This window comes from Macaca nemestrina, chromosome 8 (assembly GCF_043159975.1).
Source record: "Macaca nemestrina isolate mMacNem1 chromosome 8, mMacNem.hap1, whole genome shotgun sequence".
In the NCBI taxonomy this organism is placed as follows: Eukaryota; Metazoa; Chordata; class Mammalia; order Primates; family Cercopithecidae; genus Macaca; species Macaca nemestrina.
The window spans coordinates 50,002,925-50,075,013 of record NC_092132.1 but is presented as its reverse complement, the minus strand read 5'-3'; positions in this window follow the sequence as shown (position 1 = coordinate 50,075,013).

The window sequence follows — 72,089 nt, the reverse complement described above, 5'->3', positions numbered from 1 at the left end:
ATAAATACATTATGTAATTGCATTTTTTTTTTTTTGAGACTGAGTTTTGCTCTTGTTGCCCAGGCTGGGGTGCAATGGCATGATCTTGGCTCACCACAACCTCTGCCTCCCGGGTTCAAGTGATTCTCCTGCCTCAGCCTCCCAAGTAACTAGGATTACAGGCATGTGCTACCATGGCTAATTTTGTATTTTTAGTAGAGACAGGGTTTCTCCATGTTGTTCAGGCTGGTCTGGAACTCCTGCCTTCAGGTGATCTGCCCGCCTCGGCCTCCCAAAGTGCTGGGATTACAGGGGTGAGCCACCACGCCCAGCCATAATCGCAATTTATGAAGTGTTTTCACATCCTCTGACTCTCTAGAGAGTCCCCATTTTATATCATTGATTTTAAAACATAGATTCAAGAATAATGGTTTTATTTATGTATTTCATTTATCAACTGTATGTTTTGAAAGAGAAGGTTAAATTGGTAGAATATTTAAATTCATATAATGATTTTTGTAATGGAAATCTACAACATTGGCTTTCTTTAAATTTTTGTTGTATGGAGCAGTATTTCTGCAAGATGTTCTGCAGAAAAAGGTTCTATGTTAAAGTATAATTGGTTGTAGCACAAAGTATGCCAGTTTGGAGACTCACAATAAATGTCAGCATGTTAAAGGCTCATAAAAGTCTTTTAAAGAAAATGGGTTAACTTAAAAAGTGCGATCTTAAAATGGTTTCCTAGAAAATGGAATCTGAACTGAAGTTACAGTCTAAAGATTTATTGGGAGGTACAATCCTAGGGCAGCAAGAGTGAGGCCAGAAGGGATGTGAAATAGAGAAAGAGGAAAAGCAAGTGCTACATAGTGTAGTACCCATTTGGCTGCAGTTTCATGAGGAGGAGCTCCTCATGACCAAGCAAGGGCTATGTCTTCTAGACAGGCTGTATGGAACCACCATGCTTTGGAATTATCTTGTTCAGAGTTTAACCATGGAGTGTTAATGCCACTGCACTTAGGCGTTGTGTTACCTGGTGTCTTTGGGCAGCTGCTGGGTTAGACAGATTCCATGCTCTGCAACATGGCCTTGGGCCCTTGGGTTAGATCTGGACATTGAATCTTCTGTTGTGCCTCTGCAGAGGACGTGATGGTAACTTTGTTAGGGCCTTGTCCTTACTCTGGGGAAGGCCGAGAGCCTGTGGGATTGTGGAGAGGAGGCCCTGATGGCTGATGGTATGGGAAAAGAGAGGGCCAAGCAAAGGCAGAGAGGCATGTGAACTGAGTCCTGTACCCCTCTGCTTCCACAAACTTTGCCTGTATAAATCTCACTTCTTTCCCTTTCCCTCTTTAAAATTACATCCATAATTATCCCATTACATTAGTGCCCTGAGGTGTAAATTATGATGTGTTTCTGTTTGTAATATGATAGAGAATTGATAAGACTGGTTTCCATGACTTTCAAAAGTGATTCTGAATACAGTGGCATATTTTTAGGGTCCTATTGATGCAGGAGTTTTTGCTCCTTAGTTCAGCAAAATCTAGGTTCTTGTCTCATGACCAGGAAAAACTAGGCACGTGACACATTGAAGGGTGAAGAGGATGGAATTTATTAAGCGAAAGGAAAGCTCTCAGCAAATAGCTGGGGTCCTGCACACAGGTTTCCACCTCACAAATTGAGTACCAGGCCACCAGACACGAGCTGAAGAGGCCAGGCTCCTCCCCTGCATAAGGCCTGAATTTCTGGTGGCTCCACCCCGTTTTTCCAGTGTGCATGCAGGCCCTTAGTCTGAGCCACTTGACATTGATTTATTTCCCTTACTGTGCATGCATTAAGGGATGGAATTTTTCACCGTGGGCATGTTTAGGTAAACCCCCTGTGCACAATGACCTGGGTGGGCCAGAGGTTCTTTGGGGACCCTCCCTTATCTGCCTAGGCATTTGTCTGCCTCCTGCCTCGATCTTTGTGGTTTCCCTGAAGACATTCCACTTTAAGTTTGGGGCAACAACTACAGCCATACTGGGTTGGAGCAAAGGGTTGATCCCAAGTAATGTCATCAGGAGCATTTGTGTTTCTTCCTAATGTCAGTCTCCCCTTGTTCTCAAACGTTCAGTTTGTCATTTACCTTTTGACTTTATTTTTGATTTTTGAAAAATCTGTTGATATTTATAAAATAACTTAAGAAGGGTTTAACGAAACATTTTATGTTTTGAGACTATTTTGAACTTACAGGAAAGTTGCAAGAGTAGTACGAAGAACTCCCATATATTCTTCATCCAGAGACTTCATTCAAGTTTTGCCAATGTCCCAATAATGTTCTTTATAACAAAGGGATCCAGGTCAAAGTTATATGTTGCTTTTGGGTATCATGTCTCTGTGGTCTCCTTCAGTTTGGAACAGTTCCTCAGTCTTTCCATGGCTTTCATGATTTTGACATTGTTAAAGATTACAGGCTGTTTTGTAATACATTGTTCAACTTGACTTTGTCCAATGTGTCTTTTTGACTAGGCCTCAAGTTTTTTAGTTTTGGCTGGAATATCACAGAAGTGAATGTGTTGTTGATGTCATATCTTATACTGTGGCACATAATGTTGATCCGCTTCATCACTGGCAGTGTTAGCATTGATAACTTCCTGGAGATGGTGTCTGCCAGCTTCTATCACTATGAAGTTCTTCCCTCTTTCCCATTTACAATTCATAAGAATTTTGTAGACAGACACTTTGAGATTCTGTAAAACTCATTCCTCACACCACTTTTATCCACTAGTTTTCAAATACATTGATGTTTCCTGCCTCAATTAGTGACTACTATCATGTTGCCAAATGGTGATTTTGTAGTTCTGTCATTCTTTCTGTATTTGGTGGTTGACTTTCTACTGTAAGGAAGATCTTTCTTTTGTCTCTATTTATTTTTTCATTTATATGAGTGTGGACTCCTGGATTTTATTCAATGGTTCTTAGTCCATTACTATCATTATTTATTTTGATGCTCAAATTGTCCCAGACTTTGCCAGTAGGAAACCTTACAAGCTGGCTTCTATGTCCTTTTTACATGTCCCTATCATTCTTTGAGCACTTTCTTATTTGCTCCACAGAACAAGATGTTCAAGGCTCGTCTTATGTTTTCCCTGTGTTAGTCTTGGAATCAACCATTTCTCCAAGGAGACTTAGTTTCTTATAGTGAAGAGTGGCATTTAGAAATCAATATCTGAGACGGGGTTCCCAAGATGGCCGAATAGGAACAGCTCCAGCCTCCAGCTCCCAGTGTGAGCGACAGAGAAGACGGGTGATTTCTGCATTTTCAACTGAGGTACTGGGTTCATCTCCCTGGGTCGTGTCGGACAGTTGGCGCTGATCCGCGGGTGCAGCCAGGGCGAGGCATCGCCTTACCTGGGAAGTGCAAGGGGGAAGGGAATTCTTTTTCCTAGCCAAAGGAAATTGAGACACATAACACCTGGAAAATCGGTTAACTCCCACCCTAATACTGCCCTTTACCGAGGGTCTTAGCAAACAGCACACCAGGAGATTATATCCCACACTGGGCCCAGAGGATCCCACGCCTAAGGAGCCTCCCTCATTGTTAGCACAGCAGTCTGAGCTCTAACTGCAAGGCAGCAGCGAGGCTGGGGGAGGGGCGCCCGCCATTGCTGAGGCTTAAGTAGGTAAACAAAGCCGCCTGGAAGCTCGAACTGGGTGGAGCCCACCACAGCTCAAGGAGGCCGGCCTGCCTCTGTAGACTCCTCTTCTGGGGGCACGTCATAGCTAAATAAAAAGCAGCAGAAACCTTGGCAGAGGTAAATGCCCCAGTCTGACAGCTTTGAAGAGAGCAGTAGATCTCCCAGCATGGAGGTTGAGATCTGAGAACGGACAGACTGCCTGCTCAAGTGGGTCCCTGACCCCTGAGTAGCCTAACTGGGAGACATCCCCCACTAGGTGCAGACCGACACCTCACACGGCGGGGTACACCCCTGAAATGAAGCTTACAAAGAGACTTAGACTCCCATACAATAATAATGGGAGACTTTAACACCCCACTGTCAACGTTAGACAGATCGAGACAGAAAGTTAACAAGGATATCCAGGAATTGAACTCAACTTTGCACCAAGCGGACCTAATAGACATCTACAGAACTCTCCACCCCAAATCAACTGAATATACATTCTTCTCAGCACCACATGGCACTTATTCCAAAATTGACCACATAGTTGGAAGTAAAGCACTCCTCAGCAAATGTAAAAGAACAGAAGTTATAACAGACTGTCTCTCAGACCACAGTGCAATCAAACTAGAACTCAGGACTAAGAAACTCGATCAAAACCGTTCAACTACATGGAAACTGAACAACCTGCTCCTAAATGACTACTGGGTGCATAATGAAATGAAGGCAGAAATAAAGATGTTCTTTGAAACCAATGAGAACAAAGATACAACATACCAGAATTTCTGGGACACAAAGCAGTGTGTAGAGGGAAATTTATAGCACTAAATGCCTACAAGAGAAAGCAGGAAAGATCTAAAATTGACACTCTAACATCGCAATTAAAAGAACTAGAGAAGCAAGAGCAAACACATTCAAAAGCTAGCAGAAGGCAAGAAATAACTAAGATCGGAGCAGAACTGAAGGAGATAGAGACACAAAAAATCCTCCAAAAAATCAATGAATTCAGGAGATGGTTTTTTGAAAAGATCAACAAAATTGATAGAATGCTAGCAAGACTAATAAAGAAGAAAAGAGAGAAGAATCAAATAGACACAATAAAAGATGATAAAGGAGGTATCACCACCGACCCCACAGAAATACAAAGTACCATCAGATAATACTATAAACACCTCTATGCAAATAAACTAGAAAATCTAGAAGAAATGGATAATTTCCTGGACACTTACACTCTTCCAAGACTAAACCAGGAAGAAGTTGAATCCCTGAATAGACCAATAGCAGGCTCTGAAATTGAGGAAATAATAGCCTACCAACCAAAAAAAGTCCAGGACCAGACGGATTCACAGCTGAATTCTACCAGAGGTACAAGGAGGAGTTGGTACCATTCCTTCTGAAACTATTCCAATCAATAGAAAAAGAGGGAATCCTCCCTCACTCATTTTATGAGGCCAACATCATCCTGATACCAAAGCCTGACAGAGACACAACAAAAAAAGAGAATTTTAGACCAATATCCCTGATGAACATCTATGCAAAAATCCTCAATAAAATACTGGCAAACTGAATCCAGCAGCACATCAAAAAGCTTATCCACCATGATCAAGTGGGCTTCATCCCTCGGATGCAAGGCTGGCTCAACATAAGCAAATCAATAAATTTAATACAGCATATAAACAGAACTAAAGACAAAAACCACATTATTATCTCAGTAGATGCAGAAAAGGCCTTTGCCAAAATTCAACAGCCCTTCATGCTAAAAACTCTCAATACATTTGGTATTGATGGAATGTATCTCAAAATAATAGGAGCTATTTATGACAAACCCACAGCCAATATCATACTGAATGGACAAAAACTGGAAGCATTCCCTTTGAAAACTGGCACAAGACAGGGATGCCCTCTCTCACCACTCCTATTCAACATAGTGTTGGAAGTTCTGGCTAGGGCAATCAGGCAAGAGAAAGAAATAAAGAGTATTCAGTTAGGAAAAGAAGAAGTCAAATTGTCCTGTTTGCAGATGACATGATTGTATATTTAGAAAACCCCATTGTCTCAGCCCAAAATCTCCTTAAGCTGGTAAGCAACTTCAGCAAAGTCTCAGGATACAAAATCAATGTGCAAAAATCACAAGCATTCTTATACACCAGTAACAGACAAACAGAGAGCCAAATCATGAATGAACTTGCATTAACAATAGCTTCAAAGAAAATAAAATACCTAGGAATCCAACTTACAAGGGATGTGAAGGATCTCTTCAAGGAGAAGTACAAACCACTGCTCAGTGAAATAAAAGAGGACACAAACAAATGGAAGAACATGCCATGCTCTTGGATAGGAAGAATCAATATCATGAAAATGGCCATACTGCTCAAGGTAATTTATAGATTCAATGCCATCCCCATTAAGCTACCAATGACTTTCTTCACAGAATTGGCAAAAACTGCTTTAAAGTTCATATGGAACCAAAAAAGACCTCGCATTGCCAAGACAATCCTAAGTCAAAAGAACAAAGCTGGAGGCATCACGTTACCTGACTTCAAACTATACTACAAGGCTACAGTAACCAAAACAGCATGGTACTGGTACCAAAACAGAGATATAGACCAATGGAACAGAACAGAGCCCTCAGAAATAATACTACACATCGACAGTCATCTGATCTTTGATAAACCTGACAAAAACAAGAAATGGGGAAAGAATTCCCTATTTAATAAATGGTGCTTGGAAAATTGGCTAGCCATAAAGAGAAAGCTGAAACTGGATCCTTTCCTTACTCCTTATATGAAAATTAATTCAAGATGGATTAGAGACTTAAATGTTAGACCTAAAACCATAAAAACCCTAGAAGAAAACCTAGGTAATACCATTCAGGACATAGGCATGGGGGAGGACTTCATGTCTAAAACACCAAAAGCAAAGACAACAAAAGCCAAAATTGACAAATGGGATCTAATTAAACTAAAGAGCTTCTTCACAGCAAAAGAAACTACCATTAGAGTGAACAGGCAACCTACAGATTGTGAGAAAATTTTTGCAATCTACTCATCTGACAAAGGGCTAATATCCAGAACCTACAAAGAACTCTAAAACAAATTTACAAGAAAAAAAGAACCCCATCAAAAAGTGGGCAAAGGATATGAACAGACACTTCTCAAAAGAAGACATTCATACAGCCAACAGACACATGAAAAAATGCTCATCATCACTGGCCATCAGAGAAATGCAAATCAAAACCACAATATGATACCATCTCACACCAGTTAGAATGGTAATCATTAAAAAATCAAGAAACGACAGGTGCTGGAGAGGATGTGGAGAAATAGGAACGCTTTTACACTGTTGGTGGGACTGTAAACTAGTTCAACCATTGTGGAAAACAGTATGGCGATTCCTCCGGATCTAGAACTAGAAATACCATTTGACCCAGCCATCCCATTACTGGGTATATACCCAAAGGATTATAAGTCATGCTGCTCTAAAGACACATGCACACGTATGTTTATTGCGGCACTATTCACAATAGCAAAGACTTGGAATCAACCCAAATGTCCATCAGTGACAGACTGGATTAAGAAAATGTGGCACATACACACCATGCAATACTATGCAGCCATAAAAAGCATGAGTTCGTGTCCTTTGCAGGGACATGGATGCAGCTGGAAACCATCATTCTCAGCAAACTACCACAAGAACAGAAAACCAAATACTGCATGTTCTCACTCATAGGTGGAAATTGAACAATGAGATCACTTGGACAAAGGAAGGGGAACATCACAAACCGGGTCCTATTGTGGGGAGTGGGGAGCGGGGAGGGATAGCATTAGGAGATATACCTAATGTAAATGAGGATTTAATGGGTGCAGCACACCAACATAGCACATGTATACATATGTAACTTGCACGTTGTGCACATGTACACTAGAACTTAAAGTATTAAAAAAACAATATCTGAACACTAGGTGTGCTCATTATTACTGAGATATAACTGATTCCAGGCTATCTCAGAAGGCAGCACTAGGAAATATATGTGTGTATAAATGTATATGCACATATTTATATTTATTTGGTATCTACCTCTATATATTAAAGACAATTCATTCTGCTATCTTTAATTCCAATCACACATGACAGAGTTCATCTATCCTTCATGCTTTCCATATTTATACCTCCTTTCTCCAATAGCAAGAAATCTGATTTCCATTTTCTTTAATATGTTTATTTACTCGTTTAATCTCTCTGAACGTAGCTGATCTTCTGGCCACTGTTGGGCCATCAGCCTACTTGGACATTCCTCACTGCAGGACCCAACCTCCACTCTCCTCACAATCCCTCTTCAACAAAGGAACGCTATATAGAAATCTTAAAACTTAGTTGTAACTTAGATTGTCTTAGTAGCTATTTCTGGCTTGGTCATTTATAATTTTTTTCCAAATCTTTTGGGGCTTAATTTATACTTCCCCTTTTTACCACTTTTTGGTAATGAGTTCCATGAATCTAATCTTTACTTTGGGAACAGTACTTCTTAGTTTTTCCTAAATTTAAGTCCCTTAAGTTTTAAAAGGTGATCTTGAGTTCTTACATTTCAGTACTTGATGAACACATTTCCAGTAGTTTAATTCCAGCCCTCAAACCATAGGACTCAGCAGGATTTGCTCACCTCTTATCCAAATGGTTCATGGTTTTATATGTTTTGGTCATGGCTTGAGTTTCTTGTGTTCCTTCATGAGTAGTCAAATTGCATGTATTGTACCTGCCTTTTACCACCTTCCCTTGCTTCTTTCCAAAAAATGTCCTCATCTCATGATGTGCTTTTTAATATCTGATTATTGAATTTTATACAATGTTCCAGCGGTTTTACATTGGGCACAACTAATTTTTCTGATTTGTTTGAATATTCTTGATTCTTCTTGGGCCACTGATGACTGTTTCTCTTTGAGGGAAGGCCGAAATGAAGGGAGGCTGGAATGTTCTTGATTGAGCTGGAACTCAATTAGGAGGGACAGTTGTTCAAAGTGGCTGGTATGAGGTAACCCCAAGGAAAAATAGAATTATTGTCTTAGAAACAAGACTGGCCAGGTGTGGTGGCTCATACCTGTAATCCCAGCACTTTGGGAGGCCAAGGTGGGCAGATCACCTGAGGTAAAGAGTTCGAGACCATCTTGACCAACATGGCAAAACCTCGTCTATACTAAAAATACAAAAAATTCCTTGGGCGTGGTGGCGGGCACATGTCATCCCAGCTACTTGGGAGGCTGAGGCAGGAGAATTGCTGAAACCTGGGAGGCGGAGGTTGCAGTGAGCCAAGATCACGTCACTGCACTCCAGCCTGGGTGACAGAGCAAGACACTGTCTTAAAAACAACAACAACAACAACAAAATAAAAACAAAACAAGACCATTTAGGAAGCAGGGTGAGACAAGCCTCTGACCAATAGCCACAAATAGGGTTGGGGAGGGGGTAACATTGTTGAGGCCTTTTGGTTTAAACACAAGGGCTAAGGCAGACGGTAGCAGAACATAGAACCAGTATTCTCTGAGAATAAACTACGGTAAATGTGAGAACCTTTTCCTGGATCAAAGTTTATTCTCCAGAACCTTTCATTCTGTATGCATATTTTCAATAATTTTCCAGTTGTCTACTAAAATAGATTTACCATTCTTTTGGTCACTTATAGAGACTTGTAACACCATCTTTTGACTTATGTTTTCTATCTCACTGGGCTGCTGCTTTACCTGAAGGCTGTGGCAACAGCAGGTCCAGAGTCAGTTCTGATCTACGAAAGGGTTTATCAGCAGCTATGATGCCAGCCTTTGGTAGGGTTTAGAATCAAATTGTTCTTTGGGACTTGGGAACTGGTGGCTTAGTTCCCAAGTCCCAAAGAACAATTGTGAGATAGTGTATAGTAGGAGGTACCTAGGCTTTGGATTTAGATTCAGCCTTGGGTTTCTGCTGTGTTACTTACTAGCTGTCTTTGTAAGTTTCTTACATTAGTGAGAACTCAGTTGCTTACCTGTGAAGTGGAGATACTATCTACTTTGCAGGATTAATTTTCAGAAACTGTCTATAAAGTGGCCCATAGGTGCTCAGAAAATGGTAGCTATCTTTCTAATTATGACTGCTACTGGACTCCCTTATTACTTCTTGAGTTGCTCAATTGTTAAACATCCCTAGTATATTCTGAGAGTGACCACTATGTACTTGTTAACTCTGAGAAAAGCAATTTCTTTTTCCATTCCATGGGCCTTGATCTTGGCCTAGAGGTTTTACACTCACTATCTATTTATTCCCTTGCTCCCACGTGGCTTTCTGAATGGTGGAGGCTGGGAAGCCCACTAGGTTTCTAGATGAGAATCCATTTCCACCAATCAGATACACTTGTGTGATATTTGGAACACTGGTTATTTTCTATTGCCAAGCAAGGTAGAGGAGATGTTGGCTTTTTCTGCAGCAGTGCTCTGGTATCTGTGAGGGTTGTGGGAAGGTTGTAGGGACAGTTGCAGTGGTTTGGTACTGATTGCTCTGTCTGCAGCAGCATTATTGCCCACTCCCTAGCTTTGTGCGGTCAAGAAGTTGTGATGGTGATAGTGTAGTTAATAGATGCTTCTTGATTCCACACCTCCTCCTTTATGGCAGAGGGAGCAGCTCCTTTGGTGGGGCCAGTTGGGCAGTGTTCCTGGAGTTATTTCTGAATTCTCATCCTAGAGCCCAAACTTCCAGCTTTCCAATGATATTCCAGGCAAGATTTCCCTATGTTGAATTCTTTTTTTTCCCGAAAATTGCTAGAGTGGTTTTGTTTCCTTCAGTTGAACACTGCCAGATATGATTCCTGTGCTCCAAGTTTGTTGAGGTTCTCTTGGTCATGTGGTCAGGCTTGTGATTGCAGACCTTGGTACCTGCCTTCCTCTTTTGAGGCTTGCTTTCTGGGATGAAAGTCTTGACTCAAGCCTATGGCCATAAGTAGGTATTCTAATTGGCATTTGCTTGCCTGGCTGACCCCCAGCTTTTCTCTCTGAGCACCCCTGCGGGGCTCTACCTGTCTGGATGGACTGCCGAGTGCAAGCTGTTGCTTGAGGCATCCTGAACTTGCTGTAGTCTTTGAATCCTCTGCTTGGATTGAATAAGACTACCTCTTCCAGTGTCCACTCAGTTCTTCCAGTCCCCAACTCAGTCTTGAGCTGGGTACACTCCCACGGTCCAGGTCCATTCTCTGTGGCCATGAATGGTACATGGCAGCATATATGTCCACATCCGATCACAGATCTTTCATTAGATCAGCTCTCTAATGCTCTTCCTTTAACCAGAAGAATTTAGGATTAGCCAGCAATTTGACATCTCTGGGTACTTATTTTTTTAAGATCACATACAAAAATAGTTACTCCTGTAGATTACCTGCAAAAATAGCAAAAGCTTTGTTTAGGTGTTTCCAATTAGAGAGGGTTAAATCTGCCCCTGGGTTGGTTCTTCATCGTGAAGAAGTTGTTGAAGGAAGGCATAGTATTTTTCTGTTGAAGTCACTGTGTATTTTTATTTGTATCATGATTGATAAAAGGGGAAAAGAGATGAGTTTTTCCCATCTTCAAGATGTGAATAGTTTTTATATTGGTTGAATTAATTACAACGGTATCATTTAAATTAGAGTTAGGTTAAATAGTGCTATACTAATTTTCTGATAATGAGTAAATATATATTTTAATATTTTAAAATTTATTTTCTGTGGAGACAATCTTTCTATGTTGTCCAGACTGGTTTTGAACTCCTGGCTTCAAGTGATCCTCCCACCTTGGTTTCTCAAAGCACTGGGATTACAGGCATGAGCCACCACACCTGGCCATATTTTCTTATAAGTAATTATTTACTGTAGTCTCAATGTTAAAGGTTATATAAAACCATTATAATTAACTAGAATTAATTTCTTATAAATATTTCATTTTACAATGACAAGATATAAAACAAATATAAATCTGAAATAAGACCTTCACCGTGATCCTGGTAAAAATTTATTATCTGGGAGACTGAATATCTAAATGGAAAATGACCAGACTGTACATAAAAATAGAATTCTAACCTACAACCTGGGTAGGAAACCAAGCCTTTATCTACAAAAGCAGCCCAGGAAGCCAACCTGTTATAAGTCAGACTTATAGGAAGTCAGGTTGCTATCTCTAGTAATGACCCAGGACACCAAACCATAACCCCTGTAACAATTGGCCCCAAATGACAAGGACTTAATTAGTAACTTCCTAATTTTTGCCTCTACTTCCAACATTAAACCAGTAAGAAAAAGGCAACTGCACTCCCCTAAACATGTAATGCCCCACTTCTAGTTAGCAGGTCTACAGCTTCCCTGTCAACAGCCTCTAATTAGGGCTTATCTGATGGCTTCCCTTTTTTCGACTGTAAAGTTTTCCCACTCCCCTACCTGCCTTTGAGTCCTTGCAAACTGGGAACTGACTCTTATTAAAGCAAGCTCTAAATAAATAGCTTTCCCCTATTCTCATTTGGTTGGACTTCATTTATTTCCATGTATCTGTAATGTCTTCAGGGAATCTTTTCATTTAAAGATGATCGTATTTTTCTAGTTGCCTAGAATGCACTGGTATTTTCAAAGTCCTGAGTAAGAAATTTAAAGTTTCTCAGTCTCTCAACTTTCCTGTTATTAAAAATCGATGTCTTCTGATTTGAGCTATTAATTAGGGCTGAATTTGAAAATTTGGTTTGTAATTTAAAATTTATCATTTTGTATCATAATAAAATAGTTTTCTCCAATTTCAAGTTGCATTATAATTAAAATTTTAACAATCTTGAGCTATTAATTAGGGCTGAATTTGAAAATTTGGTTTGTAATTTAAAATTTATCATTTTGTATCATAATAAAATAGTTTTCTCCAATTTCAAGTTGCATTATAATTAAAATTTTAACAATCTTTGACATAAAATTGATTGAACTCATTTTTTTCTACTCAATTCTATCTTTATGGAAGTATTTAAAAATTTAACCTATTTACATTATAGGTTAAATTAAAAAATTTAATATATTTACATTACATTATTTACCTATTTATACATATTTAAGGTATACAACATGATGTTTTGATATAAACAGTCAAATGATAACTACAGTCAAGCAAATGAACATATCCATCATCTCACATGGTTATCTTATTTGTGTACGTGTGTTGGCGGGGTAAAAGTACCCTACGACTCTCTCAGCAAATTTCCAGTATACAATACAATATTAGTAACTATAGTTAGTATTCAGGCTGTTCTAGATTTATTCATCCTATATAACTGCAACTTTGTACCCTTTGACTTCCATCTCTCCAACTCCCCAGCTGCCGATAACCACCATTCTTTGTTTCTATGCATTCAAGTTTTTAAAAATTTCCCCCTGTGAGATTATGTAGTATTTTTCTTTTTCTTTCTGTGAGTGGCTTATTTCACTTAGCATAATGTCCTTCAGGTTCATCCAAGCTGTGGCAAATAGCAGGATCTCCTTTCTTAAGGCTGAATAATATTCCATTGTGTGTGTGTGTGTGTGTGTGTGTGTGTGTGTGTGTCTGTATCTGTGTGTATATCTATATCACAATTTTCTTATTTATCTGTGGACAGATACTTAGGCTGTTTCCATATCTTGGCTGTTATGAATAATGCTGCAATGAACATGGGAGTTTAGATATTTTGATGAGGTGGTGATTTTATTTCATTTGAGTATATACATCAGGTGGTATTTTTAGTAACCTCCATATTGTTTTTCATAATGGCTACACTAATCTACATTCCCACCAACAGTGTACAAGGGACTGAATCAATTTGAATGTTAACTAGAAACATTTATGAATTTATTTTTGTGTGTGTGCTTATGTTTCCCTTTGAGAAGTGCGAATAATTAAGCAAGTGTCCAGAAACTGTAGTGCATCATTTTCCCTTAAGTATTTCATAACCTTCCTTTGATATGCCAACATGTCCTCATTATCATTATACCTTTATTATGTTTTATGCTCTTTCCTCCCACATTACCAAGTTTCTCAAAGTACGGTCCTCAGCTAGTTTGTATTACCCAAGAAACTTTTAAAAATGCAGATTCAGATTTACTAAGTAGACTTTTGGAGTGGGGTCCAGGAATTTTCACTTACAAAATGCTCCTCAGATGATTTCTAAATCAATCATCTATCTAATCCTATTCATGCTGTCTGTTTTTCTGTCTATAGACTCAAAGTTAGGAACCACTGGTCTACTATATTCCAGCAACCTGACAGGCATATATATATATATATATTTTTTTTTTTTTAATATATATATAAATATATATATATATATTTTTTTTTTGAGACAGAGTCTCGCTCTGTCGCCCAGGCTGGAGTGCAGTGGCGCAATCTTGGCTCACTGCAAGCTCCGCCTCCTGGGTTTAGGACATTCTCCTGCCTCAGCCTCCCGAGCAGCTGGGACTACAGGCGCCCGCCACCACACCCGGCTAATTTTTTGTATTTTTAGTAGAGACAGGTTTCACCGTGTTCACCAGGATGGTCTCAATCTCCTGACCTTGTGATCTGCCTGCCTCGGCCTCCCAAAGTGCTGGGATTACAGGCGTGAGCCACTGCGCCTGGCCGGTGTTATATTTTTAATCATTGAGATGGTCATAACTATAAAATTGCAATTATAATTTAAGGGGATGGTGGCTCAAAGACAGTAAGTGGCTTGTCCAAGGTCATACAACTAGCAAATTGTAGACCTGAGAGTAGAAGCCAGATTGTCAATAGAGAAATAATCTTATTTGGTAAAGAAAAAAAATCTTGAGCTTTTCTATAGTGATTGATCTCAATGCTTTATGGAATCAGTTATTCAACTCAGCTGCAAGAGTCTCTCTGGTGTGGATGTAGGCTAAATTGTGAGATATGTATTTGGTAAGGTAACTTAGCCATCATCCCATTTATGAGATAAGCAATATCTCACTAGGATCCTTGAGAAAAGGAATAAGGGATGAATTAGTTACACCTGGAGGAGCTCTAGATGATCAGTTTAGAGCAGCAAGAAGTATAGTTTCAACAGAGTCCCATCATTGTTGAGATTGGTACTAAAACTATGGGAGAACTAAGTTTATTTTCTCTTGCTAAAACATCTCAAAGTGAAAGTCTTTAAAAGGCTTATAAAAACTTAAAAGGCCCTTGGACATCAAATGACTATTAACAACAAATTAATCAGAAACATATGGATTAAATTTCTCATAAAATAATTTTAGGTTTAAAATTATATGAAAAAGCTCAGGGCAAAATATCTTTTAGGTTTGTTCGAACCAAACCCTAAGTTCTTGGGGAAAGTTGGAAATACTTTAACAATATCAGGATGACACTGAGCACTTATGTAGCATCTTCAGGTAACAGAAACGCTGAGTCCCATTCTCTTGCAGTGGGGTGGGGCCTGGACTCATGTGGAAATGCAAAAAGCAGCTCTGACAGATTCCCCTGATGTTGGGTGGTGGGATGGGGTGGCAGAAGGAGTTTGGAAGATGAGGATATCGTTTTCCACTCTTCCCAGAGATAGCTGGCTAGTGGCATTTTTTCTTCATAGGCACTGTCCCATTTCCACCCTTGGAAAGTCTTCTAGGAGCAACCTAGGTGTGATGGAGAGAGATCTGGCTGGGTTGTCAGAAGACCTGCATTTTTTTTTTTTTTTTTTTTTTGAGACGGAGTCTCACTCTGTCACCCAGGCTGGCGTGCAGTGGCACAATCTCAGCTCACTGCAAGCTCCGCCTCCCGGGTTCACGCCATTCTCCTGCCTCAGCCTACCCAATAGCTGGGACTACAGGCGCCCGCCACCGTGCCCGGCTAATTTTTTGTATTTTTAGTAGAGACGGGGTTTCACTGTGGTCTTGATATCCTGACCTCATGATCCACCCGCCTCGGCCTCCCAAAATGCTGGGATTACAGGCGTGAGCCACCGCGCCTGGCCAAAGACCTGCATTTTAATCTTAGCTCTGTCACTTCCCAGTTGGCTGATGTTGGTCAAGTCACCTCCACCCCAGGACAGAGGAATTGTCTTTCATGATCCACAAAGCTTCCTAAGCCTCAGTTTCCCACTCATTAGATGAGAATGGCATACACCTTGGAGTAGTGTCGGGAAGATTTAGGTGAGATAATGATGTAATCCACTTAGCATAGTGCCAGGTACCTTTTAAGTGCTCAGTAAGTGATTAATATTGTTATTCTTTGGCATGATCATAAGGTTCTGAGATTTCTAAGTAAAAAGGAGCTAGTTGCCACCCAGAATGTGCCAGGAGGGAGGAATAAAGGAGGGGTTGGGGGAAGGAAGGGTTTTCCTTGCATCCAGGTAGGAAGTAGATTTCAGAATTGAATTTGAAACTAAGGATGTCAAATTTTCTTTGGATAAAAACAGCTTTTTGGTTCTTTATTTTAAAAAATAAGTACCAATCATTGATGCATAGATGATTATTCTTCTAAATTTTTGTTTGGAAATAGTCTGGCTCATATATATATATATATATATTTTTTTTTTTTTGTAAAAATTATTGTCCCAAAGAGTTTTAAGAGATACAAGTGTAAAAAAAAATTCGAAATGGATAATTGAGTCTTGTGAAAAACATCGATCTGCTTTTATCAGTTTCCTTCATTCTTTCTGATATAGGCTTCCACACTTGCCACCTACCTGCCTAGAGAGCATGGCCATCTGTAAGGGCAACTCAAGGCTCTGTAAATTTATCTTGATCTTCAGAAGTGGCCCACTTTCCCATTTCTCTCAACTCTCCTCTCTCCTGCAACCCAACTTCTCAGTGTACTCACAACTTAGGGAGACTGCATACCGGACTAAATTTGTCCATTTGTGGAGGGGTCCACCCCCAAAGATGTTTTCTTGACCTAAAAATGTTCTGGTTACTGTTGTCTACATAGTGCAAAAGAAGAATTTTAAGATGTATGGATCCAACCATCATATAGTTGAGTATATTCTCTGAGAATTATATAAGTTTTAATTAGATATTTGAAAAATATGTAAGCACCTAAGTATGTGTTCTGTTAATTTGTGTCCTTAGCTCCTTTAGGTTCATTTTTGTGTTCAAGTTTATATGACCTTAAGCACCAAGTATAAAATAAAACACATCTGTCATGCCTGAGAAATGAAGTGTGAATCTCTTCTATTATTGGTTGCATAACCATTTGTTCATTTGACTGTATACATATTTTATTATAGATTTTAAATGAAAGAGGGCTAAAATGCAATAATTTAATGTTACCATGAGAATTCAATTTATTTTTATTATTTCCAAATTTATAGTTAACTGTAGTTTTGCTTGTATTTTACAGTGTTACACATTTTGGGGGTATATCTACAATGGAAAAAGCCATCTACTGCTGAGAACTTCTTGTTAAAACTAGCTTGCATAAGCTCGGGGCAATGTGTTACATAATAAGACAATTTACAGTCATCATGATAACAGAGGCTGTTTGCTGGAAAGAAAAGATAGCAATATCTGTAAAACTGCACCTGCAAGGAGGCTATAATTTCTGTGCGGCTGTCATAAACAATGTGAATCATGGATTATTACCATTTTTAAGGGCTCCATGCATTTCCCATTATTTATTATAGCTCCTATAGGACTTACCCCTGTATACTCACATGGATTGAGATAGATATATATTCAGACACACAGATGTGTATATAGTTATATACTTATACACATATATGCACACACATTATGCTTGTAATTTATGGCAAACAAAATAAATAAGCTTAATGGCTAAAACCTTGCAAAACACCCAAACTTAGACAAAAGGAGGTTTTACATCTGCCTGTTAACTCAGGACTAAATCCCTGGAAGGACTCTCAAAGCTGCTGCCCAGGTTTTCAAGAAGAAACCTCAATCTTGTCAATGAACCGAAGCCAAAGGTCAGAGTTCCCTTCGGTGTACATGCAGTCAGTGGGCCCCATTTGTCATTTTGCTCTGGGTTCTGTTGAGCTGCATCTAGCCCCAAATGCCCATAGATGTGACTCATTCCAGCAAAACCAAGTGGGGCTCGCTCTTTGCACTTTCCTATTGTCATCACAAGCTGTTTATAAGCCCCATTCTCTTGGTGCCATATGATTCCCTGCTGCAAATGAATCACTTCTGTGTAATACCTACAGTTTAATTGATTATATGTTTGATTTCTATCTCCTGTCTCTTTCTTGATAACAACCTTGACCATTCTCGGACATTCCTAGTCTCAACACTCTCTGTTGGTTATCTGTTGCCACAATAATGCTGCATAACAAACAACTGTGCAACCTTAGTGCCATAGCAAGCATTCATTGCTCATTCTCAAGTTGGCCAGGGTTTGGCTAGAGGGCTCTGCTGATTTTGACTGGGCTTTCTCACCTGTTTGGGGGCAGCTGGCTGTCCAGTGACCTAAGATGACCTTAGTTGGGGCAACTTGGCTTGTGCTAGGTGACTTGTATCTTTTAGCAGGTGAGCCTAGGCATGTTCTCATTGTGTTGTTAGAGGTGCAGGCAGGAGGGTGAGGTGCGAGCAGGAGGGCAAAGTTCGTTGTGAAGCACTTTTCAAATCTTTTTGCATCACATTTCTGACATCTCATTGGCCAAAGCAAATATTGTGGATGAGCCCAGAGTGAGAGTGGAGGGCATTGTCAAATTACATGGCAAAGGGCATGGGCATGGAAAGGGGTAAAGAATTGGGGCCATGATTTTGGTGTATAGGAATAGAAAGGTATAATACACCTTTCTTCCTATAGACTGTCCTTCAGAAAAGGATCTAAGCAACATTTCCACTGAGCTGCAATGATGGTTTTATGCAAAACCTAATATATTGCCACTACCATGTCCATCTACTTTTATACATATGACAATAAGAAATGGAGTTCCATGGTGGGACTGAAGATGATGACATATTCTTTGTCATTCCTTCCACCATGAGGTGGCATCTAGTTCTCCATCCCATTGCATCTGGGTTGGGTCAGGGGCTCTTTGATCAATGGGGCACTGTGGAAATAACACTTTGCCTGCTCTAGGCTCTACCTTTCATAGAACTGGCAGCTTCTATGTTCTCCTTTTTGGAATTTGTGCTCTTGAGATGCATCCTCTCAGAACACAATTGCCATGGAGAAGCCCAAGCTATGTGGAGAGGCCACAGGTGGGCTCTCTGGTAGAAAGCAACCTCAACTACCAACCTATGTGACATTAATGCTTCGGTTCAATTGGGCCTTCAGATGACTGCTAGCCGACCTGTCCAGCTCAGCTCAGAATTATGAGAGATGGTAAAATAATTGTTTAAGCCACTAATATGTGGGACAGTTTGCTGTGCAGCCATAGATAATCAAAACAAGCTCCAAGAGGAACATTCTAGACACTAGGCCAGGGTGAAGGTGGTATTTTTGATCTTTGGGTTTTTCTAGAGCCTTTGAAAAAGGCAGTGACCTATTTTACTTAAACTTAGCGTGAAATTCTTAAATAGTTCCCTGAAAAGGTAAATGCAATTTATAAAGGGTACTGATGTGGAAGTCGAGAATCACAGAAACTATGCAAAGGTCTTAACTGTTGCAGGTTTTTTCTTATTAAGCACTCAGGCTTTATTATCTATTCCTGACTCCAGACAGCACTGCAGGGAGCTTTTCAGAGAGCAGAGAGGGGGCAGCTTCTCTCATCACTTCCTGAGGCTTACATGTGCCCTTTGTGCACATGCATGTGTGTTGTTATTTTTTAAAATGTGCTTTTTCTGCTGATTTCATTCTTTGGTGACACTCAGCATGGTTCAGGGTCCTGTGTGCCATACCTCCATTGTTGAATACTAATCTGTGTCCCTAATATTAGATTTAATTTTGAAAGAGATTCGCTGTTGTGGCTGACAAATCACATTGTGTCTGGCATAGGAATTGTCACCTACTATGAATTCTCCAGAATTTTGCTCTTCTCCTTGTTTCAGATGATCGGATGGTTGGATGCAGATGGTACAGCAGACTGTATCATCATTTAGCTCAGATGTTTCTCCCAGCTAGCTGCAAAATTCCTACATTGTCACTCTTAAACAGAGCCTTAAGGGCCACAGACTAAAGACAAATAGCAAGCCTGGTACAGTGGAGATAGTTCTGGGCCCAAGCTTAGGAGACCTGCTACCAACTAACTGTGTGATGTCTGTGAGTTTCTTTAGCTTCTCTGGGTCTCAGTTTCCTCATCTGTAGAGCAGGGGCAGGATAGAGATGACAGTCCTATAAGGCCCCTTCCAACTGTACAATTCTTGGATTTCACAGAGCACCTGGAGACATGAACAGTGGCTTTTGGAAACTCCTTTGAGGGTTCTTTCCATGATGTAGGCAGTGTGGGGTGTCATAAGGAACATGTCCCTTAGGAAAATGAGCATGCTTCAGATCCTTACCTCCTGCTCTCCCTGCTTACTTTCCATGTTTAGTTTGAAAATGAGATCTATGGTCTTACAGTATTGCTGTGATTCACTGCCAATATTTGCTGAAGTGAACCAAAGGGGGACGGGTTAGGTTGGAGTACAGTAAAGAAGGCCAAATGACAGAAATAGTCACTTAAACCGATGAATTGAAAATCCAGTTCTTTTCTTCATGATGGTGAGGGGTCTTCCAAGATGGCTGAGACACCCCCTCCCCTTTTCCTACACTTCTTTGTTTCCTGAGCTGTTGGAAGCAGCCCAAACACCTAGGGTAGCTCTGGCATTGTTAGTACATCCTGGTCTGGACCCATTCCCTCAGGAGGGGGTGGGGAGCCTAGACTCTGGGGTGCAAGCTGAGGGGAGCATACCAGATGGCCGGATGAATGTCACACTGGTACTTGGTCCTGTGGCAGAGCTCTGGGTGATGAATGGTGCACTCAAATGAAGAGCATTACATTAAAAATTTGGAAAGGTATATTCACGTAGCGATGGCAAAGCCAGTGACCGTGTGGATGCATCCAATCACTTTTTAAGTGCTATGGGGTCAGCAAAGCATAAAACTTCTTTTGCCCAAAACTTTTTTCCCCCTAATTTTTAAACCCATGTGCATTTTAATGGAAATTTAATCGTATGTTTCAGATTTATTTACACTTAACTCATCAAAATGTTGTTTTGCAAGAGGGATTCAAGGTCCAAGAAGCCTTTTTGAGTTTTTTTATAAGCTTTTTAAGGACTTTTCTTTTTTCTTATAAACAGGAAACCATGTATCACTGAGAGCAAACAAACTTGAACCCTAAGAGGTTCAAGTTTGATCTGAATCTCAGAAGTCTGAACACCAGGACTCCTCTGTGGTGAAATGGATTTCTCCATGTTTTTTCCTTAGAAATTTATAGGGAAACAGCTGAGGGTTTCAGCAGAATACTATCTATTTTTCTAAAATCAGTGAATATCCTGAAATGTACTATACAAATTAGAAATGTTACTTTTTTAGATTACTTGCTTTTGACACATTTTTTTCAGTGTTTTTCTCTGTAAAAGTTGGGTTAAGTGCAAAACCACATCAGAAGCAGAGATTTTTATTTCATGTCAAGTTTCTTAGTAATATTAAAGTTATACCAAATAAATAAATAAATAAGAAAGGTTATGTGAAAAAAGGTGCCGTTTACAAGAAAAACTGGTCTAACTTGTCCCAGTTATTTTGTCTGTACTAGCCGTGTCTGTAGTGTTGAAGTGGAGAGATGACTGGTTCATTTGTAGATGTCTGTAATGGTCCCCCTGCAACCCACAGGAATTGTGAAGCAATTCTCCCAAAACACCTAATCTAAAGGAAATCATTGTTTTTATAGTCTGAATCAGTATTTATATGCTTCATATACTTACACCTTTAAGATTATATGCTTTACTTATATATTCTATTTACTTTATACTTATTTACTTATGTAAGTATATGTACTTACATACTTTTATGCTTGAAATATTTTACTTATATATTCTTTGTTTACTTTATACTTACGTACTTTATATATTCCTATAGAGTCTGGATTAGTATTTAAGTTAGAATTCATTTTCACTTTGTGTAGGCTGTGCCTATATGTACTTTGCCACTCTGTTGACATGTATTTGAGGAGTTGAAATAAGCAAAATGAACTGATCATTCAACCGAGAACTCATCACTCAGTGCTTGGTCTTTGCAGTGGCTGGAGAAGCAGGAATTGATTTAAAGGCAGTCAATTCATGGTTGCTAGAGAGACACCTTTATAGGTTGAGGCCCTGCCAGTAGGGCCAAATGCAGAATGAGAAGCTTCCCCATGTAAAATTTACTGGAATATGTGATATCGACTGCTCTTCTGTGAGCCTGTCATTATCCATCCTGAAGTTTTTTTGTGTGTTTTGGTAGGAACAATGTGTGTTCTGTTCACTACCACCTGACTAAGCTTTATACAACTTCTATGAATCTACTATTGTAACTTTAAATATGATTCAAAGTAAGATTTTTAAAAAATAGTCTTAATATGAAAGCAGTTAATCATTTGAATTTTACCAGTACTCACTACCTACATGTAAGTTGGAAGAGTCTAAAGTGTTTTCAACAGTATCTCACACACTAAAGAACTCTTATTTTATCACTAATATTTAACAACAAATTAAAAATATATCCATATCTGGCAGAAATGTCTTTTGAAGAAACAAGTAGATTTTTAAAACACTATAAAATTTGTCAATGCCATAATCACAGCCAGTGAAATAACTGACTAGAAACTTCCCCAGGTTCACATCCTTTCCGGCTGTTCAGAGGAACTTTATCACATCTGCCTGGGAGAGCAATAAAGAGACTTGGTGGCAAAACACAACACAAGTAATTGCTCATCCTGTGCGAAATGCCTTCCATCCGCTCTGGGAAAACCTCCTTGTGGCAGGAAGAAGCCAGGTTGCATGGAATAAAAGGGTAAGTAACTTGTGCCAAGCAGGTACCCAAGAGCCAGCTGGCTACCAGGGACTCATGGGCAGAAACCCAGATTTAAATGGCAAAAGCCAAAGGAAAAATAAGGATTGCACCAGCTTCAGAAATGAGCTCTTAATGGCCTCACAGAGAAGGCTGTGGGGGAATTCAGCACATGAATAAAAGATAAACAAACTTAAAAACAGGCTTTATAGGGCCGGTGTAGTGTACTAGTAGTCATGGGGTCTTTGCTGGTGCCCAAGGATGCGTCATTGTGAGTGGTTATGGCTTTTGGGACAGCGCAGAGCTGAACTGGGTAGTGCAGTAAGTTGCTGGATTTAGGTAGGAGGTTGAGATCTTTTTATGATCTGTTTGCAAACTGGGTCAAATTGTGTCCTCTGTATGCAGGTCACAGCCATCTTCATTCTGAATTCGACGGAATCAATCTGCATTGTCAATATTGCTGCTTAATAATTATTTAAGGTCTCTTACGTGGAATAATTCAAAGAACACATATCACATAGTTACAAACTCTACGTTAATGCTGGTATCCTCAAAAAGGGTGAGCTATTCATGCATATGTATGTCAGGGTCACTTTTGAATGTTCATGTTACGTCATTTTTATTTTCTTCTTTAGATTTAAAATAAAAATATTTGGATAGATAACATGAATTTCATGTGGGAAGAGTGTTTCTAGACAGATTTGCAGGGAGTGAGAGTCTTTCTGGCAAATTGTCCCATTTGGAGTTTTGCTCAGATCATCTTTATTTAAATTTAGTTTGGGTATGATTATAGGAAAAGAAATAAAAATCAGAATTATTTATTTTAAATCTGAGAAACAAAAATCCAACAGCTTCTCCTTCCCTCTCCCCATAATCCAAACAAAATTCACATACCCATCATGATTTTATCTTTAAAGGGCCTTTACTCAAAGGAGCCAAAGAACTTGGACTTCTCTACTCCTTTCCCTGGAATACATTTGGCTTTGTTCTTTGCAGCATAGGCAATTGCTGTTAAAGAGACTTTCAGTTTAACATGTAATTAATAGTTTGGCATTTCCCCAGGGCTTTCCTCGGGACCCTTTTTCTGTATCTGTTTTGTATTACAGAGTTCCCTTGCTAAATATTTCCAGATCATATAGATTTAGATAAGACAAGTTCCAGAACTTAGAGTATTTTTTATTTTGACATTTACAGTATTTATTAGTGAAATGAAAATAATACTTTGACAAGTCTCCAAATAATAAATGGCAATATTCTCAAACTCTGAGTAGTTTAGAATAACTTTCAGTGGCTAGTGACCACCTGATAGTCAACTGTTCTCTTTTCAGATATGTTAGCAAATTTGAAATACCTTGGGATAAGTTCTTTCAGAGTGCTTTCCCATGATGATAATTGTATTTCCCCCCAGTCCCTCTGGGTGGTCGGTGGGCCTGACATATCTTGTTCCTTTATCTGTGAGAATTAAAGAGTTAGGAGGGGATGAACTATAGCTCTGGGGCAAGTCACATTCTTTGTGCCTGGGCTTAGCACAGGGCATGCTGGGAGTCATGCAGTATTCAGAGGAAGCAGCCATTGCCCCCACACCATGTGTGTTAACCAGAGGGTGATGTGGGTCACTTTGAGTACCAGGAGACATGACCTAACTGGAACAAATACTTTCAACTCAATCTGGGAACTAATTATGGTTCACTTGGATGTTTTCCAGAGCAGTCTTCAGTGAGGTGAGTTGGGTGGCCTTTATTCATTGTCCCTCTCTACCTTCTCTACAGATCTTTGCTTTTCTTATGAAACTTACCTCATTTTTGCCTCATAACTTAGTAACTTGAATATATGTCTCTATGCTCTGCTAGTTTCAAGTCTTGGAAGGGACTATATTTTTCTCATTGTATACTATCCACAGCTCTTACCATACTGCTTTGAATGAGTATTTTTCAAGTTGTAGTGAGACTGTAAATCTCACAGCACTCTGTACTACTTGTAGTTAGGGTAAGGATAGCTGCCTGGAGCACACTACCAAATTTCAGTCGTTTCACTCAGGAAAGTTTATTTCTCATTCATGGAATTGTCCAGCAAGAGTGTGTTTGGTCAGAGGTAGCTTCCTCCATGGGGTCATTATTGTCAGGCTCCTTTTATTTTGTGGTTCTGCTTCCTATAGGCCCCCTGCATCCAGCCAGAGGTGGGAAGAGAGAATGGAAAAGGGACGTCTGTCTTAATCACCTTGCCTGGAAGTGATGTGCATCACTTCCACTCATTATTATTACTAATTATTTTTTCTGAGACGGAGTCTTACTCTGTTACCCAGGCTGGAGTGCAGTGGTGCGATCTCAGCTCACTGCAACCTCCATCTGCGGGGTTGAAACAATTCTCCTGCCTCAGCTTCCCGAGTAGCTGGGATTACAGGCACCCGTCATCATGCCCGGCTAATTTTTGTATTTTTAGTAGAGATGGGGTTTCACCATGTTGGCCAGGCTGGTCTTGAACTCCTGACCTCACAATTCTCCCACCTAGGCCTCCCAAAGTGCTGGGATTACAGGCGTGAGCCACCACACCTGGCCCACTTCCACTCATAGTGTATTGGTAAGAACTTGTCACATGGCTGCACCCAGGCTCAAGGATGTTGGGAGTAGCCCCTGGTGAGGCTGCTGCTTCCCAGCGGAGGAGGGGAAGCTCCAGAAGGAGCAGCCCACATGTTTGGAGGCCCGTTATCTCCACCATCTTTTCCAGAAGGTAAACAGCTTGAAAAATGACAGAACCATACAACATTAATCTGAAGTGACTTTAGAGCCATTATATCCCCATTTCCATTTTACAGCTGAAGAGACCTGGGCTTAAAGGAATAATGAGAATTTCCAGCCTATTTAGCTAGTTAATGGCAGAGTTGGGTCTAGAATCTGGGTCTGTTGACTGCCAGTTATTTCTGTGGCACTATGTCCAGTCAAAGTGTTTGTGGTTTTTGCACCACTCAGGTGTAGTTACCCATCAGGTGACTGAGAACAGCAAATGAAGAGGGTATTTGTGGAAAGTTCAGGGGAGCTGTGGCATCAAGTTTCCTTTTAGGATATTTTAGTTCATTTGTGCTTCTATAGCAAAATACCACAGACTGGATAATTTATAGACAATGGAAATTTATCTTCACATAGTTCTGGAGGCTGGGAAGTCCAAGATCAAGGTGCTGGCAGGTTTGGTGTCTGGTAAGGGCTGCTCTCTGTTTCCAAGGTGGTGCTTTATTGCTGCGTCCTCTGGAGGGAACAAATGCTGAGTCTTCACATGACAGGAGAGTAGAAGAGAGTGAACTCAGCCCCTCAGGCCCTTTCCTGAGGGCCATAATCCCATTTATGAGGGCTCTGCCCTCATAACTGAGTCACCTCTTAGAGGCCCCACCTCTTAATACTATCAGATTGGCGATGAAGTTTCAACATATGAATTTTGGGAGGCATTCAGACCATAGTAGTATGTTTAATTCAGCTCCTACTTACCTCTATGACTTACCAAGGTCCTCTCTCTGTGTGGTAACCCACGATAGTAGTAAGTTGGCTGGGTTTGGAGGTGAGTGAGAAGTGAGAGCATGATTGGGGTCAGAGGTGTGGCCAGAATGACTGATGCTGCCTGTGGAGTCGTCCTGGTATTTACTCTCCAGGTAAGGTGTTGTGTGAGTTGAAAGAACATGTGTCTAAAACTTCCTGGTGATCAGCATGAATATCCTCTAGAGTTATTTTTTATATTTAGAAGGCTCTTGTTAAAATGTATTTGTAGAAATTAATGAGGTAATATATGAGCATCCAAAAATATGTTTATTGATCTATTTGCCGGCATGTTGATCAGCAAGCAGGGTCTTAAGTGAACAAGAGGGTGGACAGATAAGTTTTAAGAGGGAGTAAGAGACCAAAGAGGTTTGGAGGATGGGATATTTCAGGGAGGGAAGACCAGAGTGTGCCACGTGAGTGGTGGAGGGAGAATATTTGTCAACAGAAGGTTAGGATGAGGGCACTGGGTAACTGAGAGATAATACAGAAAGAGGGTGCTAGCTGGGAGGTTCGGGAACACCACAGAGACAAGTTTCTTCTTTCCCTTTTTGATCCCTTGGTGGGGCTCACCATCATCATCACATGGCAAAACATCCTGGATCCCAGACCTGGCTCTGCCATTCAGCCCTTGAATAACACTGGGGCAGTGACTTTGCTTTTCTGGGCTTCAGTTTCTCCAACTGTAAAACACAAGTGGTGTGTGAGACCACTAGTTTTCTGTGTTACTTGGGTCCTTGGGAGTCTTGTGGATGTGATTCACAGGTATCACTGCAGGCATGGGGGCGGGTCGCAAGCAGGCATTTTCTGCCCTGCTCCCCGCCTCACCCCGAAAATACAAATTAGCTCTGTGACGTCTGAATTTTTACAGAAAATTGTTTGAAGGTCAACGTCTAAAGAAAATTTTAAAAAGCACTCAGCCTATACCATTTGTCAGGCTTTCTCTGGTTCTGACATTTTGGGAATCTGGTCAGTACCCAAAGCCTTCCGACCTCTAAAGAAACAGGGCTAGGATTTAAAGTCAGCTGTGATTCTACAATTCATACTCTTCTTCAGTCTAGGTGTCTTACCTGGGAATCGCCTCATTTGGCTGTTGGTTCTTTTGCAGGTGTGCTCTGCCTTGTCAGGGTGACTTAGGTGCTCATCTGGGCTATGAAGCCCTCACTAAGAGCAGTGTTCAGCACAAGGCAGTCTGATGCCTGGTGAATGATCCATCACTTACAAGCTCATCAAAGTTGCACCACTTCTGAGGGGCAGGAAGCCCCAGTAAGGTACCTGGGTCAGTTCACAGAACACCACCCTGATTATTTTATGGTAAAGCGTGGTAAGATTCTGGTTTTCAGCAATGAGAAGCTACTCACACACACACCCTTAAGTCTAAAACACAGCCATATATTGAGGGGTATCTGGATTTTTTTTGAAGACTTTCAACCTCCCGCAGCTTTTTGCTTCTAGATTAATGTTTTTAATGGCTTTGTCACTCTTAGTCCTATTAGTAAATTCCATTCAACCTGCAAATTAATTGTTCAGGAGCAAAATCAAGTTGAAGATGGGCTTTTAATCTGCCCTGCCTCAGCCCACTTCCATGTTTGTATAAGTTTGAAAGCTTAGCCTATCTCCCTTATTCTGGCTCTTTGAATAGCATAACCTTGGTGATGAATTCCAGATGCTGCACTACAGAGTGCTTCAGGGGCTTATACATTACAGTTCTTGGCAAATAAATGTATTTTTTTCCTTGTGATTAAAAGGCTAAACAGCAGGTCATGCGTACCTATGCATGCAAAAGGGTATTTATATTTTGGATCAGGTGAAATGCACCTGAGTGCTGTAAATATCATGGATCACTGTGATGTGATTGAATCTAAAAGTCTGCATAGCTCAGAAGACCAACTCTAGACTTGCTCTTTTTCCTTTTCCCTTCTACCTTTTGCTTCTTCCCTCCCCTTCCTGTCCCTCCACACTCCGTCTTTCCTGCTCTTTCCTCTCTTCCTTTTCTCTTTTTAAATACCCTTTGAAAGCAAAAGTTCAGCAGGTCATTCTTTCCCATGATCGGTGATGAACCTAGACCATCAGGGTTGATGTGAGGTTTTCCTTCACATCTCAGAGGGGAACCTGAACTATCAGTGCTTATTAAGAGGTCCTGTCGAATATATTTCAGTAGGGATCACAATCTCAAAATTGCTCTAAAAGCCTGGAGCCTACACCTTGGAGAGCCTGGGGTTCCCTTAACATTGCTTTTCTAATTACTGTGTTTGGGTGGTGGTTGGGATTGGGGGACTTTTCCCAAGGCTTCACATTTCAGAGCAAAGGGAGCTCCACTGGAGAGATACTCCTGGCCTCCTTTCCTACCCCTGCAAGGTGGGAGAGCTTTAGAGAAGGAATGGGGCTGAGAGCCCAGCCAGGTCAGCCCTCTTTCTGGGAGCCCAAGGCAGTAGCATCTTTCTCTACCTTTAGTCTGGCAGGAAGCCTGGCAAGGCATGAACTCTTCCCAGACTGGAGCCTGGGGTTTTGGCATAAGCTCAATCCTGTGGAAGGTTATCATGTTTCTTGGCCAGTCCTGGCAATGACATATGTACATACACATGTGCACAATGTTTTATTAATAATAAGGATGATACTGGGGATCTCCATCTTGCTGAGTCCTTGACACTCTCTAACTTGGTTCAGAGCGTGGATGAAGTAGGGGATCTTCTGTGACCCTAATAGTCATTAAAGTAATCATGCTCATGAAAAATTTGAAAATAGAGAAAGATGCAAAGAAGTCATCCATAATTCTATTGGGATAACCCTTTTAACATTCTCTGTGTTAATCCTTTAAAACTTTCAGTCTCCTTTCTGAAACCTTCCCTCTCTCTTCCTCTTGTACAAATATAGGCAGGAAAACACACATTACATATATATTATGGCGATGTGTGAGTGCAAGTATATATATATATACACACACACACACACATACATACATATACCCACATTATCACAAATTAAGGTCATGCAGTATTAATAATTGCTATCATTTAAATTCTTACCACGTGCCTTATTGTATAATAAGTAACATAACCTCACAGTAACTCCATAAAGTGGATACTATTTTAATCTAATTTTATAGATGAAGAAACTGATCACAGAAAGTTTAACTCCTTGCCCAAGCTTACACAGTAAGTGGCAAATAAACCTTTAAGCTCAGTTTGAGTTTTAATCATCACATGGTGTAGCATGTATACTACACTGTGTAGTACGTTTTGTTTTGGAATCTGTTCTTTTTACTCAATACTTCATGAACAGTTTGTTCATGTCATTAAATATTCTTCTAAAATAGGATTTTAATAGTTGCACCAAATTTAAGTACAAGGATATGCATTGTATTTAATCTCTTACCTTAGAGATTTGGTTTGGTGGTACATTTTCTCTACCATAAGTAACACAGCAATGAACATCCTTGAGCTACATTTTTGCTCATAACTCTGTTTATTTCTTTAGGCTAGATGCTTAGACATTGAACTGCTGAGGTGAATAGGGTCTGCCTATTTTTCAGGCCTTTGATGCTCCAGTCAAAGTCCTGATCCACCAGCTCCCCCTTTGCAGCTGCATGGATGCGGGCACAAAGAACTGGGAGACGCCCCTCAGGTCTCCGCATCTTGCCCATAGGGTGTATTGGTTGATCTGGAGTGGCCTTTCTTTCTTGCTAGCTTGCTTTCTTGCTTGCTTTTTCTTTTTCTTTTCTTTTTTTTTCTTCCTTTTTTCTTTCCTTTTATTTTTTCCTTTCCTTTCCTTTTTTCCTTTCCCTTCTCCTCTCCTCTCCCATTTCTCCTTTCCTTTCCACTTTCCTTGTCCTGTCCCTCCCCTCCCCTTCCCTCCCCTTCCCTCCCCTTCCCTCCCCTTCCCTCCCCTCCCCTTCCCTCCCCTTCCCTCCCCTTCCCTCCCCCCTCCCCTCCCCCCCTCCCCTTCCCTCCCCTCCCCTCCCCTTCCTTCCCCTCCCCTCCCCTTCCTTCCCCTCCCCTCCTCTCCCCTCCCCTCCCCTCCCCTTCCCTCCCCTTCCCTCCCCCCTCCCCTCCTCCCCTCCCCTCCTCTCCCTCCCTCCCCTCCCCTCCCCTCCTTCCTCCCTTCCCCCCTTCCCCCTCCCCTCCCCCCTCCCCTCCCCTCCTCTCCCCTCCCCTCCTCTCCCCTCCTCTCCCCCCTCTCCCCTCCCTTTTCCTTTCCTCTCCTTTCTCTTTCCTTTCGTGACAGGATTTCACCATGTTGTTCCAGCTGGTCTCAAACTCTTGAACTCAAGCTATCCTCCTGCCTTGGCCTCCCAAAGTGCTGGGATTACAGGTGTGAGCTACCATACTGGCCTGGTTTTTCTTTTTAACTGCTGTTTTAAAGCTTAGATTTACAATAATCTTCTGCCCTTGATGGAAGATCTTTGGTTAGTGTCCCTCAGAATATTTTTGGTTAGCAAGAATAAGCAGGCTCATATCCTAATTCCTTGGCTCTTTAACGTGATGAATGCCCATTCTACCTCATTGTTGCAAGAGACTGAGGATCTCCTCAGTGACATGTCCCTGGCACCCCTCTCCCACCTGTGCTTCTGCTCTTCTGGTGGCTTCACACACGAGGCCCTTTACTCTCATCTTTGCAAGTCTGTATTCTATTTATTCTCAAGGGCCAGCAAAATCCTACCAAATGGCACAGTCATCTTTGGCTATCTTTGTTCAGAATTATCAATCTTATGTCTCATTTTCCTGCCTATTCTTCCTAGAAGCTAGATTTCCTGGAAGATAGTCTTTATCTTTTTTTGATAATTCCATTTCATTCATTTTTTTCAGTTCATTCATTCATTCAAAAACCAGTACTGTGCTGAATCAATAAACTTGGAAACAACAAAAATAATACATTGGCAGACTCTTTCTTCAGGTCTAGTAGGGAAGAAATATTACATAAGCCAAGAAATTCTGTACAGTGTGTTAAGTATTATAATAGGAGAGTAGTATGTATAATGACAGAAAAGAGAGGAGTCGGCCGGGCGCGGTGGCTCACGCCTGTAATCCCAGCACTTTGGGAGGCTGAGATGGGCGGATCACGAGGTCAGAAGATCGAGACCATCCTGGCTAACACAGTGAAACCCTGTCTCTACTAAAAATACAAAAAAGTAGCCGGGCGTGGTGGCGGGTGCCTGTAGTCCCAGCTACTCGGGAGGCTGAGGCAGGAGAATGGCGTAAACCCAGGAGGCGGAGCTTGCAGTGAGCCGAGATCGCACCACTGCAGTCCAGCCTGAGTGACAGAGCAAGACTCCGTCTCAAAAAAAAAAAAAAAGAGGAGTCACAACATGTGAATGGGAGGATGGTGGAACATGAGCATGACTTAGCCAGATGAAGCGGGGAAGTAGGAGGAAACTCCAAACATCTGGAACAGCATGGGAGAAGGCATTAAGGGAAGGAACAACATCTATAGTCGACAAAGTGAGGGGAGCCACAATTAGTGACTGGCTGGAGCAGTGTGAGGCATTAGTGGGGAACTGAGTGCCTTGACATTCTGTACTTACCCCATTGTGGCTTTACCACAACTGACATGACTTCTTACTTACCTACCTCGCTCCCCCACCAGACAGCAAGTCCTTTGAGGGTACTTACATCTCTTCTGGCACTGTACAAACTCTGCATCCAGCACAGTGCTTGCCCCGTAGTGAGTGGGGAGACTCAGTAACTATTGAATGAATCGATGGAGGAGGAAGGTGAGAACAAATAGCAAAGGAAGTTACCAGTAGTTTTCACAAAATGCTAGTATCTTAGTCTGTTTGCTGCTGCTATAGCAGACTACTACAGACCGGGTAATCTGTAAAGGAAATTAACTGATTTGGCTCTCTGTTATGGAAGCTTGGAAGTCGTACGCTGAGAGGCTACATTTGGTGGGGTCTTCTTGCTGCATCACAACATAGCAGAAGGTATCATGTGGTGAGAGAGAGAGGAGTGGGGAAGGCAATGGATGGGGCTGGAACTTCATCCTTTTATCAGGAACCCATTGCCATGATAAGTACATTGATCAGCTCATGAGGATGTGCTCTCAATTGCCTCTTAAAGGCGCCACCTCTTATCACAATGGCAATTAAATTTCAATATGAATTTTGGAGGAGACACTTGAACCATACAAGCCAGTCATACATTTGCAACTTTCATGCACTTTCTACATCAGTTTGAAACTAAGCCACCCTTTTTCCCTCTTCAGTTGAATCAATGCCTGCCAGACTCACTCCAGCCCTTGAGAGGGGATCTTTATTTGGTCGAGACTTCCCTTTCCCTGTAATTCTTCCTGTTGTGTGCTGCATTTTTTGGCTTAAAACAATAAACATTATGCTCACATGGTATTATTGTTCTCATTCTCCTTCATGTTGTTTATCAAACATTTGTTCCTTATATAATTATGTCATCAGGCGTTTTGTGTCTGCTAGAATATGAGCTTCATGAGGGCAGGGATACCTTACTTTGCCCCATTATTAGGGCCTAGCACAGTGTCTGACATGCTCAGTAATACTCAACAACACTTATAGGACAAACGAATGTAACAAACTCCTAGAGAGCTTGCTGTTTATTGCACATATTGTCGTGATTGCTTATACATTGCACTCTTTTTGTTATTTCTATGGCCAGATTTTGAGCTTTTTGAGACTATTGTACCTGTACCAGGAATGCAGGGTAATACTGGATTCTCTCAGACTCAATGTTGACGGACGATCAATTTGATTTGTATTACCTGTGGGGTGTCTCTGAGTCTCTCTCCAAGCAATTTTCATATTCTCCAAGACTAGTCTTGGAGAATCTCCTGGTTGAGTGCCCTCTAATATGTAATTAATGATGAATCTTAGCAGTTCACGTTTTCAGAATTCTTTCTAGGTATGACCTCACCACCACACTGTGATGCCTCACTGCCAAGGGACTCCATGTGACCCTGGGTGAGGTCTCTCAGTCCAGCCAGTCTGCAGTTTTGGTGTTCATAAGATTATGAGCCTGGGGAATGTGCCCAGATCCAACCACTCATTCTTACCCTGCCCAGATATTTTGACCCATAGAATGTGTGCACGCTGATTTCAGATGGAGACCAAAATATCCATTGGCCAAGCAAACTTCCAATAACCCAAAACCTCTTAATGCTGAATCTTAATTCAGATAGCCAATTTGTCCAGCACTGAAAGGTTTCATTGGAAGTGGGACCTAAATTGCTAAAACCAGGACAGTTCTGGGAAAACTGAAATGTTGGTCATCTTGATCTCACTAGAGATTCTGATTGGAGAATGCAGTGGGTGCTTCAGTCAAAGAAAGCCGCACAAAGTGAGCAGATCTAGCCTGGTTTAACCCCTGGGTCGAAAATGAGGGTGTGTTTGATAGCCCCTTGAGTCTGCAATTGGCGGCAGAAGTGAGGGCAGTCTTGTATATCAGCAGCACCCTCTCCAAAATGGTACGGTTGACTAACTCTTGCAGTTGTTCTGAATTTTTTGCACCTTAGGAAGCATTAGAATCAGGAACTGAAAATAGAATCTTCATCTCTTAGTTTGTTTTCCCTCAGAAGTGGATCCTGAGTTAAGGATAGAAGGGCAAGTTGCTTATTTGAGAGAGAAAGGCAAACACTGGCAGGGGAAGAGGAGAGAGAGGAAGGACAAGGCAGCCAGTAAAGGTTATTTTATTGAGCTGGTTGCCAGCTGTGGGTGACTGGAGCTTAGTCCTTAATCTTTTCCTCTAGAGGAGAGTTTATCGACCTTGGCACTCTTGCCATTTGGGGCTGAATAATTCTTTATTGTGTGTGGGCCTTCCTGAGCATTGTAGGATATTTAGCAACATCCCTGGTCTCTATCCAGAGGTGTCAGTCACATTCCCTTTCCCCAGTGTGTGACAGCCCAGAACGTCTTCAGACAGTACCAAATTGCCCCTAGTTTATAACCAGTGTTCTAGAACACACAGAGTTTTCCCACCTGGGTGGTGAGGGAGCTGGGATATTTATGTGCTGATGGAGACTTTGAAGAAATCTCTTGGGCAAACGCTGGCAGCTGGAATTTGATAAGTGTGCACTAAAGCGGAGAAGTCCAAAGTCGCTGGGTGGGGCAAAGACCGCACCTGCATTTCTCCACCTTCTTTAGATACTTGTTATCTCTGCAGATGGGCTTTCTCTTTTTCTCTGTCAACATGATGAAATATGATTTTCTACCACTCCCGGCCACAAATACACATCCCATCAGCTTTAAAATTCTAATTCCAAGTTCCTAGCATAGATGAATCTGATTGGCCCAATTTGGGCTGGGTATTCATTTGGACCCAATCAGCTGTGACCATATAGTATAAACATGGCTTTGAAGGGGCCCACGCCTGTTTTAGTGCATGGTACATGGGCAGCATAAGGAGATTGGCTGTCATTGCGGACAGCAGGGATGGGCAATTATTTCAGCCAACCTTCATCAGGCATCTCTCGTGTGCAAGGCTGTGTAAAGGGCATATGGACAAATGACTTGTCAGAGTGCAGAGAGAACGTGAGGAGAATACAGAACTTAAAGACAGAACTGAGACCTTTGGGGTTGATGGTTTAGGAAACATTCCCCTCTCCCCAATGCCTGCATGAGTGATTGTGCCTAGGACAGTAGGAAGGTAAGTTGAGATAATTGTCTTTCCGTGTGCATACTCTTTATGGTGAAACAACAGAGTGGACATTTCGGTGGGCTAGGGCAGTTTTCTAGCCAGACTTTGAGATATACTTAGACCTTGCCACCAAATTCTCTTGGCCTTCTCTTGTCTTAGAGGAAGGCTGTAAAATCTGCTGTTGGATTGACTGCTCTGGTAAAGGAGTGGGGAGGTTCATGATGTGATGGGGAGGGGAGAAATGTTACTGTCTGACAGCTTTCTGCTGGGAAGAAAAGGCAGGACTTTGTATTGCCAGCCTCTCCCCTTGCAGTCTCATTTTTTTTTTTTTCCAAATCAATAGACACAAAACAAAAATAGGGCATAGGATGACTCTTTATCAGACCTTGGCATGAGGGGCTCTTTGCCCTTGGTGAGCCTGCCTGCCTGGGAAGTGCGGAGTGTGGGCTGTCATATACCTTGTGGGCTCTTAAGATGCTTCTGCATGGAGATAGCAGCATCCTGTTGGCAGAACAAGGACACTGCTTTTAGCTTAGAATGTGCGTTTATTATGGGCAGCTACAGGGTCCAATAGAGGTAATAGGGGTTTAGCCAAAGCCCTTCCAAGTGGACATTGCCTTACACAAGTCAAGGAGGTACCAGCCATTTAGGGTGCAGTGTGACTGCTGCCCCTGGAGTTGTGCAGCAGAGTCCCTGCCAAGGCATTTCTGCAAAGAAGAATCCTTTGCCAAGATGTGATGGCACTTGTGCCCTGCAGTAGCTCTTAGCTGCTTCTGTCACTTCCCAGGCCTGGCTGTGGCAGGGGAAGGTGAACCATAGTTGGATTTAGCCAGGGTCCCTCTGACTTCCAGGAGGAAGTCAGATTTGCTCATAATGGATGTTTTTCCAAAACTTGGGGCTTCATCAGGCTGAGGAGAGAGCGAGAAGCATGGCATAGCAACATAAAGAGATTAATAATCCCTCTCCTAAGTAGAGTGATGTGGTGGCCATGGAAATGTTCCTCTCTCGAAGACCGCCACCTACAGGGCTGGGGAACGGGGTCGGGTTGGGGGTGGTAACTGACCAAAGGCCCTAGCTGCCAGGCTTTCCTGGTACATCCATTGTCACTTTCATGTTGAGGTCATGATTCTCATAGACTGCTCCCAGCAGATGACTGAGCAGGACAGGGATCCTGAGGCAAGCCCATTCCTGGCAGTGATGTGTATCCTTTGATGGCCAAACTTGGCTCCAGAGCTCCCTGACTGCTTTGCAGAAACTTCATCCACCCACCCTTCTCTCTCTTTACTGGGAGTCAGTCTTGCCTTGTGACGTGGCAGCTCTCTCAGCTCTACCTAGCTCCCTCCCCCTTTCTTCTCGTAAAGGTGTTTCTTCTGATAAGGTCTACCCTGTGAAATCTCATCTTGGTGGCTGCTTTTCAATGGGCCTAGATCAATGAAAAACACAGATGACCATATAATTTATACTTCAAATTGAGGCATGTTTGGAATGAAATAATGATAATGATGCTAAAAATAATAGTAGTAAGCCAGGGCTGGCCTAAGGAAACCTAAGGAAAAATTTTTGAAGAAATTTGGCTTACTTTGAGATTCTTAAAGACATAAGAAAAGTTGATAACTGGGACTTTGCTTGATGAATTTAAAAAAAGAGAGCTCAACCCATTTAATTCCAGGAAATGATCAATTTGGTTTCACTGTTTGTAGAGCAACTCTTGTGTGCCAAGTAAGAGGCTGGAATAGAAAGATGAATAAGCCACAGTCTCTTCCCTCAAGTGGCTTGTGGTCTAGAGGAGGAGACTCACATAATTTGATAATTTTACCAAAATACGACTCTTATAAGATAAAGAGCTGACAATAGGATTAATTTAGCTATATAAAGACAGGACCCAGCTCCACCCAGTAGTTTCTTGTTCCTTCCTAGAAAGCAGTGCTGGTGTAGGGGAAGGGTCCTGGGTGGGCTTTGGAGGCCTTGTTTGTGCTAGTAGAGGAACAAGAGGGGTAGGGGTAGGGATAAAGCAAGGTGAGGATGGCTTCTGGTCAGGCTCTAGGATGCAGTGCAATGTGCCCCTAGCACTTTTCCTCCTTTTAATTGCAAGAAAGCAGCTCCCCTGCATTCTCCCTAACCCCCAATACATGGCAGAAAAACAGCTCTGTGATATACACAATGATTAGACTCAAGACATGTTTTCTAACAAAGCCCTGCCCTACATACATGTGTGCAAAATCAGCGGAGTGATTGTGCGCCCTCCAAGGCAGCTTGCATTTAGCAAATCCTGGCTGAATGAAACCTCCTCAGACAAGCAGACAAGTAATTGGCCTCCTCTGGGCTCTGAGTGAATCACCTCTCTGAAGCAGCTGGTGCTACCAGGTTTTCTGGCAAAGTTGCTCTTTCTACAAGTGGGGCTGGGAAAGAGCAAAGTGCAATGACACACACACACACACTTGTACAAAAAAACGCTTGAATAAACAGATGCCTGGTTTACTCCTCTAGCCTTTTCCTTGGCCTCATGATGCCTGACAAAAATTGAGTTGAAAGTGATGGCTGGGCTAAGATGAGGCCAGCAATATGTCACCCTATCAAGCCTAGCCCTCAGGGGATGGCAAAGGCATTTAGCTCCAAGCTCAGCCATGGTGCTGCCATAAGACAAGAGCCCCATAGCTCCAGCAGTTCCTCCCTCCTCCTTTCCACATGATTCAATTTCATGCCATTTGCAGTTGCGAGACAAAAGAATGTTCCAGTTCCAAATTCCAGGCCCCCATCCTAAGCTCCCTTTGTAAGCCCAGGAAAGGAGGCCCAAGAGCCTCATGCATTCCTCTGGTTATAGGCAGCCCAAGCTGATGTTCAAGGGCTAGAACCACACCCTTGGCCTTCAACTTTTAACCCTAATGGGTAGGGAATCTCTTGAACTTGAAAAAAGTCCATGCTTTAAGAAAGAATGTTAAAAAACAAAAACAAAAACAAAAACCATGGCAAAAGCTTCTTGAAGCCTGTGGCTTATTTCTCTGCACTGCAGGGGAGATCATAGCATTGGTATATGTCACTACAGTCAGGTGAAAAGGTGCTGTAGGCCATCTCAGGATAGCATACCTGCCTTACCCATGGGGCAGCAAGTATCTTGGAAAACCTTGATGCCGGTGCATTCATTTGCTTAGCACCGTTGCTTGCCACCTGTTGTATCATAGATTGCGCTTTCCACCTTCTTAGGCACTGGCTTCCACCCAAGTGGGTCCTGGGTGGATGTGGCCCCCGGCCTCTGGGGTCCAAGCCAGTATTGTCACAGTTTAAGGTAGAGAGTCTTGTGAAAAAGCAGCAACTCTAGAGTGTGTGTATGTCTTGGTAGTGATAGGGACTTAAAAAGTAATTTCTTTTTTTTTCTTTTAATTTGAGCTGCAGTCCAAATGTACTTTCAGATGGGGGTTGTAGCTTGTAATAGGAACTTACATCAAAGTAAAGCAGCCCCTTACTGTCATGACAGCAATTTAAGTCCACTTGAATGGGTTGTCTTGGTGCTGTGGGGATTTAGGCTCCACCTAAGCAGTTCCAGAGTGATGCTGAGAGGTCAGAGCCGTAGATCGGGTGCAGATGTGAATGAGAGGCAAGAAAAGGGAAGCAGGGAGTGTCCGTTGCTCTTTCAAAATGTTTTCTGGCTAATAGAAGAAGATCTCAAAGGCAGAATATAGAGGGAAAAATAGAAGACAGTATTTTCTTTGGCGGGGGCGATGAAGGGGTGATAAGGTTTGGTCGTGTAAATCTCATCTTGAATTGTAGCTCCCATAATTCCCACGTGTTGTGGGAGGCACCCAGTGGAAGATAATTGAATCATGGGGGCAGTTTCCCCCATACTGTTCTTGTGATAGTGAATAAGTCTCATGAGAGCTGATGATTTTATAAGGGTTTCCCTGTTTGCTTGCTCTCATTCTCTCTTGTCTGCTGCCATGTAGATTGTGAGGCCTCCCCAGCCACGTGGAACTGTGAGTCCATTAAACCACTTTTTCCTCTATAAATTACCCAGCCTTGAGTATATCTTTATCAGCAGCATGAAGACAGACTAATACAAAGGGTAATGAGAGTAAAATGAGCAGTGAAGAGAAGCCTTCATTTCATTTCTCTTTCCTTCCCTTCTTTTTCCTTTCTCTCTTCCTTTCCCTCTGGTCACTTCTCCCCCCGCTCCCCCCTTCACCTTCCCTCATTTTCCTTTCTCCCTCCCACTTAGCCAATTAAACTCTGGCAGTGGAAGAAAGTATACTATGGTAAGAAACAAATTATTTGTGAGAAGAAAGGTTGTTTGCTATTTACTATCCATAGACTTCTATGTCTTCTAAAGAGGACAGATCCTACTAAATAATGTCTTTTATTTACCAAATAGAGTGATAAGTGTAATGATTCATTATTGGAGAATCCAGGAGAGGGCTAAATTGTCAGAGATTAAAAAAATGGGGCTGGGAATTGGGAATTTCCAATCCTCCAGCAAAGACAGAATCACAAGACTGGGAAGTCTGTATGGGATAAAAGTCAAGAGGAAATAAGGTCACTGGGACCAAACTGGGACTTTGGAGGGAAACAAATGATCTTTTTTTTTCTGGATTTTTGTTAAATTTTACTGGGTGATATGTGACTTAATCATCATCTTCATAGGCCCACAAGATTTTCAGCAAAAATTAATTGCTAATACTTGGCAGAATGGGATTTGCTTTTAGGGCCTGCACTGAAGTGCCAAGTTCTGCTTCAAGGCAGATAGGGAAGCAAAAACAGAGGATGCCCATTGTATTCTGCACTGCAGGGGAGATCATTGCATTGGCTCATATAACTACAGTTGGGTGAAGAGGTACTGTAAGCCATCACAGTTTTGGATGCTAATAACAGGAATACCAAATGGTGACCTTAAGCAAAGACTATTTATTATTAAGAAGTAGGCTGGAGTCAGGTGGTTCCAGGACTGGTTGAACACATCTAGCATGCCCTGATGCTCTGTGTTTCTGGTATTCTCTTTATCTGCCCCTCATGGTTGCATGGTGGCTGCATAGTCTAGTCACCAAGCCTGCAACTTGAGGATAAAATGAGCCTCTCTCATTTCATTAGGGTGGAAAAATCTGTCCCAGATGTCCTTATGCATCTCCCTGCCCAGCAGTGGGTCTCATGATCACCTTAACTGAAAGGGAGGCTTGGAAATTGAGTATCTGGCTTTTCTCATCCTCTATGGTGGGAATGTGCTAAAGATAAAGGTGGTTGGGAATGGCCTCTGAGTAATCACTGTTGTTTGCCATCCAGGTATTTGCAGGTATTATAAGTCCTTTGAGAAGAAGCTGACAGAAAGGCAACTATTCGAGAATATTTCCACTGCGTTTTTCATAAGAATGGAGTTTTGTTTTCTTGCTTTCTAATGTCTGCTTTCTTTTCAGGATCACCTCTAAAGTGTTAGAAGGCTTTTATTTGTATCCTGGTTTTTGCAAAGTGATTGAATTTTAGAAAAAATCCTCAGTCCTTTTCACATTCTTTTTCAGATGGAATATATGTAACCAAACTGTAAGGAGACACAGCACCCATTTCAGGGTACAGATCAGATTGGACGCTGGCAGGGTACAGTGTGCAAAGGAGCCTGTGGCCAGCGTGGTCCAGGTGTTAGCAACTTGATTTTGTGATTGAGTGTTGTTAAAGCAGCACCCTGGTTTCTAAGTGATAATTTTCTGTATGTGGCTTTGTTGTTTTTATTAAAATAAATTACTTTAATACGACTTTTTTAAGTGGAAAAAATTTACTTTCCCTGAGCCTATCTTGGTAGGGAAAGTGGCAAACTACAGGGTGGCTAGCTGCATGGATCTTTTAGAGAAGGAGAGTTGCTGATAATAAAAAGGCATTTAGTAGGATGCTCTGAAGAATGCCAACCAGACCCTAGAAGATTGAGTGCTGTGGTGAATGGTCACCTTCAGAAACCACTGGTTTGTGTTCTTAATGATATGTCAGTTAACCCTGAACTTCAGTGAGCCACGTAACTCTGGCTGCCTTTCTGCTCCTGCTGGGGGAGTGTAAATCTCGCTGATAATGACCCCTCTACCCACTGGCCTGTTCCCAGTGTCTGTGGGCCTCGTGGAAGCAAACATCCACTCTTGTCTTCTGAGTGTTTCCTTGAGCTTGGGAAGCACATCTCTCCAGTACAAAGACTCAAACATTAACCTTGGATTACACTCTTCAGGATTCTTTGTAGGGCACTTCTGGTTGTTAGAAACTTTGGGCAGTATTTAGAGGGATCTGGAAGAGGGAGGTGGCAAGTGTCACCTTCTCCGGGCAGTACTCCTTCTGGCCTGGGCTCATCTTGCTCTGTGCACAATGGAGAGCAGGGAAGACACTGCTCATGTTTTGTGTCTCCTTCAGCTCCCATCTGGTGGTGCAAAGGGAGAGCGGTCAGCCTGCCTTTGAGCTAAGCACTGTTCTTCAGAGGAGCCATCCAGATGCCCATAGTGGGGCCATGTTTGCTAGGGCTGGCTTCAGGAAAAGCAGGGTTGTGGGCAATTCAGTGTAGGGGAAAGCGCATGGCACCAGGTGTTTAGAAGTTGGTTGTGTCCTCTGCTATCTTGGGCCTTGGCAGGTAGTGTCTTCTAAGGATAGGTGCTGTGCCTGCTGATTTCCTTCGTGCCTCTTTCTAGAGCACATTAAATTTTTGTCGACTGAGTTAATCTCATGGAAGGTCCCTCACCTCCTCTGAACCACTCAGTTTTCTGCTTTGAAAATGGAAATGATATCTGTCTCAGAGGAAAAGGACTAAATGAAATAAGTTTGTGTAAAGTCAAATCATACCATGGTGCCTGGCATACAGCAGATGTTGAAAAGATACCATATCTTATTTCTCTTTTCCTTTGGTGCCTCCTATTCACTGCCTTTCCTCTCCTCAGTGGCCGTTGCTTCCTGGTTCTTTGAGGCACTCAGATGCCCTCTCCTTTTCCCCATGTTTCATTGGTCTTGCACTTGGGCAAGCATCTGAGATTCATTCACACTGAGGTGTAGGTTTCTGAAAATGATCGAACCTGCATTATGGGAAGTGAGAGGTTAGCCTAGTGTATGTGGTAGAAAGAGGAGGGGGTAGGGATGAAGTGGGGAAGGGAGGGAGTAAAATCTGCTTTGCAGAGATGTTTGGGAGAAGAGAAAGGGGGTGCTGGAAATCTTTCTCAAACACCTTATGTTAGGGCTCCAGGCAGATGCAGCAATCCCTTCTCTCATATGGAGAAGCAAATTTTAAACAATCCAGGGCCACAAGGGCATCCCTATGAAGAACAAGACTCTTTAGTCTGCAAGGGGCATATGATTAACATTTTATAAAATCCAGTGAGACTGGGGGCTATGCTGGAAGCTCCAGCATGATACTACTGCTAGTGGACATAAGGCAAGTACCATGTCTACAGGGTGGTCTAGGAGCAAGTTATAAATAGGTCTGAGAGGCATACAGTTAAGTCATGGAGGGTAAATTCTTAGGGGAAACCATTAGGTACATGCTAAAGTTATGAGGTTGACATCACAGAGGAAAGTCATTTCCTCTCACCTATTAAACTTGCTGCTCTCTAAGAGACAATATGAGGATGTATGGGATGCAGGTCAGATTTGAGATGTAAAGGGAGAAGGCTCAAATTTTATCCATCAAGCCTTAAATGAATTGCATTTATTTACAGTCTAGAAATAGATAAATGCAGTTCATCTAAGTGAATTTCATTGCTCATACAATCTTCTAAACCTGGAAAGACTTTTTGTTCTATTGAGAAAAAGCCTTTTTAAATACTTATTTTATTAATAAAACACACATCAAGTACCTACCAGGGGCCAGGCTCCATGAGCAATGGTTTCCCTGCTGTCAACAGTGGGCACCCAATGTGCTTTCTGATCTCCAGGCCTCTCATAGTCCTAGCTAATGCATCCAGCCAGTATCTGCGGTGAATACGTGGTGTGGGAAAGGGCAGAGGTAGGTGACCTTTCATATGTGTTAACTATGTCAATACTTTCCTAATTAGAAAACCGGCAATGGGGAAACTATTGTTTTATCTCATTTAATCCTGATAACAACCTTCTGAGAATAGATACCTATATTATCTCTGTTATATAGATGGACAAAGTAAAATAAAGCTCAGGCAGGTTTTGTAACCTGCCTGAAGGGACATAGTAGTAGTAGCAGGCAGAGATGCAAACTCCATCTGCATCATGTCCAGTTTTCTCTATACTTATGCCTTAGATTCTAATCCACTAAGCTGTACTTTTAATATAGTGGGAGTTTAGGAATTCAGGACCTCCCTTTTATCTGCATAAAAAGGGAGATCTATTACCCATATCTGCATGACTCCCAGCCCATACCCTTTTGTAGTGATACATGGATTGAAAACTGCATTTACTTTTGAGGATGCTCTGGATACCATCTCTTAAGTTATTTCCCTAAAACATTTTCATTATGCCTACAACTTACATGTTTAGTTTAACATGTCTAATTTTACATGAGTAGTTCAGGTAAAGGAAAATAACTCTGACAAGACCCCGGAACCTTCTATTCCTTCCCCATCATAACCTTGCCCTTGTCCTTGAGGGAACTGATATCTTGAGTTTACGTTACTACTTTTCTCTGTGATATAATTTATTTTTAAAAAATTTTCAATGTTGAAAATGCTTTATTATAAAATATTTATTTCCATTTTCTTGTGCATTAAGTTTTTAAAATAATGACTTGCTTCTGAGTTGAAATGACCATATTTAAGTTTAAGGAAAAAATGAACGATTTACTGAGAAAAAAATCAAGAATGTCTAATTGGAAGATAATGAACACACCCATATGTATATACATATATACATATATAAATTAGATAAATGGTGATATGTATCAACATACATGTGCATGTATTTATTTATAAAATTATGTAAATATCTGTTAACATTTATTTAATTATATTGCCCTTTCTATTAGCCTGGGAATCAAATCTGGCCAAAAGTTTAAGCTCTAAGATTGATATAATTTATTTAAAATTGTTTTTTATTCTCTAGATTGTAAAGTTTATTTTTGTTTAATTTTTAGATTCATTTCTTTGTGGTGAGTGAATAAAGCCTAATTGTTGCTACCTATTGAGATTTTTTTTTTGAGACTTATTACTCAGAAAAATATTCTTGACTTTTCCATAATTTTTAAACCTGAAGCCCTTGAAGTATGCCTATTTGGGCTTTACTCCCAAAGATTGAGATTTAATTGGTCTGGGGCAAGACTAGAATTTAAGTTTTCTGGATCTCAGGTGAGGGTCTCTATATTTAGGTATTTAATGATAAACATATTTTCTCTTTGTATTATTTAGGGCATGGTCTAAGCAGCTGTAACAGAAGGAGCCTCAAAATACAGTGGCTTATATAAAGCTAAAAGTTCATTTCCTTCTTATATCAGAGTTGTGGGGAAGAGGACCAGGGTGATAGGAAGACTCTGTTACCCTCAACACATTACTTCTCATCATCTCCTAGTAGCTGGCAGGAGGAGGGGAAAGGGTCAGGGATGCCCACATCTAATCTTTTTGAGGACAAGACCCACAAGTTGCACACATCACTTTTGCTCACATTCAGTTGGTCAGAAACTGGCTTCTACGGAGACTAAGAAGTATGTTTTCATCTGGGCATCCATGTGCCCAGGTATAATTCTACAACAATGAAGAATGGGCAAATAGTTTTCAGGCACAACTGTCAGTGGACCACAACCTGTTTTGCCAGCCTGTTTCCCCATCATGACAACGAAACCTCCAGGCTGGGTGCCTCAGAGAAGGGAGGAGCAGGAGCAGCGGGAAACAGAGCTGTTACTGTTATGCTTTTGGGATCATAAGCAGCTCACAGCCCCGAAACCCAAGCTTTCTTGAAAGATAAGAAGGAGCCCTGATTTCCTGAATTCTCATTATATTAAAAGAAAAGCTTAGTGGATTTTCAGATCTTATTTTCTTTCTATTTATGCCATATAGGATATGATGTAGAAGTTCCTCCACCTGATGGGGGGAGGGCAGAGAATGGTGGAACAAGGAGAAAAGATAAATGCCAGATAGGTTGAAGGGGGAAGCCAAAAACAGAGGTGCTATTGAGTCTCCGAACTCAACCTGGAATTCCAGGAGGGTGCCGCCCCATGACACAGGGTGGCTGAGGTGAGAATGGTAACCTGATGGAATACATCAGCAGAAAAAGGGCCTGGGAGACTACCCGGGCCTCCTCCACCTCCCATATGGATGGAAAGGATCCATAAGGGTCACTTGCTCATTGAAAAGTCATTTATCGCCGGGCGTGGTTGCTCATGCCTGTAATCCCAGCGCTTTGGGAGGCTGAGTGGGGTGGATCACCTGAGGCCACAAGTTTGAGACCAGCCTGGCCAGCATGGTTAAACTTCGTCTCTACTAAAAATACAAAAATTAGCCAGGTGTGTTGGTGTATGCTTGTAATCCCAGCTACTGGACAGGCTGAGGCAGGAGAATTGCTTGAACCTGGGAGGTGGAGTTTGCAGTGAGCCGAGATCATGCCATTGCAGTCCAGCTTGGGCGACAGAGTGAGACTCTGTCTCAAATAAATAAATAAATAAATAAAAGAGTCATTTATTGAAATCTTATTTTGTATAAGACCTTGTTTTAGGCCCTTGGGATATACTAGTGAACAAAACAAAGATCCTTGCTCTGGAGGAATGAGGCAGGTGAGGGAGTAGGGGAAGATAACACAGACAGATGTAATAAATATATAGTTCACGGAGTATGTTAGGTAATATGTGCTATAGAAAAATAGAAACGGAGAATAGGATAAGGGCCCCATGAGTTTCAGGGAGCAGACTGCAGTATTAAAAGGCAGAAGAGGCCTCATGCAGAGTTTGAGGGGTGAACAAAGACATGAAGGAGACAGGCATTTGGCCACGTGCACGTATAGGGGAAGGTGATGGGGGCTGAGGTGCCAGCTTCTGGTGTCCTCTCCTGTGTCTGCCAAAGCCCACTGTGGGGCCCCATACACACATGCTTCTCTTCCCTCCGGTTGCTAACCCTTTCTTCCATGCCTTTCCCCCTTTCTGATTCTACCTTCTATTGTTTTCCTTCCTCGTTTCCCCTTCCAGCCCTAGGTGGGACACAGGCCTTTGTGATGAGTGGAGTAAGCAGGTGACTGGAAGGAGGGCTTGAGGCCAGGGAGGACGTGGGTATCCGCTCTGTGCAACCTTGTAGGCTATTTTAGGCCTTTGGCTGTTACTCTGAGTCAAATGGGAGTCATTGAAGGGTTTTGAGTAAAGGAGCGATATGACTAAGTTTTATTTTAAAAGGATCACTGTGTTGTGTTGAGACCAGGCTGTAGGACATAAAGGCGGGAGCAGGGTAGGGGGTTGAGTAGCCACTGCAAAATCAAGCAATAGGCCATGTGGTTTGGTCTAGTCTGAAAGGTAGGGGGTAAGAAGTGTTTGGGTTCTGTGCCTTTAGTGGGGACTAAGAAAACATCTGAGGGTGGGGAAAGATCTGCCCTGTGGGGTTGCCGTGGTGAGGGGGCAACGTGAGCATGCCCAGGAACTTTGAAGTGGAGAGTCCATAGGTCAGAGGAAGCATGTGGCTGACACTCCGAGGACCTATAGCACAGCAAGAGCCAAAGTGGGGGTCCCTGGGCCCCCTTTTGGCCACGGAAACAGACTGCATGCATCACCAGCTATGGACACTTTAGAGTTTGCAGTAGACAGAGGCCAATTCCCAGGTACTAGGAGTCATCACAGTGATCAACAGAGAAGGGTGGTATGGGACACCCCTCCTCTCAGTGCCTCAAGGATGCATAAGTGTCACCTCATGCCCACTCTCCATATTTTCCCTTTGGAGGAAAGAATCCCAACTGAAAGTGAGTTTAAACTTTGAGAGAATATTTACCCCCAAATGAAACTGCTTTAAATAGGAAGAGACCTAGTAAACTTAACTTGCAAGTTTATTATTTTTCTGCCATGCTGGGGAATGGGCTTTTGAACAGGCTCCATTCAGATACAGGAAAATTAAAAGAAGCAATGTATGTATGTATGTATGTATGTATGTATGTATGTATTTATTTGAGATGGAATCTTGCTCTGTCACCCAGGCTGGAGTGCAGTGGCACAATTTTGGCTCAGTGCAGCCTCCACCTCTTGGGTTCAAGAGATTCTCCTGCCTCAGCCTCCTGAGTAGCTTGGATTACAGGCACACATCACCACGCCTGGCTAATTTTTGTAGTTTTCGTAGAGACGGGGTTTCACCATGTTGGCCAGGCTGGTCTTGAACTCCACTCCTGTCCTCAGGTGATGCACCTGCCTCGACCTCCCAAAGTGCTGGGATTACAGGTGTGAGCCACTGTGGCTGGCCAAGAAGCAACTGTTTTGCACATTAGATTGGCAGTATATCAATTTTAAGACCCTTGATTCAGATATTACCAGTTAGAAAAAATAATTGTGATCCTTTTCAATAACAGTGATGAATTCTGGCTAAGTTTGTTCTGATTGGCTTTTCTGACTAAAGGAACAACTTTATGGTGGGCATTCCTGCAGCAAGATCAGTAGGCCAGGCTGGTGGAGGAGAGATTTGGGTGAGGTGGGCCTTTCAGGATCCCACCTGTCCAACCAAGTGAGTCCTGACTGCCCTGGGTATGGATAGAGCTGGCTTTCCTGTATCAGAGGATGCTTTAGTGGCTGTGGAGGAAACACACATGTCCTTAGAAATAACTAATCAGAAGATAACAGCAATACTATTATTTTAAGAAAATAACCAGAGGGAAGGTTGATATAATAAAAAGCACTGAACCACGAGATGTCCCTTTTTCTTTTCTTTATTTCTTTTTTCTTTCTTCTTTCTTCTTCTTCTTTTTTTTTTTTTTTTGAGATGGAGTCTGGCACTGTCGCCTGGGCTGGAGTGCAGTGTCGTGGTCTTGGCTCACTGCAACCTCCGAGTTCCAGGTTCAAGCGATTCTCGTGCCTCAGATTCCCAAGTAGCTGGGATTACAGGCGTCCACCACCACGCCTGGCTATTTTTTTTTTTTTTTTGTATTTTTAGTAGAGACGGGGTTTCACTATGTTGGCTAGGCTGGTCTCGAACTCCTGACCTTGTGATCCGCCCGCCTCGGCCTCCCAAAGTGCTGGGATTATAGGTATGAGCCACCACACCTGGCCGCGTTTTCTCTAAAGAAAAGAATATGTCCATCCCCTGCTCCCTTTCAGGTAGCCACAGCACTTGGGATGGAGTTGATCTTCCCAGGAGCCATCTTACCCCATTTGATTCCTGAATGGAAATCAGTGAGGTGCCTGAATATGCTGCTCTCAACTTTGCAAACCCGCTCTGAGGGTACACAGCCCTTCCTCAGGCCGCTCCGGGGGTCTAGCAAGGATAAAAGACATTTTCTTGGCTCATGGCCCACTTATTACTTCACACTCTGGTCATGCTGTGATGTCAGACTTTACCCTGAAGCCTTGCAAAGGGATGAAGCCAACCCCAGGAAGCCTGGGAGTCTAGAGGAGATGCGGTCAGTTCTAGGAGCTTTGGGGGAGAGGTTGGGCTTGAAGGCAGGGGCTCCATTTCTGACTCCCAGTGGAAAAGAATCAATCTAGCACCTTCTGCTCACATCCTGGAAGAGGCAGGGAAGATGGATGGTGGTGTACTGGACAACATCTGCTGCTGCAGTGGTAGCCCCTCCACCCTTCAGTGTAACCTGAGAAGTGTGGTGCTGGCCTCCTGCTCCAGCCCTGCTTCAGCCCTGCTTGAGCAGTGAGGAGGAGGCAGGGTGGGGGCCGCAGCTCTGCCAGCAGAGTGGGGCTGGACCTGTTCCTTGGCATGTGCCTGGATGTGATTTGCTTCCCTCAGTACCAGACCGCAGGCTTCGTGTGAATTGACAGAAAATAAGAAACCACCAGCAGAAAGCATCTTGTCTGGCTCTTTTCCAGACATCGTCCTTGTGAGCCCAGTGGGGCTCTAACATCCTGCTGTTTTGTGGATTTGAAGAAGAAAAGTCAGGGCATACCCTGCCTTGTTCCAGAAAGAATTTAGGGGCTATATGGAATGATGTACATAGCCCAATGAGATGGCACGTGAGTCTCCATAAATATTTGGTGAAGGTGGTCATAGGGAGACACATGGGATACAGTCGAATACTGATAGGAGTCGGAGTGAAGAGAGCCATAAAGCCCTTGACTTCTTTCATAGGTGCTATTAAAGTGGGGAGAATGAAAGTACCTACTTCAGAGGGTTGTTGTGAGGATGAAGTGAGTTTAAATGGAAAGTACCTGGCCAGGCGCTGTGGCTCATGCCTGTAATCTCAGCACTTTGGGAGGCTGAGGCAGGCAGATCCCCTGAGCTCAGGAGTTTGAGACCAGCCTGGGCAACATGACAAAACCCTGTCTCTACAAAAATACAAAAATTAGCCAGGCACAGTGGTATGTGCTTGTGATCTCACCTACTCAGGAGGCTGAGGCAGGTGAATTGCTTGAACCTGGGAGGCGGAGGTTGCAGTGAGCCAATATCATGCCACTGCACTCCAGCCTGGGTGACAGAGCAAGACCTTGTCTGAAAAAAAAAAAAAAAAAAAGCGCTAAACATGATACCGTCTATGTTAGCTATAATTATTACATTGATGATGATGGTTATTTCTATTGTGAGGCACTTCTAGGTAGCAGTCTTTCCCAGTGGTTCTGCTGAATGTAGACTTGAACCTGACTGTGGATTTACTGTCTCTATGATCATGGACAGATTAAGTGACCTCTCTAAGCCTCAAATTTAATTTCTATTATGCAGGGATGATAGTACCTACTTCACAGCATTGTTTTGAGAGAAACAGGAATGTCGTGTTAGGTTGGGCTGCCATAACAAAATACCATGGACTGGCTGGCTTAAACAGCAGAAATTTCTCAATTCTGAAGGCTGGGACGTCCAGGATTTAGGTGCTGTCTAGGTAGGTTTTGTTCGTAGACCTCTTTCCTTGGTTTGTGGGTGGCTACCATTGCTCTGTGGGTTCACATGATCTCTTTGTGTGCAGACGGGAGAGAGAGAGAGGTAGGGAGAGACATCAGGCTGTCTGGTGTCACTTCTTAGAAGGCACTAATTTCATCATGAGAGTCTGACCCCCATAACCTCATCTAATCCTAATTACCACCCAAAGGCCTCATCTCCAAATATGATCACATAGGGGCTAGGGCTTCAGCATATGATTTTGCGGGGGTGGGAGGGTGGGGATGGACACAAACATTCAGTCCATAACAGCACCGCAGAGGATCTATGGAGCTGTTCTCTACACCACTGGAAGAATCAGAACCCACTCTGTTAGTAAGATAATGGCCTTGAATCTCTACACAGCCTGCAATCCCATTGGCTTCCACTTGGCTTTAGTTGACTCGAGAGTGGTGGACGCTGAACCTCTGCCCTCACCCTTATTCCTTTATTTATTTTACTTTACAGTCTTAGAGATTAGGAATTTATCACATATTGCACACAACATATGCATAACATCACATATAATTCTGTTTCTACCAAGCACCTAGGAACTAATTTAATAAAAGACTAAGGGTGCTAAAAAGCCCAGTGGGTCTCTCCCATCTCCTGCTTCTGCCCGGGGGGCCCCTTGGTCTGAATCTGTCTCCAGAGTGTGCTCTCACCTACGGGCATGATATTCAAAACACTTGCCATCCAACCACTCCCATAGACCTACAATGGCTGGCCTAGGTCCTGGAGACCCCTGCTGTTCGCAGACCCTTTATTGATTGACCGGGACTGGTCTTTCCATATTTAACAGCCATTATAGTGCACAGTTGTGTACCCACTGAGGCTTGGCCTTGCTCCTGCACAACCTTGACATTGAAAAGCAGTTCCTTCTGGGACCCAGATTTAGAACCTGGAGATTCCCACTCAGCACCTCACCTTCATCTGCAGCCCACCCCATCTACTCCCTTGTCTGGTTTGTATGTTGTCTGCCTATTGCACTAAACAGTAAGCTCCTTTGAGAACTCCAGGAGTGTTTCATCCACTGCCTGCAGGGCTCAGTGCTGTGCTTTGCACACAGTAAATCTTTGGAACCACTCTGATGACCTGAACATCACTCCCTGACAGACATGTGTACGGACTGAAAGTTTATCTATGGTGTTTTGTTATGCCAGCCTGAGCTGACTAAAACAGGTCTCACCAGTTCTTTCTTTCTCTCTCTCTCTCTTTCTTTCTTTCTTTCTTTCTTTCTTTCTTTCTTTCTTTCTTTCTTTCTTTCTTTCTTTCTTTCTTTCTTTCTTTCTTTCCTTCCTTCCTTCCTTCCTTCCTTCCTTCCTTCCTTCCTTCCTTCCTTCCTTCCTTCCTTCCTTCCTTCCTTCCTTCCTTCTTTCTTTCTTTCTTTCTTTCTTTCTCTCTCTCTCTCTCTCTCTCTGTCTCTCTCTTTCTTTCTTTCTTTCTTTCTCTCTCTCTCTCTCTCTTTCTTTCTTTCTTTCTTTCTTTCTTTCTTTCTTTCTTTCTTTCTATCTTTCTTTCTATCCTTCCTTCCTTCCTTCCTTCCTTCCTTCCTTCCTTCCTTCCTTCCTTCCTTCCTTCCTTCCTTCCTTCCTTCCTTCCTTTCTTTCTTTCTTTCTCTCTCTCTCTCTCTCTCTCTCTCTCTCTCTCTCTCTCTCTCTCTCTCTCTCTTTCTTTCTTTCTTTCTTTCTCAGGGAAAGGTCTTCTTACTTTTTCCTCTATCTTCTTGTCCATCTTCCATGTGCTTTTATCATCTGTCTACCTATCAAATATCTGCTGTCAAGAAAGGCCTGAAGTAATCAGCAGCATGAATGGTGGGACCTGATAAAGAAGAAACCCTCTCAAGGGGAACTGTAGTGGAGCAGGCACTAATATTTTGGCCAAAGGATTTTTCTAACTGTGGTATGTCAAATGTCAGGTCCTTCCAGTCTTATATGGGAAATCCAAAGGATGCTAGCCTTATGGCCCTGCTGGACATACAGTAAACACTCAGTAGATGTTTGAAAGTTAGCTGAACATGTCATCATCTACTCATCAGTAAAGAGTAATTGGGGCATCCTGTAGAGAAGAAAGAACATTTCTTTGGGGACATTGTCAAGTAGAAGCAACCTCTTAGCAGAAGAAAGAACTACCAGGGGTTGTAGCCTGGTGCTTTTCCCTTGACTCTTCTCAGCCGGTTGGGGGTTACTGTGGAGTCTCCACATCTAACCATGGGCTGTGGAACTGGAGAAATCTGGAGGGACTGAGGTTTCCCAAGCCTGCCTGACCTTCTGTTCTCAGCTGTCTTGCATGTTTAAACCATCTCTGTTGTTTTCTCAGGGCTATTCTCTGAAGCTTTTGAAAGAAATGAAACACCTTTTAGCATGTCTAAATGCAGAATTCGGCCATAGAAGAAAATGAACACAACACAATGTAATGAACTCTTAAAATGCTCTCCTGCCTAAAGATTCTTCTCTGAGCCAATGTCTCCCTAATGCTCTATCTTTTTCTGATTGAAAAAAACAAACAGAACTAGGCTCTAAGGAGGACAATGCTTTCAAGTGGTTAGGGTGTCAAGGTACCATCTAAGTGATCTCCTAGAAACCTAAAAGAGGTAAGCGGGTTTCCTAAAAACATTACTTCTCTTGGGCATAGGACTTCAAACTTCTCAGAGCAATTTCAGATCTGTTATCTCTGTTAATGACAACCTCATGTGGAAAGGCAGAGACATTTAGGGCCAGAGGTCCAGGGATGTTGAGTGCTTTTTAGGAGATCCTATAGCTGGTTGGCAACCAAAAATAAGGTCTAGAGAGACACTGCAGGGAGTGTGAGGGCCTGTGAGCCTCTAGGGATAAAACAAATAACAAGTGTTTCCTGTTGTCCCCGGGGGAAATTGCTGGTGGAAGGGACAACATTTACCTACAGTGGAAGAAATGATGACATAAAGTCTGGGTGGAGTTGGGAGTGTCAGATGCCTGATAATTACCGAAGCATTAGTTTTTTGTCATTAACAGCAGCAACGAACATCAAATGCTAACTCTGTGTAAGGCCCAAGGCTGGATGCAACAATAAGACATGAGGTTTGTGTCTTATATCTGGGGAGATAAGACACAATTACTTGAAAAAACACAAATGTTAAGAAAACATTGGTACTTGGTGGGTGCTGAATGAGTGGTAGGAGAACAATGCCTCAAAGAGTTTGAAAGTGGGAAAGAGAAAGTTCTCCTGAAATGGTGAGAGGGAGGGAGTTTTAGTGATAGATCTCAGAAGGTGCAGAAAGGTACAGCATTTATGGTTCAAATAGTGTAGCAAAACACACAGAGGCAAAATAATACAAGGCTTCTTGGGGGTGGGAGCATGAGTAGATCAGTCTGGAAGGAGTAGAGAGCTGATTTAGGAAATGGAGTGGGGAACCCCAGTAGAAAAGAAAATAGAATGAGGTTAGAATGTCAGGCTAGGAATGACTTGCAACTTCACACTAGGGATTTCCCATGGAAAACCTAGGAACCTTTCTGAATGACATGTAAAAGCAGAGCACAGGGGCTAGCCCATCCTCTGTGAAGGCTGTCATCACAGTGGGGCTTTCATAAGTTGCACTGCTGGGCACTGTGCTTGTGCCTGGAGACCCCAAGGTGAGTAGGAACAGCTCTTGTCTTCAAGGAGCTTTCGGTTCAATGCCAGGGACTGGACCAGAGCAAAATCTTGGTAAAGAAAAGTTACTGGCCACTGTTGCCAACTTTCATCTTTTCCTTATGTCTTACTTTGTATCAACCTCCTTATGTTATTCCTTTAATTCTTTAAATATTAGGTTCCATTAGGTTCCAGTGAAAACTGTTGGAGACTGAGCCAATGTCACCTCCAAAGGTGACTTTGAATGCTTCTGGTCTAACTCCAGCATTATATATTGATTTTACTGGATAATGCTTAGGGGACAGCTTGTTTTATCTCTAAATTATTATTGTTGTTATTATTTTTTGAGACAGAATCTTGCTCTGTTGCCTGGACTGGAGTGCAGTGGCATGGTCTTGGCTCACTGCAACATTCACCTTCTGGATTCAAGCGATTCTCCTGCCTTAGCCTCCTGAGTAGCCGGGATTACAGACGCCCACCACCATCCCCAGCTAATTTTTGTATCTTTAGTAGAGATGGGGTTTCACCATGTTGGCCAGGCTGGTCTCCAACTCCTGACCTCATAATCTGCCTGCCTTGGCCTCCCAAAGTGCTGGGATTACAGATGTGAGCCACCACGCCTGGCCATCTCTAAATTATTAATAAATTCTCCATTGTGGTACCTGACTGCTGCATAAATACAAGTTCAGCTATAAGCTTGAAAGTCTGCAATTTCTGGAATATGTATGATATTTTATTTTTGAAAAAAGGAAAAGAAGTTGTTCATTTCCAGTCTTCATATCTGTCTCCATTTTTCACATTCCATGTTGGGAATTGACAATGGCAGCTTCTCTTCGTATTGGATATAGGCTTGATCCAAACCTGGAGACTTGAAACTTATTTAAAGCTGTCAGATGTTTTCCTAGCACCTCAACTGCCAGGATCTCAGTCTTGCCTTCACCATCATCACCACAATGAACTTCAGTTTTGAATATCTATTTGCTAGGAAATGTACTGAAAAAGATGTACTGGGTGTCTACAGTTAAATGTAAAAATGGCCTACACTCATTCTAGTAGCATCAGAGGGTAGATATTAATATCCCCATTAGACAGATAAGGACACTGGGGTCCAATTAAGTGATTTGCCCAAGACTACATCACCTTGAAGTGGGGATTTCAATGCAGACCTATCCAGTTCCAAAGCCAAAGCTTGAGTCAGCACATGACATCCACTGTTTGCCCTACTTCTTTTTCTTTCTTCTTCTTCTTTTTTTTTTGTTTAGGCAGTCTCACTTTGTTGCCTAGCCTGGAGTGCAATGGTGCCGTCATAGCTCACTGTAGCCTTGGACTCAGGATCTCAAGTGATCCTCTTGCCTCAGCCTCCAGAGTAGCTGGGACTATAGGCATGTGCCACCATGCCTGGCTAGTTTTTTTCTTTTGGTGGAGAAGGGGGGTCTCACTGTGTGGCCCAGGCTGGTCTCAAACTCCTGTGCTCAAGCAATCCTCTCACCTCGGCCTTCCAAAGTGCTATTAGCCAGGCGTGGTGTCATGCACCTGTAGTCCCAGCCACTCCAGAGGCTGAGCCACCATGCTCGGCCCGCTGTACTTCTTTATAGCCATATGTATTACTTGTGGTTCCCCCAGTAACTTCGCCTGTAGGTTTCATCTTTGGAGAGGAGGGATGGGAAGGCAGACTACCTAGATGGTAAGAATCAAGCCTGGAAATCAGACACAAGTTTGAATCCTGAATCCACCACTTACTTGCTACCTTCATGTCATTATTTCATCTCTTTGAACCTTCATTTCTTCCTTTTTTTTTTTTTTTTTTTTTTTTTTTTTGGTGGAGGGGCTTGTGCGGCAGGGTCTCACTCTGTCATCCAGGCTGAAGTGCAGTGATGTGATCATAGCTCACCGCAGCCTCGATCTCCTGGGCTGAAGCAATCCTCTTAGCTCAGCCTCTGGAGTGGCTGGGACTACAGGTGCATGACACCACGCCTGGCTAAGTCTTTTTTAATTTTTTTTAGAGATGAGGTCTCACTATGTTTCTCAGTCTGGTCTTGAACTCCTGTCTTCAAGTGATCCTCCCACTCTGGTCTCTCAAAGCACTGGGATTACAGACATGAGGCACTGTGCCTGGCCAGCTTTCCTTTCTGTATCTGTAAAAGAGAGATAAGAACTATCTCAGAGGATGTTGTGAGGTTTCATAGAGATGTGTGGCCCCTAGGACAGGGCCTGCAATAATAGTATGAGCTCAGTAAATGGGGCTGATACAAGATCTGTGTTCACAGTCTGGGGAATCCCAATTCCTCGGCACACAGCTTCTGTGGTGCCGTTTCTTCTCATCCACTTTGCCCGGTCAAGTTCTTCCAACCACCCCCTTTAGTTGGTTCTGATTCTTCTCTATCACAGAAACTTTTTATTTCCCTTTTTGGCTTTCATCTCAGCCTATTTCCTACATTCTGTCCCATTTACTGGGATGGCTTCTTAATTCTTTTATCTTCTCCTTTGGCTTGAGAGTCACCAGACATAATTGGTGACTGCTACAATAAATTTTTTAAAAAAGCAAAAATAGGGCATCTACTACAGGCTCTTGGCAGTAGTTCCTTGCTGTCCAGGTGTCTTGGGGCACATGTGTACTGTGCTTTCCCTAGCCAGGGATTCCTGGACCAGCGACATCAGCATCACTTGGAAATTTGTTACGAATACAAACTCTTTGGCTCCACTCCAGAAACCCTGGGTGTGGCCAGTTACTTGTGTTTTTACAAGCCCTCCAGGGGATTCTGATATGCAATTTATGTTTGAGAAACACTGCTAGAACCCCCTGGAAAGTTCTATGAATTGCAACCTTGGTTGTACTTCTCTAGGCTGCCCAGCTACTCCCTTTTTGGGCTAGCCTTAGCCTGTGACCAGGTGTTTTTGGCACTAGTTTGTATGTTCTGATTCCTATACTTGTGTTAAGTTGTTGGCTCTGCTAACTGATGTGCTAGACAGCTTTTGATGTGTTAGACACCAAATAGCTTCACAGAACTTAATTATTAAGGGTGGTTCATTTGCCCTGATTGGAATTAAATTTAGGTTAAATTTCACTTCTTTGAAAAAATGATGTAGACGTGTTATTATTTAGCATAAGCTACACAGCTTTCTTTTATCATATAGCCCAAGTGTTCATTTGTCTCTTAAGAGTCACCCTTCTTTAATATATTTGGGGTGCTGTTATTGTTAGGGCTATTATCTAAGGCATATCTTGTATGAAATCTTGCTTGAAGACTATTCTTGGGTTAGTAGGAATATGGATTACATTGTGAAGAGGTAAATATATGGACTCCATGACTTAGAGGGATGGCATGGACTATATTGAAATAGGTTCAAGGAGAGTTAGCATCATGAGACTGTGAAGCTCTTAAGGTGAGGGGTGTGCCTTATTTTCCTTTGTGTCTCATTATCTAGCACCGCGCCTGTCAAATGTCTGCTGAGCACCTACTATGCACTAGGATCTGAGGCTTACAATGATGAGCCAAACAGATGTGGTTCTTGCCCTCATAAAGTTATCATGATTTAGCAGAACATAATACATTCTGTATTACTAAGGGAAACTAAGAGTTTATGGGATTTCTTGGACTCAGGAGTTAATATTAGGGTTGATCACCAAATGAATTGGATGATGAAAGTGGGTTAAAATGACACTTTAAGCACTTTGGGAGGCCGAGACAGGCGGATCACGAGGTCAGGAGATCGAGACCATCCTGCCTAACACGGTGAAACCCTGTCTCTATTAAAAAATACAAAAAGCTAGCCGGGCGAGGTGGCGGGCGCCTGTAGTCCCAGCTACTTGGGAGGCTGAGGCAGGAGAATGTCGTAAACCCGGGAGGCAGAGCTTGCACTGAGCTGAGATCCGGCCACTGCACTCCAGCCTGGTCGACAGAGCGAGACTCCATCTCAAAAAAAAAAAAAAAAAAAAAAAAAAAAAAATAACATTTTCTTATAACAGGTACGAAACTAACCCTAGTTTGAGTTTCTTAGAGAAGTCATCACTCTTGGCAAAGAGATGAAAATAAGCTGTATTACTCGGCACTTTGGGGTAACAGAAATGATGATGATGACAAGAGTGGCAGTCATGGCGAGTATGTGCTAAGTGCTCATGATGTGCCAGGCAGGGTGCTCAGAGCTTGGCAACCCTTATTCTATTAGTCTCATGAGCAGTGGACAAAGACTGTCATGTTGTTCTCCCAGCTCTGCCACTAACCTGCAGCGTGACTCTGGTAAATCACTTTGCTTCTCTGGATCTCTGTGTTCTTGTCTATAAAGTGAGGGGTTTAGATTAAATGCTGTCTATGACTTTCAAGTCTATGATACCACTGTCTTTGCATACCTTTTTAACAGTCAACAGAGAAATGTTCAGTTAGAGGCTTAAGTTTAGACTTCACTCATTTCTCTCGTTTAATTCTCTAACACCCTGTTTGAGGCATGGAAAATGCATGGAGATGCATCAAGTTTTGCTCATATACTAGGGCACTGTATAGCATCTACAGATGACATTTCTTAAACAGGGCCCCAAATTAGGAAAGTGTGTACATGACTATCTCTAGAACTATCCTGTTTGTTTAACTACTGAATTTACTTTCCCAAATAGTTTTTCTTTTTATAAATAATAAAGTATTAGATATTGCATTCAAAGAGTATGTTCATGATATCACATTATTTTGCTTATAAACAGACTATAGAACTTATGCTAAATTTATGAGACGTGCAACAGAATGTTACAGCGTTCTTGAGCCACCACTGTTTTACAAATTTGGCATCTACAGGCCTCAAAAGGCTGAAATGTTTTAAATTTATTTACACCCTGCAGTTTCCTTAGGGAACTGTTTTCCATAAGCTAATGAGGCGCTGGTGCAAGGCCTCTCTGTTATTCCTGGCAGGCACACTGAGACACATCGCCTGCTGCTCTGCTCTTTTCCTCAGTAGTCTACTGCAAATAATAAATATGGGGAAATACATCATCCCTTTGAATGTGGGAGCCAAGCTGCAGGGCTGCCAAGGTTAAAACAAAGCAATTGCAAGCTTGGAGCTTGTTCATGTCCTGTACCACATGTGCCCACACTTTAGGGGCACTCTGAATGTGGCCTTTATCATGTCAGTTTGCTTATTCTGAGCACAAAGTTAGTCTTTTGAAATCTCTATGAAACAGGTCTTTCCAAAGAAGTTGCGTTTTGTGGATTAAATTCTATCCTGAGGTCAGGGAACTTGTCTTCTGGATTATCAAATCGTGAGGATTTATCGAGCACTTCCAAGGTGCCTAGCCCTGTGTTGATGGGAGCCATGAAAAGAGGGAAGCAGAGTGTACGTCTTGCTTTCACGTGTGGTCATGGTCACTCTGGAGGGGGTGTTTCAGATTACAAAGGCTGCTCTGACCAGGGGTGGCAACCTCATGTGTCCACCCAACTTCCTGGCGGAGGCCTGGGTGCACCCTTGGTACACAGCAAGCTTCCAGTGACAGAATGAATGAGTAGGGGTTGCTGCTTTGCTTCTGGTCTCCCCTGAGAGCAGTCTAGTGATGGAAGTTACATTGATGTTAACATCAGCACAGCCTGAGGACTAAACAGAAGTGGGTTAAATAGCCACAGGGTTTTCTCAGCCCCCAAACTCAGCCCCTAAAGCATGCAGATATTCTCACCTCCAGCTATCCTTTGATATCACCCTCTTCCAGCTTAACTCCATATGGGCAATTAAGTCTGACTGATTTAATTGGACACATTTCCTCCTTCTCTTTACTGCTTTGTTTTCTCTGCTTGTCACTCAGAGCTGGTTGAGGTCAACCCACAAGTGTTTCTTGAGTTTGGGGAGGCAGTAAAGGGATTTTAAAAAATCTATTTGGTGGCTCATGAGCAATGGTCTCTTCAATAATTAAGCAGATGTTTCTGCCTTTGCTATAGTTCTTAGGTGGTCTTAGGTCCCAGAATAGAAGGTAGGCCTGATGATTTAGAAAGTCCTTTTCCAGTTCTGGAACTTTACCAGAACCACGTTATCCTTCATGTCTGGAGGACCCTGGCATACCGGTCAGGCCTGATCCTCAACAAGGATATGAAGTGGGTGAAACTCGTCTTGTGCTTGCCCACCAAGGTATCCTCTTCTCCCACATAGCTTCCTGATTGCTCCCTACCTCCCGATCTATCTTTAGATTTTGCCCTTAGTTGGATGTCCCTCAGGGTATTATTAGAAAACCAGATTGTTAGCTAATCAGGGCTCAAAGAATTTAGAAAAGATAAGAACCAGCAAAAGGGTGGATAAGGGAGTTAAGCCCAGGTTCCGTTGCAAATTAGTCAATGTGCCTGTGGCCTTTGGATCTATTTGGGGCACACAGGGGCCTATTCTAGACACAAAGTCAAATTAGACATAGCCTGGCATTCGTTTCTGCCCTGCTTCTCTCAGATTGCAGACCTGAATGCTGGAAATCGCTTCTTTCTGCTGCTGTTGGGAACAGTCATTTCTACTTAGGTTTTCCATATAGAGAGGTGTGACTGGAGAGAAAATCAGAAACTAGGGGGTGCTGTGAGATTGTTTCTCCCTGGCCTAGATATTTCACCACATATACTACCTCTATAATTATATATTTAAGACAACTTTATGAGGTGTATACCTTTTTCGCCATTTACAGATAATGAAACTGAAAATCTGAGAATATAAGTAGCTGACCCAAACCTCACAGCTAATATTGGCAGAGCCAAGACACATACCCAGGCTGGTATTTTTGCCCCTTACTAAACTATGGTGCCTCGTTCAGTCTATCAGCTCTATGAGTGGTCTGGGCAATTGATTGAATTCTTTGTTCACCTTTGCAGGGTAGACCATCTGGTTGTGTTCCTAGGGCCCCTTTTCTGACTGAGCTCCCACAGCTCCAGGCCTCTGCAATATTCTTCCCTCTGCTGGAAATCCCTTCCCTACCTTGGTCATTGGGAGAATGTTAGTGTTGCTCAAATGTACTCCCACAGGACCCTGTGTGTGACTCTAATAAGGCTGGCATCTGTCGTGCTATACTGTCCTTTTTTGTATACGTGTCTGTCTCTTTAGCATATGAAGTCACGAGTTTCATGGAGGCCTTTTTAGACCATGCCTGATGTGGCAGATGTTCAGTAATGGCTGGATAAATGAATGGTGTAGAAAGACAAAATTTTCATCACTCCTCTCTGTGTCTCAGGACAACATGCAACTAATTCTTGCCTGAGCATGGGAAAAAATTGAGCTCAGTGGATGTTACCGTCTGTTTTAAGGCAAAGGCCAGCAGTGGACTGGAGGCATCTGGGTAGGCTGTTGGTCAAAGTTCTTGTGCAGTTTTGGCACCAAGGAGGAGCAATGACAGACTATCTTCTGCTCAATTAGCGGTTCCTTTAGGGTGATAAAATCGTCCTTAAAATGGAAATGCCTCCTGGAGGGGTTAAGTCTGCTGATGCTTTGGTGATACTAATTTTACTAATATTAGTTATTGTTATATTAATCATTATTTCAATGTTATATTCAAACTACTTCCAGAGAGTCTGAGATGATCTCTTTGAGGGAAACAGAATGAGGAGTGGGATGGAGGATTAATTTTTAGGACAGAGAAATCCTGTGGGGAAGACATCATTTCAGGGAGACTTCTTCTCTCCATAAGGAGGTTGTGAGTAGCTAGAAGCAACATGAGGTCATGGGGGGCTGTGATGGTGTGAGAGCCCCAGAGAATGGAACAGGGAGGCTGGAGAGAGAGAGAGAGGGAAGATTAGAGAACAGTGCTACCTTTCTGATGGCGAAGACAACTTTGCAAGGGAAGATTCCCTCCCACAGTTGATACCTGGGTCAGAGCAAGGCTTGCCAGAGAAATGACAATATTCTGTGATTGTGAAAAATTGCCTTTGAAGAGGAGGTCCTATGCTGGGTGTATATGGCACCTTGCACTTAGGAGGTCTTAATGAACATAAAACTAACCTGTGCCCAAAAGATGCCTCAATTAACTGAAACATAACTCAGCAGAAGCCCCAATTAACTGATATATTTGGGACAATCTGCAATTAGCAGAAAGCAGCAAGAGAAAGCAAGCAGCATCTAGGATTTATAGGGGATGCTATAGGGGCCAAATTCTAGGTTTAGCAAATTGTCTACACTGCCTACAGCTTACTAATGAGAACTGATTTCCAGAATAAGTCTGGAGTCTTGCAAGATTCTCATTCGTCGAAGTTAGAACTTCTGGTCAAGGTGAAGCTGGCAGGTGATGAGATTGTTCACTGAACAAATTCACTGTAACTTGCACACAAACTGAGTGGTTTACCCACTCAAAGAAGCTAATGTAGAAACCTGTACTATGGTTTTATCCAGGTGATTCCCAGGGCCCTGTCATTGTCCCTCAGGGCCTGTGATACCTTCTTCTAAATACCTCCAATGGATTCAAATCCTTTTCTGTTAACAGTGAATGGAAAACGTTCCACTGTCTGTGAGTTTCAAGTTTAAGGAAGAAGATAGCTGATCAAGCTGTATAGCACTTTTGATACAGAAGGATGCATGGCTTTGACAAGTCATGGAGATACCCACACCTGGATTAATCACTGCGATTAACTCAGCCCACCACAGAACCCAAGGCTCCCCTGTGGTCCAGGAAGGGCATATTCGGAAACCCCCCCCCCTCAAATTGTGGCCTGCCCTGCCCCAGCAGCACTGTTGGGGTGCCTTTGATGGCAGCCCACACAGCAGCTGATACCAAGACCTTTTCTGCACATCTTTTTTCTTTTTCTTTCTTTCTTTTTTGTGAGATGGAGTCTCGCTCTGTTGCCAGGGTGGAGTGCAGTGGCGCGATCGCAGCTCACTGCAATCTCTGCCTCCCGGGTTCAAGTGATCCTCCTGCTTCAGCCTCACGAGTAGCTGGGTTTACAGGCGCCCGCCACCACGCCCGGCTAATTTTTTGTAGAGATGGGGTTTCACCGTGTTAGCCAGGATGGTTTTGATCTCCTGGCTTCATGGAAGCACAGTCCAGGGGAGATCTCAGGCTGATACTAAGGAGTATTCATGGACTCCTGTTGAACCAGTGGGGAGAAGGTGTTTTGCTTGCAGAGTAGTGAAAGAGCAGTGAGACATGGGCTTTGGGTTTGCAGAGCTGGATTTGAATTCTGACACTAACTGGCCCTTGAGAATCATGAGATCCCTTGGAGGCTCAGTTTTCCCACATTAGATGGATATAACAACCATAGAGGGTGATTAAGAGACTGCAAGAGAATACATGGAAAATGCCTAGTGCATAATGGAATCTTTCTGTGATTAACTCTCACTTGCCCTTAATAGTTTTGCTTAGACATGCCTTCCTTCAGGAAATCTCCTCCTCCTAAGTCTGTTAGGCACCTCTTCCATAGACACTCTCCTTTCTCACCACCACCCTTAAGACACTTCAAAGCATGTGTTTTCTAACCTCTCCACACTAGGTAAACTCTCTCTTGTTCCCTAATACCTAGCACAGTGCCTGACACATTGTCAGTTCTTTGTACTCATTTGTTGAATGAATGAAGTAAATGAATAAATGGTAGATAGTATGTGTTCCAGTCATTTGAGGATTGAGAGAAGAGCCTTTCTTTTTTAGCAGAACCAATCTGGAGCTAAGATTTTTATGGGTCTAGTTTAGTGCTGCCAAACCGTGGAGCTCCAGGAATGGTTACCTCGCTGAGGCAGCCTGACCCCAGACCCACTAATTCCTTTTGCCCTGGCCACAGCTAGTAGTAAAGGTGGTCACCTATGACAGGTGAGTCAAGAGGGGGAAAGGACACTTCTTTTGCTATTACAAGTATTAAAACACTTGGTGATTGTGGTCAGTAGTCAATAGAGGTGAGTTGATTGAAGAATGCCTAAATGTTTTCTTTAGAGTCTGCTTTAGAGGTTAGTGATTAGAACTGTTTATTTCAGGCTTGATTCTACTCATTAGGTTGAGAGAGGGGTGAGGACACTGCTGTCAGACTCATATGGGCTATGAAGGGTCTTGCTTTAGCCCTGGGCACGTGTCAGGAATGTCAGACATGTTGATCTGTGCCTGCCACCTAGCACTATGTGTGGGGAATGGATGTGGAGGCAGAAGACCTGAGTTTATGTGACATCTCACGCCCTTGCTGGTTGATTCCTTAACCTTTCTGACCACCCAGTGTTTCAGAGTCTCAGTTTCCTTGTCTGTAAAGTGGACACAGAGAACTGATTTCAGGCTTGTGAGGATGAAATTAGTGCTATATCAAGGTAAGAAGTCATGAAAGATAATAACCTCTGGCAGTGGCACAAGTCAAACACACTGAGCATTGATAGGAGCACTTTCTGTCATGGCAGGTATGGAGAAACTTAGTACTCCTCTATTGCTCTTTCCTGTGATGAAATCAGCAAGCTAGTCCCAGTTGGCATATATGTAAATAGAAAAATAATATGGCCAAAGTAAACAGAAGTGGGAAATTGCATTTGTATAATTTAAAAATAGTTTATTTTTAAAAAATTCAAGTCATTTGTTTTCATTCAAGCCATTTCCTCTTGATTTGAGTGGATTTTTTGTTGTTGTTAGTTGTACTTTGCTTTGAGCTTTCCCTATTTATTTCAAGACCAGATACCATTCTTCTGTTGACATAACCACTGACCTTATTAAAAGTTTGTCCAGATAAATCACGATTTTTAAGATAAGAGAGACACAAACACAAACATGGAAAACTGGTCACCACATGGAGACTGGGATAAATAAATGCTTTACAATTGGTTAATAAGGGCACATCTTGGCCTACAGTTTTGATTTGTCTTTTCAATCCATTTACAGCCTCACTGGGAAATAGGGAAGGGCTGAGCATTTACTTGAAGATTTGCACAGAGTGTTACATTTGTAAGAAATTTCCAATGCATTTTGATTCAGACAAGCTTTTGTTGGCTGAGAAATTACATGATGCACCCAAAATGCTTTTGCAGAGTGTGGTGTTGAGTGCCATTTTATTCCCATGAACTAGAAGTTCAGTACAAAAGGCCAGGATTGAGAAATGCAGTCTGACATTTTATATACTTACTTATATCTCACTTACATCTGAGCCTCTCCTGCAAGTTAAAAGTTTAAATTTTCCAAGTATATTTGGGGAGGGGAGTGGAGAAACTCTCAAGGCCTGAGAGGTACAGAGGCATCTCATTTGTGGGGCAGTTCAGACTTTGTTTCTTTATTATGTGTGCATGGTGGAAAGCTCTCTAATGTTAAAAGTAAATAATGTCCTTTAAGCTATAGCACTCAGATTAGTTAGTTTAAATATTGTGCATTTGTAACCACAGCCAGATTATTTGATAACACCTGTCTCTGTCTATTATCAGAGAGCACTTGGAATGCATTTCTCCTATTTTATTAAGTTTTGTTTCATGAAAGGGGGTAGATGTTTTAAAATATGATAATGAGTTTATAAAGCTTCAGTTTCAGATGTAAAAAATGGTTGTTTGTTGATGAGAACAGAGCATGCCCAAAGCAGAAAGGCTTTTATTACTACCATTCAGGTTTACCTGCTTTTAAGTAGCAACAGATGAGTCTTTTTGGTACTAGATAGGGAGGAGTGAATGTACTGTGTTCATATATAATCGTTTTAGTTATCTGCCCCTGTCTTAATTTGTCTGCATATTTAGTGTAATTATCTTATTTATCTGCATTGTCTTAGGATGCAGGGGGGAATTTGAATACCCTTTCTGCAATCTTTTCCTCCTATCAGAGTCTCAGAATCTACTCTTCTATTTCCATTTGACTAAATCATAGGCATCTAATAGGGAGCCACCGCCGCCCCTACTAACTAGCAGAGTAAGACTGACCAGTTTCCAACTAATCAATTACTTGAGTTACCATGTCCTACAGATTTCTACTTTGCTGTATCTCTCGACTCTGTTGCCTTGTTCATTTCCAATGCCACTCTGCCAGTCCAGGCTTTGATCCGCACATGGCTGGACTAACTGCTCATCTACCTAATGTGGCTCATTCTCCATAGCACTATCAGATTAATTCTCCTAATGTGGAGCTTGGCTCCTACTACTTTCTGCTTAAAGCACTGCCTGCTAAATAGCTAAGTGCCAGCCTCTCCATCTGGCATTTAAGCTGCTCACACGATGGCTCCAAACATTCATTGAAGAAAACACTCAGAACACATTGATGGTTCTGAGGATATGGTGGCAAACAGGACAGCAAGTTGCCCCTGTCATCATGGATCTTATATTCTAATGAGGGAGACAGATTTTATTTTTTATTTTTATTTATTTATTTGTTTATTTTTCCTTTTTAAAAAATTATTATTATACTTTAAGTTCTAGAGTACATGTGCATAACGTGCAGGTTTGTTACATATGTATACTTGTGCCATGTTGGTGTGCTGCACCCATCAACTCGTCAGCACCCATCAACTCATCATTTACATCAGGTATACTCCCAATGCAATCCCTCCCTCCTCCCCCCTCCCCGTGATAGGCCCAAGTGTGTGATGTCCCCCTTCCTGAGTCCAAGTGGTCTCATTGTTCAGTTCCCACCTATGAGTGAGAACATGTGGTGTTTGGTTTTCTGTTCTTGCAATAGTTTGCTGAGAATGATGGTTTGCAGCTGCATCCATGTCCCTACAAAGGACACAAACTCATCCTTTTTTATGGCTGCATAGTATTCCATGGTGTATATGTGCCACATTTTCCTAATCCAGTCTGTCACTGATGGACATTTGGGTTGATTCCAAGTCTTTGCTATTGTGAATAGTGCCGCAATAAACATACGTGTGCACGTGTCTTTAGAGCAGCATGATTTGTAATCCTTTGGGTATGTACCCAGTAATGGGATGGCTGGGTCATATGGTATTTCTAGTTCTAGATCCTTGAGGAATTGCCATACTGTTTTCCATAATGGTTGAACTAGTTTACAATCCCACCAACAGTGTAAAAGTGTTCCTATTTCTCCACATCCTCTCCAGCACCTGTTGTTTCCTGACTTTTTAATGATTGCCATTCTAACTGGTGTGAGATGGTATCTCATTGTGGTTTTGATTTGCATTTCTCTGATGGCCAGTGATGATGAGCATTTTCTCATGTGTCTGTTGGCTTTATGAATGTCTTCTTTTGAGAAATGTCTGTTCATATCCTTTGCCCACTTTTTGATGGGGTTGTTTGTTTTTTTCTTGTAAATTTGTTTGAGTTCTTTGTAGGTTCTGGATATTAGCCCTTTGTCAGATGAGTAGATTGCAAAAATTTTCTCCCATTCTGTAGGTTGCCTGTTCACTCTGATGGTAGTTTCTTTTGCTGTGAAGAAGCTCTTTAGTTTAATTAGATCCCATTTGTCAATTTTGGCTTTTGTTGCCGTTGCTTTTGGTGTTTTAGACATGAAGTCCTTGCCCATGCCTATGTCCTGAATGGTATTACCTAGGTTTTCTTCTAGGGTTTTTATGGTATTAGGTCTAACATTTAAGTCTCTAATCCATCTTGAATTAATTTTCGTATAAGGAGTAAGGAAAGGATTGAGTTTCAGCTTTCTACTTATGGCTAGCCAGTTTTCTCAGCACCATTTGTTAAATAGGGAATCCTTTCCCCATTTCTTGTTTTTGTCAGGTTTGTCAAAGATCAGATGGCTATAGATGTGTGGTATTATTTCTGAGGGCTCTGTTCTGTTCCATTGGTCTATATCTCTGTTTTGGTACCAGTACCATGCTGTTTTGGTTACTGTAGCCTTGTAGTATAGTTTGAAGTCAGGTAGCATGATGCCTCCAGCTTTGTTGTTTTGACTTAGGATTGTCTTGGCAATGCGGGCTCTTTTTTGATTCCATATGAACTTTAAAGCAGTTTTTTCCAATTCTGTGAAGAAAGTCATTGGTAGCTTGATGGGGATGGCATTGAATCTATAAATAACCTTGGGCAGTATGGCCATTTTCACGATATTGATTCTTCCTATCCATGAGCATGGCATGTTCTTCCATTTGTTTGTGTCCTCTTTTATTTCACTGAGCAGTGGTTTATACTTCTCCTTGAAGAGGTCCTTTACATCCCTTGTAAGTTGGATTCCTAGGTATTTTATTCTCTTTGAAGCAATTGTGAATGGAAGTTCATTCATGATTTGGTTCTCTGTTTGTCTGTTACTGGTGTATAAGAATGCTTGTGATTTTTGCACATTGATTTTGTATCCTGAGACTTTGCTGAAGTTTCTTATCAGCTTAAGGAGATTTTGGGCTGAGACAATGGGGTTTTCTAAATATACAATCATGTCATCTGCAAAGAGGGACAATTTGACTTCTTCTTTTCCTAACTGAATACTCTTTATTTCTTTCTCTTGCCTGATTGCCCTAGCCAGAACTTCCAACACTTTGTTGAATAGGAGTGGTGAGAGAGGGCATCCCTGTCTTGTGCCAGTTTTCAAAGGGAATTTTTCCAGTTTTTGTCCATTCAGTATGATATTGGCTGTGGGTTTGTCATAAATAACTCTTATTATTTTGAGATACGTTCCATCAATACCGAATTTATTGAGCGTTTTTAGCATGAAGGGCTGTTGAATTTTGGCAAAGGCCTTTTCTGCATCTATTGAGATAATCATGTGGTTTTTGTCTTCGGTTCTGTTTATATGCTGGATTACGTTTATTGATTTGCTTATGTTGAACCAGCCTTGCATCCCAGGGATGAAGCCCATTTGATCATGGTGGATAAGCTTTTTGATGTGCTGCTGGATCCGATTTGCCAGTATTTTACTGAGGATTTTTGCATCAATGTTCATCAGGGATATTGGTCTAAAATTCTCTTTTTTTGTTGTGTCTCTGTCAGGCTTTGGTATCAGGATAATGTTGGCCTCGTAAAATGAGTTAGGGAGGATTCCCTCTTTTTCTATTGATTGGAATAGTTTCAGAAGGAATGGTACCAGCTCCTCCTTGTACCTCTGGTAGAATTCAGCTGTGAATCCATCTGGTCCTGGACTTTTTTTGGTTGGTAGGCTATTAATTGTTGCCTCAATTTCAGAGCCTGCTATTGGTCTATTCAGGGATTCAGCTTCTTCCTGGTTTAGTCTTGGGAGAGTGTAAGTGTCCAGGAAATTATCCATTTCTTCTAGATTTTCTAGTTTATTTGCGTAGAGGTGTTTGTAGTATTCTCTGATGGTAGTTTGTATTTCTGTGGGATTGGTGGTGATATCCCCTTTATCATTTTTTATTGCATCTGTTTGATTCTTCTTTCTTCTTTATTAGTCTTGCTAGCGGTCCATCAATTTTGTTGATCTTTTCAAAAAACCAACTCCTAGATTCATTGATTTTTTTGGAGGGTTTTTTGTGTCTCTATCTCCTTCAGTTCTGCTCTGATCTTAGTTATTTCTTGCCTTCTGCTAGCTTTTGAATGTGTTTGCTCTTGCTTCTCTAGTTCTTTTAATTGTGATGTTAGAGTGTCATCTTTAGATCTTTCCTGCTTTCTCTTGTGGGCATTTAGTGCTATAAATTTCCCTCTACACACTGCTTTAAATGTGTCCCAGAGATTCTGGTATGTTGTATCTTTGTTCTCAGTGGTTTCAAAGAACATCTTTATTTCTGCCTTCATTTCGTTATGTACCCAGTAGTCATTCAGGAGCAGATTATTCAGCTTCCATGTAGTTGAGTGGTTTTGATTGAGTTTCTTAGTCCTGAGTTCTAGTTTGATTGCACTGTGGTCTGAGAGACAGTTTGTTACAATTTCTATTCTTGTACATTTGCTGAGGAGTGCTTTACTTCCAATTATGTGGTCAATTTTGAAATAAGTGCCATGTGGTGCTGAGAAGAATGTATATTCTGTTGATTTGGGGTGGAGAGTTCTGTAGATGTCTATTAGGTCTGCTTGCTGCAGAGATGAGTTCAATTCCTGGATATCCTTGTTAACTTTCTGTCTCGTTGATCTGTCTAATGTTGACAGTGGGGTGTTGGAGGGGAGACAGATTTTAAATAGCTTATGATGAAATTAATTATTTGAAAATAATGTAAAGAACTGCAGAGGAGAAGCACCATGTGCTTGGAAACTGTGCTGTGGGAACGTGAAGTCAGGGAAGGCAGGCTGAACTCAAGAAGCTGTTCTGAAGTATGAGCTGAAGCAAATTAGATGGAGTATGACTTGGGGGAGGGAGACTGGGGGAGCAAAGGGGAGGACCCAGGAAACAGCCTGTGGGAAGGAGTAAGGTACACATGTGAGGAAGTCACAGAAGTCTTAGAGTAGGGAGGCAAGGGGCAGGGCCAATCCTAGAGAGGACAGTTGGCTCCATAGGCCTGGGAAAGATTTTGGACTTTTTCTCTGGGTAGTGAGAAACTGAGTAGGATGTGACATGGCCAGATAGGAGTTTTAAAAAGTCACCCTGCAATGGGAGAAAGGTCTAGAGGCAGGCCTGGGTGCACGCAGGAAGACCAGTTAGGAAGCTGTTACAGAAACTCAGATGAGAGACTACTGTTGCTTCATGATGGTGGGAACAGTACAGGGGTGGAGGAGAGTCAAATTTGAGAAATATTTTGGAGGATTTGGTGATTGTTTGGACATGCAAGTAAGGGAGCACCAGAATGACTGTCAGGGTGGGGGTAACATTCTCCCAACTGTGGAATACTGAAGGAAGGCTGGATTTGGGGAGAAATGTCATGTTTAGTTGTTACTTTCTGTAAGACATTCAAATAATGACTTGTAGTAAGCAAATACATCTATCGCTTCTCGGCCTTTTGGCTAAGCTCAAGTGTAGTAAATACATCTAAAGGCAGTATTGTGTAGTGGTTAAAAGCATGGTCTCAGCAGCACATGTGACCAGCATCTGTGCAACCTTGGGAAAGTTACCTAACCTTTCTGTGCGTTACAATTTCTTCATCTGTAAAATGGGGAGATTCAAATGAGTTTAGTATACATAAAAACTTAGATTGGTGCCTGGTACAGAGTGAGTACTATTTAAATGTTAGTCATTATTACTATTATCTATATACAAGTCCAAAGCTAAAAGAAGTCTGGGCTGTTCGTATAAACTTGGGGCTTGTTCTTAAATAGTAAGTGAAGACACATGTGGGGATAAGGCTGTCTTGGGAATGCATATAGAGTGAGGGAGGAAAAGGGCCTAGTTCCAGGTCTCTAGGAATCTGGGAGTGGACTGAGGATGGTAAGCGAGCCAAGGCCCTGCGGACTGAATGGAACAGAGAAAGGGAGAGAGGAGAAATTCAGAAGCAGACAGAAGAGTGTGTTTTGAGGAGTAGAGAGTTATTAGCAGTGTCAAATGCTGCTAGGAATGCCTTAATGCTAAGACTGGAAATTGACTGTGTGATTCAGCAAGCTGTTGAAAACTTTCCTAAGTTGTAGGTGGCAAAGTGGAGGTTGAGGACAACCTGAAGAGTGAGGAAAGAGGGACACATTAAGTGAAAACAAATAATTTGAGAAGTTTGGTTTTTCGGAGATACAGACTTCAGCCAGGAACATAGGGCTACCCCCTGGTCAAGTGTAAGCCAATTTATAAGGACCAGCCCTAAAGAGAGTCTACATCCACTTTGGCTTGTGACAGAGAGCCATAACCCCTCCCTCAGTCATGGCCTTCAATGGGATGGAGGAGTTGGCCTCAGAGGTCTCCTGCATTGCAGGGTTCTGGCAGTGGTGAAAGTGGCTTGTGTTAGCAAGATTGCTGTAGGCATCACTGGCCTTGACTTCGGCAGTGGCCAACAAAAAGATCCCCCCACATGAAGAAGATGATGAAACATGAAGGATTGGGGAACATGCAGCCAGGCTTTTTGTGGAAAGTGTGCTGGGCCTCTGACTCAGAAGACACCTGGCCTCCAGACTAGGAAGAGTGGACTTTGAGTCTGGGCTCAAATGCTTGTGTTTGGGAAGACCATTCTTCTAATGTGAGTTTAGAGGAAACTCCAGATCAAAGTAACACTTTATAAAGGTGTGTACCATCGCCCTGGGAGAGGGAACCTGGGAGAGCAACCAGGTTCGGGTTGAAAATCCATGTTTTGTGGGAACGTTCTGCTTTTGGGAAAACTTTCTTCTAATGTTTTTGACTGCAAAGGGTGCAAGCTGCACATGCTGTGACTTGCCAATGATTGCTGGGATGTGGAGGTGAACCATCTTGGGTCATCTGATCATGATGCCAGGCCACTAATGGGTTCCAGACAGGCTGGATTCGTAATTGTGAGGTTGGATCTCATAAGGGAGAGAGTCACTGAGATTGATGATATTCACTTTCTATAGCTTCCTTCCTCAATCCTGCCCCAAACATGACACCTTTTTGTGAGAGAAAGAAGCAAATAAGAAGCAAAACATATAGTCAGTTATCATTATTCATGGTAGTTAAATACTATAAAGTTACGTGAACACTGATTTAGTGAATACTAAACCGTTGAGCCTAGGGGAAATACAGGGTTACGTTAATGTGAGCTTTTGGTCATAATACTTTCATCAACTAATCAATGCATAGCCTTGTTTTATGTGTGTTTCTGTTTAAAGACACTTATGCAATATTAATATATGTTGTTGATTAACATTGAACCCATGGCCAGCAGCATACCACTCATGTCAGAACAAAGCTTATTTAACAAGATATTTTCACTGTAAGGCATATCAGAGTCTTCTTGTTCTTAGGAAAGTTATACAACACTACATTGGGGGAGGTGCATTTTAAGCAACAAAGTTACCAAGAAAAAGCAGAAAAAAATGCAAACCATATGGCACCAACTATGCCATGAAAGGACACTGGTTTCCAGCAGGAGAGCTGAGACAAGAAGGCAGAGCACCACCTTGTCTGAGCTCAGCTGGGAAGCTGCACATCAGGCCACTCAGGTTTTTCACCTGCTCTGTGCTTGCACGTACTTGTAAATGACTGCAAAAGTGGGGCAAATCATTATTTTGGGATTACAAATAGATTTTAGTGACTATATGAATTAACAAATATGAATTTCAGAAATAATGAGGATCTGCTGTATATTAGCCTTTCGATGTTCGTGGCTGTCTATAATTTGGCTATAAGTTGATTATTCTAGATGCCACTTAA